General features: G+C 41.3%; 4 protein-coding genes, 1 long non-coding RNA gene and 1 pseudogene across 6 annotated transcripts; 3 read left to right on the top strand and 3 right to left on the bottom strand.

Moving 5' to 3' along the window:
* The first annotated feature begins 2,964 nt into the window (after positions 1 to 2,964).
* Positions 2,965 to 3,629, top strand: LOC133722638 (ubiquitin-ribosomal protein eS31 fusion protein-like). Its single transcript, XM_062149510.1, has one exon. It carries the CDS (start codon positions 2,991 to 2,993, stop codon positions 3,459 to 3,461), a length of 471 nt encoding a protein of 156 aa, XP_062005494.1. The 5' UTR covers positions 2,965 to 2,990; the 3' UTR covers positions 3,462 to 3,629.
* A 5,405-nt stretch (positions 3,630 to 9,034) lies between these two features.
* Positions 9,035 to 10,454, top strand: LOC133722635 (probable long-chain-alcohol O-fatty-acyltransferase 1; annotated as a pseudogene).
* Positions 10,455 to 19,817: 9,363 nt separating this feature from the next.
* On the top strand, positions 19,818 to 20,532 carry LOC133722637 (ubiquitin-ribosomal protein eS31 fusion protein). The gene has a single exon (XM_062149509.1). It carries the CDS (start codon positions 19,868 to 19,870, stop codon positions 20,336 to 20,338), a length of 471 nt encoding a protein of 156 aa, XP_062005493.1. The 5' UTR covers positions 19,818 to 19,867; the 3' UTR covers positions 20,339 to 20,532.
* A 1,488-nt stretch (positions 20,533 to 22,020) lies between these two features.
* On the bottom strand, positions 22,021 to 28,905 carry LOC133720658 (PHD finger protein At1g33420-like). Of its 2 annotated transcripts, none has more exons than XM_062147070.1 (5): positions 28,216 to 28,905; positions 27,237 to 27,363; positions 26,350 to 26,565; positions 25,326 to 25,931; positions 22,021 to 23,048 (listed from the first exon to the last, which is right to left on the bottom strand). In XM_062147070.1, exons 1-5 carry the CDS (start codon positions 28,565 to 28,567, stop codon positions 22,247 to 22,249), a joined length of 2,103 nt encoding a protein of 700 aa, XP_062003054.1. In that variant the 5' UTR covers positions 28,568 to 28,905; the 3' UTR covers positions 22,021 to 22,246. The 2 variants fall into 2 exon arrangements, with proteins under 2 accessions (XP_062003054.1, XP_062003055.1); XM_062147071.1 differs by lacking the exon at positions 28,216 to 28,905 and adding an exon at positions 27,494 to 27,598.
* A 7,782-nt stretch (positions 28,906 to 36,687) lies between these two features.
* LOC133721854 (plastidic glucose transporter 4) lies at positions 36,688 to 42,390 on the bottom strand. Its single transcript, XM_062148598.1, has 15 exons — positions 42,286 to 42,390; positions 42,118 to 42,172; positions 41,746 to 41,991; positions 41,307 to 41,427; positions 40,932 to 40,999; positions 40,407 to 40,539; positions 40,210 to 40,309; positions 40,005 to 40,117; positions 38,863 to 38,956; positions 38,583 to 38,736; positions 38,361 to 38,507; positions 38,214 to 38,287; positions 37,651 to 37,739; positions 37,444 to 37,558; positions 36,688 to 37,034 (listed from the first exon to the last, which is right to left on the bottom strand). Exons 3-15 carry the CDS (start codon positions 41,984 to 41,986, stop codon positions 36,852 to 36,854), a joined length of 1,632 nt encoding a protein of 543 aa, XP_062004582.1. The 5' UTR covers positions 41,987 to 41,991; positions 42,118 to 42,172; positions 42,286 to 42,390; the 3' UTR covers positions 36,688 to 36,851.
* Positions 42,391 to 49,542: 7,152 nt separating this feature from the next.
* On the bottom strand, positions 49,543 to 56,049 carry LOC133723904 (uncharacterized). Its single transcript, XR_009853333.1, has 2 exons — positions 54,998 to 56,049; positions 49,543 to 54,225 (listed from the first exon to the last, which is right to left on the bottom strand). It is a non-coding gene; the product is annotated as an uncharacterized LOC133723904 (long non-coding RNA).
* Between the last annotated feature and the right edge of the window lie 15,374 nt (positions 56,050 to 71,423).

The following is a 71,423-nucleotide window of genomic DNA, read 5'->3' as shown; positions in this document are numbered from 1 at the left end:
TTGTGAGATGTTGTGGTTGAGAAATTTGTTGAGGGATTTGGGGTTAGACAGAAAAAGGTTATGCCGCTTTATTGTGATAATAAGGCTGCAATTGAAATTGCTCACAATCCTGTTCAGCATGATCGCACAAAGCATGTGGAGGTAGATAGACACTTCATTAAAGAGAAGCTGGATGGACAGATCATTTTGATCCCCTTCGTTCCTACTGAAGAATAGTTAGCAGATATTCTTACAAAGGCTCTCTCAAGTAAAACCTTTTATGACTTACTTGACAAGTTGGGCATACGTGATCTGTATGCTCCAACTTGAGGGGGAGTGTTGCCGTGAGTCACTCCTGCATCGTATCCCATGATTGTAGCAATTGTTATGTAATTAGGATTGTGTAATTATTTAGAATATTATGTAGTTAAGGGGGAGTATATTACGATGTAATTAGGTAGTCACTTTCCTATTAGGGTTCTGCATACTTTGTATATATACTCCATCTTTGGAGAAGATCGATATAACATTAGAAATTCCAAAACTTTATCTTTGCTTTTGTTCTGTTTGACTCTTCATGATACGTCTTGTACGCGTTTGCAACATTCTGGGGTGCTTTACATGCTTTGGCCCCGGACGCTCCACACCGAAGAAAAGCATCATTATGGTTAGGCTCCCTTGATCGAGGCGCTCTTGGGGCGCGTTGGGAACGGCTATTATCCTTGGTGGCGCCACCACCATAGTCGAAGTCTCTGCCTCTCTCTCTCTTCACACGTTGACCTCCAAAGTTTCGTGCACACCTATCTTTGCGGTTTCCTTCCTTTTTGGGGCGAGAATATGGACCAGAACGTCCAGAATTGTCCCTTTCCTTAGGGTTTCGCTCCTTGCGCCCTCCCTTAGGGGCGCGACTATAGTTAGGCTCCAGAATAGACTTGGTTCTCACAGGTCTAGAGTTATAGTTCTTCACAAGTATGTTGTCGTGCTTTTCAGCTACGTTCATGGCTCCAATAAGCTCATGAAACCTTGTGATGTGTTTGGCATTGACATCAATCCGATAATTCTTTTCAATCATCAATGCAGAGGCAGGGAAGGTAGAGTGACTTCTCGATCAACATCGTATCAGTGATATTCTTACCATAGAATTCCATCAAAGACTTGATACGTAGGGCTTCCGAGTTGTAATCAAGTACATACTTGAAATCACAGAAGCAGAGGCGATGCCATCTCACTTCTAAACACGAACGTTGCCAAATCGCTGCTCGAGTTCTACCCATAGTTTTCTAGGGTCCTACTCATTCTAGAGCGCGTCATTCATGTGCCTTGTCATGAGAATGATGACTTTAGCTTGGTTTGCCTCAAAAATAGCTCTATTCGCTTCCAAAGCGGCAACATGTTGAGGAATAAGCACATTCTAACTTGGCTCTTGGATCGTGTCTAGGATCTCTTCAGCCTTAAGATGCTAACGCACATCACGGACCCATTTGTGGTATCTTGCGCCTGTTGTGGAGCAAAGTTCAACTTGTTCAGGTTACTCATCCTGAAAAACAACAAGAAATTAGAGTTAGTTTCGAAGCAAAAAAAGCTACCTCGAAAACATATAAAATTTCTGAGCGTAGTTGCTCCCAAGAAATTAGGGGTTTCTTAGCGTAGTCGTTTCCAAGAAATCCGATTCCAAGAGGTATTGGATTAGATCGAAACAATGATTAGTTTGTGGTCGATCAAAACTTCTCAACAAACTCTGAGTTTGAAGGACTCTACAAGCTCCAAGCTTGGAGTGAGCATGAACCCTCACAGTTCGGCTTTTGGTCTCCTCAATGAAGAAGAAAGGGGGGTAGAAGAAGGGAGGTTGCAACTTGCAAGTCCTCGAGAAAAGAAAATAAATTGAAATTACAAAAGCAAAATAGTTAAATAAAAGAAAAAAAATACTTTTTTTTTTCTCTTTGACTTTGACAGAAAGTGTGTGCCTTCCTCTCCTTTTTTTTCTTCTTCTGCCTTTGACCAAAGGTGTGGGCTACGGGCCTCCTTCCTTTTTTTTTTTTTTTCTTTTCTTCTTCTTCCTGCAGTGGGCCGCGTCTCCCTTTTTTTTTTTTTTTTTACTCTTTTTCTTCTTTTATGGCAGTGGGTTCTTCCTCCTCCTTTCTTTTTTGGGCCGCTCTTTTTTTTTTTTCCTCTTTCTGCCTTGTGCTGGGCTAGGCTGGGCCGGCCGGAACTAAGTACAGACAGCGATTGATTCTGGGAGCCCCGACGGTTCAAGGATGTGCAGTGTTTCCGTAGGCTGGTCCGGTAGCTTTCCAGCTGGTTCTGGAAGTTGTGTTTTCGGTTCCCGGATTCTGGAGCTAAGGCGCTAATTGTGACCAAATTTGACGGTATATGGCAGTCTGGAAGGTTGCGAACCGGGTAAGGATCCTTTTTCTCTTCTGGGGGCCGGTTCAGTACTTTTTCGACCGGTTCCAATGACTCTGTCGCCGGTTCTAGGCTCTTGGGATTAGGGGCTTCAAGGTGTGCGACGGTGGATGCTAGGATTTGAGGGCTACGAAATTAGGGTTTCAGGGTTAGAGCTTCGTGCTGATAACGTGTTTTAGGGAATCGATATTTGAGAGAGAATTCCCTATGCTTTCATTGATAATAGGGGTCTCTTTATATAGAGGATTACAAGCATAGAATCAGAGTTGTACATGGAAACATAATTGTACAATGATTGAATATCTACTAAGATTCTCCGAGATTATCTCTAAGCTTAGAACTAGAGCAAGTAACCTAGAGTTTGGGCCAGATATATATTCTGGATTTACTTGAACAGAAACCGAAATTTCGAGCATTGAGAAGCCCAGATAGTTCTATTCTGAGGACTATGATACAACACAGTCCGATGGGCTTTGGGCGTCCATTTTGTGTTACATAGGGGCCAAAACGTCATTTCACCGCAGACCCTAGCGTCCAGTAAAAACCCTACGCACCCATCATCTCAGTCTGAGAGCACAGACTGAGAAGTTGAGAAAGAAGGCGAGAAGATGCAGATCTTCGTGAAAACCCTAACGGGGAAGACGGTCACCTTGGAGGTGGAGTCGTCGGACACTATCGACAACGTGAAGGCCAAGATTCAAGACAAGGAGGGCATCCCGCCGGACCAGCAGAGGCTCATCTTCGCCAGAAAGCAGCTCGAGAACGGCCGAACCCTAGCCGACTACAACATCCAGAAGGAGTCCACTCTCCACCTGGTGCTTCGTCTCCGCGGCGGAGCCAAGAAGCGTAAGAAGAATACCTACACCAAACCCAAGAAGATCAAGCACAAGCACAAGAAGGTCAAGCTCGCCGTCCTCCAGTTCTACAAGATCGACGACTCCGGCAAGGTGCAAAAGCTCAGGAAGGAGTGCCCCAATGCCGAGTGCGGTGCCGGGACCTTCATGGCCAACCATTTTGACAGGCACTACTGTGGTAAGTGTGGCCTAACCTATGTTTACCAGAAGGCCGGTGGCGACTGAGTTTCTTCTTTTACTAGCATCAGTGTTCTTGGGGATTTGAACAGATCGTTTAATTTCAAGGTTTAGAACCTGTAATCCTCTTTGTTGAGGCTTATACTGAGAATTTTGCTTCTTAATTATGGAGTTTAATGGTTAATTTTTGATGAATTTACTTGTCTTCCAATTCTATTAGTCTCGACATAATATTGGATGGATCAAATTGGTGATTCCTATCAGATTAGTGGATGTAGCTTGTGTTTCTACAATTACTTGGAAATTGGTGGTTGCTATATACTGTGGAGTGGTTTCTCCATTATGTTTGAAATGGTTTCCATTTGTTCGGGTTAAAGGCATTCTCCCTTTCAATCTAGTTTAGTTTGTTATTCGTATTTGGTTGCAAATGGTGCACCAGCTATCCATCTGTTTGACTATTTTGCTGTTTATTTGGAGTAGTTTACTTTTTCTTACCTTCAAACAAGTTGTGATTGCTTCAGTTCCACTGTTTTTCTGCTAAGCCATCTGGGGTTTTTGGCTTGTCACAATTGAGGTTATTAACTAGTTAACTATTGGCCAGAATTTGGTTCCTTGATGAATAACTATGTGTTTAATGATCAGACCAGGACGTCAACAAATAACATAAACTAAATGGTTTTTTTTTCCTGGTAATACTTTCGGCACAAATGTGCCACTATTTGTAATATTTGGGCTGGATGAGAATTCTGGCTAACTTAATCTACTTTTTTGATACTCATTGACTATATATGATACAGATTGAATCCTACATCTATGCATTTGACACTGGTCTGTTAACCCTCTGGTCATGTTTATAGCAGTTTTTGATCTATAGTCTCTGTCTTAGTTGTGGTTGCTGTATTAGTTTTATATTGTTAACTTATATGCATCCAGCATATAGTCATTTTGTTTCATGATACAGCTTTTACCATTACTCTGCCGTTTTATTGCAGTTGGTAAAAGAATTTTTGTTTCCACATATTTGAAGGAGTTTTGTTTCCACATCCAATTCCATGTTCGCTGCACACTCTTCTTCAGTAAGTTGTCTGTTCATACCTACACTACCAAGGCTATTTGCTACATCACCAAGCATAATTAACACCCTCTTTGGGACACCCACAAGCCATGGTGAGGCCCAACCGCTACTTGCATCTTGTAGCCTTATGTTCAAGCTACGCTACGGTATCCGGAAGTCGCAAATCCGCCGCCGGGAAGCCACCTTTCCGGCCTTGCCAAGTTGCCTCCGCAACTAGGCATTTCTATACTAGAATAGTTGTTTGCTTGTCCCACATCGAAAACCATGTAAAGGAGATGGCTTCCTTCACCTATAAAAGGAATGCCTCCTCCCACTTAAACACGAATTCAACATCCAACATCCCATTACAACACACTTTGTAATCTTGTTAGGCCGCAAGGCTCGACACACACTAGTACAACATTCAAGTGGACGTAGTCTCCCGCTAAGGCGGGAGGTGAACCACTATACTTCGCTTGTGTCACACACTCTCTCTCTCTAAAGCTAACTAGAGACCTCTCGGTCATCCAGACCCCGCTAGCCAACTCCGCCGAGCGCCGAGAGGTCTCTAGTTAGCTTTAGAGAGAGAGAGAGAGTGTGTGACACAAGCGAAGTATAGTGGTTCACCTCCCGCCTTAGCGGGAGACTACGTCCACTTGAATGTTGTACTAGTGTGTGTCGAGCCTTGCGGCCTAACAAGATTACAAAGTGTGTTGTAATGGGATGTTGGATGTTGAATTCGTGTTTAAGTGGCAGGAGGCATTCCTTTTATAGGTGAAGGAAGCCATCTCCTTTACATGGTTTTCGATGTGGGACAAGCAAACAACTATTCTAGTATAGAAATGCCTAGTTGCGGAGGCAACTTGGCAAGGCCGGAAAGGTGGCTTCCCGGCGGTGGATTTGCGACTTCTGGATACCGTAGCGTAGCTTGAACATAGGGCTACAAGATCCAAGTAGCGGTTGGGCCTCACCATGGCTTGTGGGTGTCCCAAAGAGGGTGTTAATTATGCTTGGTGATGTAGCAAATAGCCTTGGTAGTGTAGGTATGAACAAGTCCCCGAAGTCCCCGAGTAAGAGTAGCTTCTTGGTTGGGGAGTTCAAATCATGAAGTCATCAAGCATAAGTAACATCCGAGAGGCGCACGGCCCCTACAAGTCCCCGAGCTCCGCAAGCAAGAAGGGACTCGCCATCCTGCATCACAAAAGACAAAAAAGTTCGTATATGTAGTTACATCGGCGATGCACTAATGTATGAAGTGCATGAGATAATGGGGCGTCGCCCTGCCGCACGGCGGTAGGTCGTAGACTATAGACTCGTGGAGCCCGGAGGCTAGACCATATGTAGGAAAACGTGAAAAAGTGTGGTGCCCGGAGGCTAGACCACATGTATGAAGCATTATGAGCCGAGAGCGTAACTAAAGCATGTTGGATAAGCGGAGCGAGTTAGGTGTTCGAGCGAGTTGGGTGTAGGCGCTGTATGAGCGTGCGGGGCGTAGTCCAAGCGAGTCGCGGCCATGCTTTGATACCCAAGTGAGTCGTAACCGTTTCGCAAGCGTTTATCCGAGCATGTTTAATTGAGCTATAAGTGTCACAAGGTTCACAATGAATGTCACATGAAAGTGAATTTAAGCATGTATGTGTGTAGCATGTACTTGTAGGAAAGTCGCTAACTAATAACATGTTGCAGGCATGCTTAAGGGTTATAGAGACATGTATAGTCATGGCATCAGCGGTAGCTCAAATTGCAAGAGCGCAAGAGATAAGATGAAGGCACTTATCTGGCGGATGCGGTGTTTCGATGTCGAAGTTGGGCGGAGGCCTGCAGTGGGCGGAGGCCTGGGGTAGGCAGAGCTGTGCCTTGCCGTTGAAGTTGGCCGGCGGTGTCTCAGAGCTCAGCGAGGCTACAGTTGGCGGTGCTGAGGTGACGGCCGGTGCTGGTGCTAGCGGTAGCGTTCCAGAAGAGGCTGGTGGCGGTTGTGATCCCTCTGGCGGAGGACTCGCCGGCGGAAGGATTGGCTGGCGGAAGCTTTGTCTGGCGGAGCGGAGGTTTGGCCAGCGTTGAAGCTCGGCGGAGCGGAGCACCTGCGGAGAGGATGATCGAAGATGGAATGGTGGTGGCCATGGTGAACATATGATCTCCATGGGTGCCCAGACCAGGTGGGGGATGCTCAGCGGAGATGGAGTTCGGCGGTGAACAGTCCAGCGGAGGAGAAGTTCGGCGGTGAACAGTCCAGCGTGGCTCCTGGAGGGGCAGCGAAGGCGCGTGTCGGCCTTTTGCTGGCGGGGGTTGGCCAGCGGAGCGGAGCCTTGGCTAACGGAGGATGCTCGGCGGAGCGGAGCTCGATTTGGTCGGCGGAGCCTGTCAGCGGTGCTCTGTCCATGGCCGGCGGAGGCAAGCTAGCGAAGACAGTCTGGCGGAGCGGAGACAGTCCAGCGGAGCGGAGCTCGGCGCTCGGCGGAGTTGGCTAGCGGGGTCTAGATGAGTTTCCGCTGGAGATTGGCGGTGCTGCCACCTGGCGGTGTCTCAATCCGCTGGCGATGGTGGTGAAGTTGCAGGCGCTTGATGGGAGAGAGGAAGCTTGTTTGGCGGTGCCTGCTGGGCAGACTGCCTTTGTGCTTGCCGCTAAGGAGTTTAGCGGGGGAAGCTCAATGGTAAGCTTAGCGGGGCCGCCGATGAAGCTTGGCGGATGATTGCTAGCGGTTTATTGCTTGGCTGGTGAAGTTCAGCGGAAGTGGCTGCCAGCGGTGCATCCTGGCGGTGAAGCTCGAAGTTCGGCGGTGAACTTCCAGCGGTGTCGCTCGGTGGTGATGAGGCTGGCCGCTGGTGGAGCGAAGCGTGGTCAGCGGAGATTGCTTTGACTTGGAGCTCGGCGGAGGCTCGGAGTTCGGCGGAGCTGGGGTGCAGCGGACCTAGAACTCGGCGGGGGACTCCGAAGAGGAGCTGCGGAGCGGCGGTGATATTGATCAGACCTGTGCAGCGGAGCAGATCGTCATCTTCATACCCTGTTGGGCGTTGACTCTTGAGTTGGGCGTTGACCCGCCATGGTCAGCGGTGATCAAAAGTTGATCAAGCCATGATGGGCGTTGACCAGCCATGGTCGGCGTTGACTTGGCCGATGGCACAAGTTGAGATGGTTGAGATGTTGAGACAAGTTAAGACAAGTTAACCCAACGCTAAGGATATGTTGAGATGACCTGGCCGCTAAGGATATGTTGAGATGACTTAACTCAATGGTAAGTGTGACGAAGCCTTTGTGTGACGGCTTCCCACATACGGCGCCAATGTTAACGTTAGTGACCGAGAGGTCTCTAGTTAGCTTTAGAGAGAGAGAGAGTGTGTGACACAAGCGAAGTATAGTGGTTCACCTCCCGCCTTAGCGGGAGACTACGTCCACTTGAATGTTGTACTAGTGTGTGTCGAGCCTTGCGGCCTAACAAGATTACAAAGTGTGTTGTAATGGGATGTTGGATGTTGAATTCGTGTTTAAGTGGCAGGATGCATTCCTTTTATAGGTGAAGGAAGCCATCTCCTTTACATGGTTTTCGATGTGGGACAAGCAAACAACTATTCTAGTATAGAAATGCCTAGTTGCGGAGGCAACTTGGCAAGGCCGGAAAGGTGGCTTCCCGGCGGCGGATTTGCGACTTCCGGATACCGTAGCGTAGCTTGAACATAGGGCTACAAGATGCAAGTAGCGGTTGGGCCTCACTATGGCTTGTGGGTGTCCCAAAGAGGGTGTTAATTATGCTTGGTGATGTAGCAAATAGCCTTAGTAGTGTAGGTATGAACATTGTCTAATTTGTGCCTTTGATTATGCTTTTGTGCTACAGACTCTTGAAGTGATTTCCTGCTTGATATCACCAAGAAATGCATTGCCATTTGCTTTGTTCCCTTCCCTGCAGAGATGCTTTTGTTTTTGCAGTTTCTCACTTTGCTTAGGATAAGTTGATCCAATGTTAAGAGTGAATAGATTCCTTTTTCTTTGGTGATTCAGAATCAAAAGATGAATTGAGTGTGCTTCCTTATCGTGTTGATCATGCATTGCTTTCTCGGCACCAAACATCAACTTGCATCCCTCCCTCCCTCTCTCCCCGGTGTCTCACTGCTACTGGCCTTGCTCTCTATTGTTGCAAAGCTTTGGCCTCTCTTTTCTGTTTCTGTTCTCCTCATCGCATTTTTCTTCACTGTAAACCTCTTTTTATAGGCTTAACAATCAGCTCGATATGAGGAATGATTTTGTTCAAATTTGAATCAACCTTTATCACTGTGCTGATGATTCTCTCATTCAAAAATAAGATGACCACCCTCACCATCTTGTTTTCTTTATGTGAAGCTTGGGGTAACTTCTTTGTTTAGAAGTTTAAACGAACAATTTTATTGCTCAAAAAAAAAAAATTCAAATCTGATGACCTTGACCTACTTTTGAATGTGCAAGAGATGGAGATTATCCAAAACATACAACACCAAGTCACCAATAGTCGATGAGTATACTAGAGTCCAACATACGCCTCTGCTGGTTTTATTCCATTCTTTGTTTTCTTACCTCTTTTTTATTTTCCCTTTTTTTGGCAAGAACCTCTTTTTTTGTTTTTTGGAGAGGCATCCAGGGAGTTATTTTTTCACAAAGAATCCATTAAAAATGGGTTCTGTAACTTTTCATTTTTAACATACCTTGACCAAAGTATATCATAACCAATAATGGATCACAAACATAACTCGAACTCTAGGCTCAACACCGAAGCAGGGTTTAACCGGAACAGGGGAGAAATAGGTGATCGGAGATTGAGAAATGGAGGATGAGCTCAAGAACTTCATCAAGGTATGGATCACAACCATCTTATGTCTATCTTATTGCTATTACATAGTCTCCAGATTAATCCCAAAGGGTCTGCTCAGGCTCATCTCTCTCCTCCCAGTCTTCTACCGGGCTCTTCATCACTGCCCCTAGCTCTCCATTCCTTCCATCTCTGTGGACCCACAATCATCTTCTTAGTCTGGCTTGGCATCTCCAGGCTCCTTCTCTTCTCCTTTAACCTTGGCCCTCTATCACCACCCCCACCTTCACTCTTCCATTTCATCTCCATAGCTTGCCTTCCCATCAAAATCAAACAAGACCCACCTAGAAAAACACTCCCCAATCCCAAAACCGCCCAAAAACCCCCAAATCCAATAGGTCAAAGTGTCACAAAGGAGCTGCCAATTGTGGTAGCTGTGAAGGCATTGCTTTTGGGTATGATCATTCATACCTACGAGTACAGGCCACATTTGCACCCGTATGTGATACTAGCCTTGTACTGTTGCCACATGTACTTGGGTCTAGAAATATTCTTTCCCCTTATCGCGACTCCGGGCTCGAGCTGTTTTTGGGTTCAAGCTCGAGCCGCAGTCCAACAAGCCTTATCTCTCAACTTCGCTTCAAGACTTTTGGGGCCATCGATGGAATCTAATGGTCACAAATATCCTGCGGCCAACAGTATACGATCCTACCCAGCGCGTGTGAGCCCGTTTAGTTGGGGAACAGTGGGCCACGCTCTTGGCTTTGGTGGCCACCTTTGCGGTCTCCGGGTTAATGCACGAGGTTACTTATTACTATCTCACGCGTGTGCAGCCCACGTGGGAAGTGACGTGGTTTTTTGTGCTACATGGGGCTTGCGTGGCGGTTGAGGTGGATGTGAAGAAGGCGGTTGCCAGTAGGTGGAGGTTGCACCCGGTGGTTTCGGGGCTGTTGACGTTTGTGTTCTTGGCTGTGATAGGCAACTGGCTGTTCTTTCCTCAGTTGCCAGGAATGGTGTTGATACAAGGGCTTTAGGAGAGTATGCAATTATGGTGGATTTTGTAAAGGCTAACTTTCCTCATTTGCATTATCGGCCCAACAAAAGCTAATTAATGTACTCTTTAACCCCTTTATTGATCGTTTTCTTGTTCTTGTTCAAAAAACATGAGATGGGAAATTGAGGTTTTGTGTACTGATGATTGTTATCACATTATTAGAGTATTTAAGGATTTAGGAAGAAAGTTATGGTGGATTTTGTGCTTGACTGTTCATTATTTTATTTGGCCAAAGAAAACCAGTTAATAAACTATCCCATTGCAATACACTACCCCATTGCTAATCTCATTTCTGTTAAATTTTGTTCTTCAAGAATGTGATGCAAATTGAGGTTTTCACTTGTGTAATAATATTCACTCTTGATTGAGAAGGTTCCGACCATATTTGTTTCACTCCCTAATTCCCCTTGACCTCAAAGTTGGACTGGAAATTGGGAAAGATGAACAAGAGGTTGAGCACATATTTGATTTGTATTGTCAAATGAATGAATACAAAGTACTTCCGAGCTGGTAAATTTCTTCTAATAGTATCTACAAGTCACGTACGAACCATAGCTTTCTTTGGTTACAATCTTAACTTCAGATTCAACAGAAACACCTCGGAAACAAGCAAGAACCAGATTCACCAGTTGATACTAACTTGGCTTGAAAGTACATGATCCCCACGCTACGCCTGCAATTACCCATATGAGAATTCCCAAAGCACAACTGAAAGACACTGCAAGCACACAGAGTAGGATTGTCAGCTCACCTATCAATTATTACACAGCTGAGTGGGAGTGTATTATAGCGACAAGCAGAAACATGAGCTTACAAAAATATTCAATGATGAAACACATCTTGCACCTATCAAACAATTGGCTATTATTAATCAACACAAATGATCAAGGTATCATATTATAATGAGTCTTACTAAGGCTATTTATGATTAAACTCATAAGAAAACGAAATATAGAAAACCTTCTCAAGTACGTTGATAAAATTCGTTAAAAGAATGTAGACATTCCATAAATTGGTTCCAAAAGTTTTCCTCTTACCCTGAATTTACATGTTCCAATGATATGTAGTTGGAGACTATTGCATGGCTTTTGGGACTGGAGTCAAAGCAACCCTTTACACCCAAACTTCTCTAGATTTCATTTGTCTGGCAATAAATTTAATCAAAATATATGAATACATGAGAAAACCAGACTATCAGTGCTAGAATAAAGGCCTAGTCAGGCTGAATTAGACCTGATGTAGGATCAGACAGCAAAAGAGAAGCAACAGTGTGGTAGCAATGGAACAATGCAGCCATCACATTAATGTCATTCATTTGCTTCCGTGCCACCATATGTCACAAAAATTCCAATGGAATCTATGGCTAATATTAGAGTCAGAAAGGTCCATAGCTGCACTGCACAGCATTTGAAGTTGTGATCATGTGATATATGTGTCTCACCATACATACTAGAGCTAATCTCAAGAGACCTATCGATTTCAAGTTTTTCGCATAATACAGTCATACTACTGTTTCAACTCCTTGAAGTAAACCAATTCACATGAGCTAAACTTGAAGATTATCCGTAGACTGATACAAGGCAAAACAGATGAATTAACAACTGTAGGCATGATGCTGACTGCAGTGCTAAAAGCCACACTACAATTTGTTATCTCTCATACTAATGCCAATGAACAATAAACCCCAATAGCCTCTTACCATCAAACCCTTAAAAACTTGTGGTGGTTCTATCAAACAATAAAAAGTTAGTTTATAAAAAAAACCCTAGGAGAGCTTTTTTCTCTCAACCCTAGCTGTAGCCTCCAAGACTACACCCTAGCTTCTTCGCTTCTTCTCTTCGATCCTATGGCTTCCTTTGAAGCTGTGACCGCGAGTTTTGTTGCATTCCTTGCGATAGCAGAGGGTGATGGTGCTCTTGATCTTAGCAAGATTGGGGGTGGCCCTGTTCATCGTTCTTCCCAGGCTTTTCTCCTCGTAAAACCTATGTTACGCCGACTTGTTGACCCATCTACTTTCAACCTTCACACTTGGGTGGTCGACAAGGGTTTCCAGGTTCAAAAGAAGGTGGGTGTGGCTCCTTTGCGTCTCACTTACCCTACTGTTGATGCTGTTCAGGAGGGTAGCCCTATAGATAAGGGCAAAGGGAAGCTCTAAGCTTTCTGTTTCTCGGTACCTAGCATGTGATGCTTCAAGTCTGTTGCTATTTAAGTTTAGTTTCTCTAATTGTAAACCAATTGAGGTCTTTAGACGATTAGGGTTACTCTAGCAAAGATTTAGGTAGTGTTGGATTTGCCCTCATATGGCTAGGTCTTTTATTGTGCTCACTTTGTTCACAGTGAGGGTTACCTGTCATGTGCTTGGTAGCTTAGACCATCTAGGTTTTCATTTGGTGTAAGACAGCATATGATGTACGTGCTTTCTGGCCATGGATAAGTTAATTAAATTATCTCTTTCTCAAAAAAATCAAACCCTTAAAAACGTGTCAATGAGACATTAACTGTGCTTAGCATAACTATGATATACAGACTACAACGGTGCCATAAACTTAAGGGAAAAATTCACCAACGGTGTCTGGACACTTAGGGGACTTTCAGAATGATACATGAACTTACAAAGTTATCAATGTGATACCTAGACTCATTTTTTTGTATCAACATCGTACCTATGACCAATTTCCGTCACGGAGCCGTTACGGAAATTGGTCATAGGTACGACGTTGATACGAAAAAATGAGTCCAGGTATCACATTGATAACTTTGTAAGTTCAGGTATCATTCTGAAAGTCCCCTAAGTGTCCAGACACCGTTGGTGAATTTTTCCCTAAACTTAATCCTCTTTCCTTTCCTATCAAAGATAAATAGGCTCTTGTTTATAGAACAACTTAGTGGCGTGGTCATGTGATAGCACACCCGATGACTGAATTGTGTATAGTTTTTAATAATGAGAAGCTGATAGACTCTTGCAACTGTGACATGCTTGCTTATTTGATAATAACCATAAGCTTTGTCCATCAAGTTCTCCGGGGATACTTTATTCCATATAACTTGGTGAGAATAATGTTAGAATCATTATGGACTTGTCACACATTAACATAAAGTAAATTGATAATTAGCTTAATGTCAAAACTAGTTTAACATGGACACAAACTATAAATCAATACTTGTGGCTTAATGAAAGAGTGTATCAATTCATTAAGGTTAGTTATCCAATTCTTAGTATGCAAGAAAGACTACAATGAAGTGTTACATTAAGAATCTAACTAGGAGACCTAATCCGATATGAACTGCTTTGATGGGAAGCTTCTAAAGGTTTAAGTCACCTATATAAATAGATGAATTAGTCCCTGTTGCTACAACAAGATTTTGCATAAGTTTTGTCCATTGAGAAGCAAGGTTGATAAGTAACAGTGGCCATATTCAAGTGATCGAGTTTGTAGCTGCAGAAGATGGAATCCATGCCAATGATTGCTGAAGGTAAGCCTTGATCCTTGTGTGATTGTTGTCGAGTTTATATGCATATGATTATGAGCAAGATTGTACGGTTTTACAATTGGTATCAGAGCATAGGCTCACAAATATGATTTTAGTTTTGGTTGACATGAAAATCGTTTTAAGGTTTTATCAAAAAAAGAAAAAAAAACTTTTGCTTTACAGGTTAACAGGCCATCAAGCTGTTAACAACTCTAGGCCCCGTCATAGCAAGCGAATGATCTAGGCCCAAACCCGACCAAAACCTCAAGAACAGGTGACCGTTGTATCACAATGGTTAGTTTTGATCAAGAAGAAGGTCTGGGACTGGATTCGGAAACGCGCGAGATGTTTTATCTTGAGAAGGGATTCAAAACCCCAATTGTTGTGAATCAAGAAGCCGATAGAGTTAATTGCTGCATCTGGATATTGAATTCATGCTTCCACTGAGAATTTTAGCAGCAAATTAGGAAAAAAGCAAAATCAAGTTTTTCTGTGAAATTAGTTTCAATTCATAGCATGATTATTAAGTTTTTGATTGTGCTCAAGAACCCTAGTTGCATTCCCGGCGTGCGTTAGGCTAGAGTAAAAGGTGACCGGATGAAACTTACAATTTCTTGATTGTTCTGTTGTCAAGTGTGGTTTTAGAATGCAAGACAGCGGTATGCATGCTTAATGGAAATATATTTGGATACTTAGAAATTTTTCTTCTGTCTAAAGATGTGGATAAATTTCTTTGGATAACTTATTTTTGTTAAACATGGCATATTGATAAAGAACTCCATAATATTATGCTTCTGCTCAAAAGTGATGCTTAATAATGTTTTATGATGTGGACTGACATGAATGAAAGTGTGGATTGATTAAGTTTTCTGTATGATTTTTGTTCTTGGACTATTCTTGTTTTGGTTGCTTAAGTTCATAAAGACACAGAAAACTTAAAGTAATTTCTTTACAAATTGAGAACTCACTTGATTTTTATTTTGCTCCTTAGGTAACTCCTACATGAATTTGAACAATGTCTTGATGCTAACTGGAACCAACTATAGAGCTTGGTTAGACTCTGTAGAGAACTATATGGGAATTCATGAGAATATAGACTATTGCTTTACTGAGGATAAACCTGCAGAGTTGACTGATAAGAGCACCAAGAAAGAAACTGATCTTCACAAGAAGTGGTATAGATCCAATAGGATGGCTAAGAATCTCATCCGTACCTCTATGTCTAAGACTGTCAGGGAAAGCATAGAAGAGCCTGAGCTAGCATCAGATTTTTTTGGAACTTATAGCTGCTAAGTTTAAAGAAAGTGAGAAAGCAGAAGCAGCTAGGCTAACTAAGGAATTTCATGACCTAAAGTACACGAGTTCAGGGGGAGTTAGAGAGCATATCATGAAGATGATCAACATAAATAGCAGGCTCAGAGAGCTATTGATGGGGGTTAGGGAAGAGCAGGTAGTGCATTATGCACTGCATTCCTTGCCTAACAGTTTTAGCCACCTTTGAACCAGTTACAATACTCAAAAGGGAAACTGGACTCTAGATGAGCTCATATCCATTTGTGTGGATGAGGAAGACAGGATCAATAAAGAGAAAGTGCCTGCCATAACCATAAATCTCATAGAGAAGCCTAAGAAGAAAAAGTCACAGAATAAGTTGAAGCCTACCAAAGCCATAGCTAAAAGTTCAATAGCTGCAGTGGCCAAGGAAAACAAGCCATTTAGGTTCAAGTGCTACTTTTGCAAAAGAGTAGGTCACACCACCCCATCTACCTCATTAACTCCAAACACTGGAACCTCAACTAAGGATAAGCTCTCTAACTTTTCTTTCCCTTTTGAATTGGGAGACGTCCTGCAAAAAACTCTTGATTTGAAAAAATCTCGATCCCTTGTATCATGCTCCTCACAAACCTCCACCATTAAATCATCATTTAAAGTCTGCGTTAAATCAGACCCCGAAATTCCCCCCATAACTTCTTTCCTTTCTTGCCTATCCGGGGTTGCCTCAACCAGCCCAGGCAGCCTGACCGCCGCCACATCACCTAACTCCACCGTACTATCCAGGCCCATTTCGATCCTTCTGCGCTTGAGTTGTCATGGTTCACAACTCCAGCCACTGCACTCACCCAGCGCCGCCTCCTCCTAGCTGCGAACTAACCCCCCAAGTTGAGGCTCCGGAGCCGAACACGTCCACCCAGCCTTCAGCGGCCCCGTACGTAGCCCAAAAGATTTCCCTCTAAGCTCGCCATCAACTCGTACATTATACACATCTCTAATCACTGTCTTCCACCTCCCATAACTAACTTCCAAGCTGGGGTTGTTCTGCTTCTCCGAGCAGCAAGAACTAACATGAGAAAAAAGCCCACAATAGAAGCAGAAGAAAGGCAGTCGCGTACTCTAAATCAAACTTTCTTGCTAGCCCAGTATCAACCCTAACCTTGACCCACTGAGGTAATGGTAAGGAGAGCTTGAGTCTAACCCTAACTTGAAGGCAACCACCAAGGAAATCCCCATTTTTACCTTCATCGGTCCAGACGTACCGCCCCACACTATTCCCAATCTTTTCCCCCATCTCCCTATTCAGAAACAGAGGAGGAAGTCCTCTCACCCTTGCCCAGATTTCCATCTCCTCCAGACCAACTTCTCTTAAGTCTGCACGCCCATCTGTCTCTGCCAGAGCCACCAATGAATTATCAAAGGTCCAAGGGCAGCCATGCAACACTTTCCGTCTATCCAATTATGAAACAAACCCTACCAAGAATTGGTCAGACCCGTCCACATCACATATCGAAACTTCTCTCGAGTACGCCAAAGCTCTCTCATCTTCCTGAAGAAAGCCTCCTTATTTAGCGACTTGGTCGTTAAAACCCTGCCCACTAGAAAGTGTCGTACACGACCCAGATCAGGATTAGTTTCAATCCCATCAATCACAACCTCTTCAGCCGCCGCAGACAATACTCGTCTCATGGCCCGGCCAGCCATATTTTCCAAGTTACACAACTGTTCACCTGCCAATAACCAGGCCTCCCACAGGAGTTGAGCCCCCTTCAGACCAGCCTGCCGGAAGATGCGACAAATACTCACCGGAAAGACCATAAACCTATGCACTCTTTGAAACCCTAACTTCTCTCACGCGAGAGAGAAGGGACTCTAGTATAAAACTCTTAAAATTGTGTTTTCCGTGGTTTATTTTTTTTTTTTTGAAAAGGGGTTTGGAACCCAGCCAAGCTGGGAGGCTCATCCCCACGCCTAACTTATTATATTAAGATTAAAAGAGTGCATAGAGGGGGACATAAAACCTTAAGGCTCCGTTTGGAAACAAAATTTAGATTTGGATTTGAACTTCAAATCTACAAAATTTAAATTTTTGTATTTAAAATTCTATTGTTTGGATTAAAGAAGATGAGTGAAGATTTGAAATTGAAGATTTAGATATGCAATTAAACACAGCGTCCAATCGGCCTCACCTCACTCTCCTCCTTTCCCCCATAACCACCAGGACTTCCATACCTAAGCCTCATTGGCAGTTCATCACCATAAACCCAAACTCTTAACTCGGGTCCCTTTCCCATAGCCGGCCCTCCTATAGCTTCCTCTGCGGCTCGTGGTCTTATCCAGCACTCTCATCCTCTTAGTAACTTGGCTTCTGGCCATAGCCCGACCAGACTGGCACTTCGTACTCGGGTTTTCGGTCCATACTCCGATTCCAGTGCCTCTTACTCGGGTTTTCGCCCATAACCCGATCCATACTCCGATTCAAGCTCCTTGGATCCACACTCTCCTCTTTTTTCCTCACCCCCATGATCTGGTCGAGGGCTTGTGTAGTAGTAGTAGTGAGAGGAGAGGGGAGAGAGTTGGTGTCTCGGTGAGGAGAAGAGAAAAGTTGGAGCTGAGGACGCGTTTTTTGGAAGGAGAGAGACAAGTGATTTCAAATAACTACCTCTTCATAGTTATTTCAAATTCTTAAGAAAACTACCATGTGGATTTTAAGGAGCTAATTTCAAATTCAAATTCACCTCAAAATAAAAAGCCAAACTGTCAGATTTAGATTTGGGGTTTCCAAATCCAAATACACATTCTCAAATCCCTATATCCAAACAGGCCCCAAGTTTTTTATGTCATATCTAAGCCTGGCAATTCAGCCCATGACCCGTTAATAGCCCATTCACCGCCCGCTAAAAACCCATTTATTTTCGCTCGATAACTTAATGTGTTAATGGACTGCCAACCCATTAACAACCCGTTAGTTAACGGGCGGAAACGGGTTGCCCAACGGAACCCATCGAGCTCGGTTAGAAGAAAAAAAACGTCTGAGTGTCTAACCCTCACTTCTCTCGCAGAGTCGCAGCTCACTCTGCTCTTCTCCACGCAAGTCCTCTCTCCTCTCCTCAACCAACCCTCCATCGACCTCAAACGCACCATTTCAAAACTCAGGCAACTCTCCTCCGCCCCTCTCCCAATCACATCCTCCAAAACCTCACCTCCAACTGACATCTTCAGCCTCTCCGGCACCATCTTGATCCTCCTTCCCTCGTACACCGAGCCCCTCAAGGTCTTGCTGAACGCGCCCCGGAACCAGCTGCCAGAATCTTTAGTAGGCTTCAGGAGGGGAGGATCGGCCATGGCTTTGAGAAGCGGTATTTGTGGTGGTGGTCTTGATCTGTTAGGGGGAGGCGGTTGGTTCGAGGGTATGAGGTTTGGGTTGGAGTGGTGAGGGTATTGTTCATGGCTCACAGATTCTTAGTTCTCTCTCTGCTTCTCTCTTTCTCTGTGAAAAATGGAGTCTTTTTAGAGTTCTGGGGTTTTGTTGAGGAAGGAGGAGAAGAAGTGCAGTAGTCAAAACTAGTTTGTGTGGGAGACCTGTGATTAGGGCTGCGCTCGGGTCGGGTCGGACCCAAAATTTGGTAAAACCGAGACCGAGCCCGAAACAATCAGTTCGGGCTGATTCGGGCTTTTTCAAAAATGAAAACCGACAAAAACCGATCCCAAATGAGTCGGTTCGGTCCTCGGGCTTTTCGGGCCCAAAATTCAGTTTCCCAGCTTTGCCTATAAATCCACAACCATTTTTCTTCTTCTTCATCTCTCCCCATTCTCTCCTCTCATTCTCTCCAATGGAGGCAGTAAATGCTTGGGGGAACACCAACCTGGAAGATCATGGACCCATAGATCCACGACCTGTTCGAGAAGGAGAAGCGTCGCCACTGCTGCGACATCGAGCTCATCACCTCCGAGAACTTCACCTCCTTCGTCGTCATCGACCAGATCGAGAACCTCTGCCGCTCCCCGGCCAACTTCGCCGCCTACATTGCTGTGCTCCAGCCCCACGACCGCATCATCGGCTCGGACCTCCCATCCGTACTGGAGAGAGAGAGAGAGAGAGAGAGAGAGAGAGAGAGAGAGAGAGAGAGAGAGAGAGAGAGAGAGGGAGATTTGAGGGATTGAGGCTTTGAGCTGGGTTCGAGAGAGAGGATTGAGGGAGGCTGAGATCGGGTTTAACGTTAGTGTCACTGGGTTTAATCTGGGAAGCACATTAACTGGGTTTTCAAAAATTGGGGAAGAACACGAGTGTTTTCTGAAACGGGGTTGAGAGGCTGAGATCGGGAAAATGGGTTGTGGTGAGCTCAAGTGTTTGTGGTGAGCTCAATAATTAGAGAAACAAAGTGTAGTGCAGCAGACAAAGGGAGACAAAGTGGAGTGCTGCATGTGCTAATAATATATTATAATATCATCAGGACAAGTAGCAAATGATGGGAAATCGGGTCGGACTTTGCACCGAACCGAGTATTTTCATATCAAAACCGAACCGAATCAGGCTTTTTGGCTTGGTCCGGGTCGGGCTTTCGGTCTTTCAGGTCCAGACGCCCAGGCCTACCTGTGATTGGCCAATGGGAGTTTGACCTGTGACCGCACTGTTGCCAGGCCTAAGACTCTTATCAAAACAAAAACAAAACAAAAAAAGCTAATTAATGTGCTTGGTCGATCTATTTTGTTTACCCAGGGACCAAATCGTCATTTCATAGCAGGACCCTAGCCTGTGCTAAAAAAGGACCCTTCGCAGCATCTCATTTCAAACATTCATAGCCGTTTCTCTCTCGGTGGCAACAAGATGCAGATCTTCGTGAAAACCCTAACGGGGAAGACGATCACCCTGGAGGTGGAGTCGTCGGACACCATCGACAACGTGAAGGCCAAGATTCAAGACAAGGAGGGCATCCCGCCGGACCAGCAGAGGCTCATCTTCGCCGGAAAGCAGCTCGAGGACGGCCGAACCCTAGCCGACTACAACATCCAGAAGGAGTCCACTCTCCACCTGGTGCTTCGTCTCCGAGGCGGAGCCAAGAAGCGTAAGAAGAAGACCTACACCAAGCCCAAGAAGATCAAGCACAAGCACAAGAAGGTCAAGCTCGCCGTCCTCCAGTTCTACAAGGTCGACGACTCCGGCAAGGTGCAGAAGCTCAGGAAGGAGTGCCCGAATGCCGAGTGCGGCGCCGGGACCTTCATGGCCAACCATTTTGACAGGCACTACTGTGGTAAGTGTGGCCTCACCTATGTTTACCAGAAGGCCGGTGGCGACTGAGTTTCTTCTTTTACTACCATCAATGTTCTTGGGGATTTGAACAGATGGCTTAATTTCAAGGTTTAGAACCTGTAATCCTCTTTGTTGAGGTTTATACTGAGAATTTTGAATCTGTAGTTTAATGGATAGTTTTTGTTAAAATTATTTACCTGCCTTACAATGGTGAAATTCAGTAATTGCTATTAGATTGTCGATTTAGATTGTGTTTCTTTTGAGTCAATTCTTGGCTGGATCTGTTCCTACAATTACTCGGGACGTGATTGTTATGTGCAGTCCATTTTGCCTTTTGAAATTGTTTCCCTTTTAAACTGGGTTCCTTCTGGGTTAATTTGCTATTTGCATTTCGTGGACATTTTTTTTGTTCTTAGAGCAGTTTGCTTTTTGTTTCAATCAAACGAGTTTTGACCGCATCAGTTCTTTCATTTCCACTGTCAGCCATCTGGGTTCTTTGTTTTGTTAAAATTGTGGTCTGTTAGATAGTTTTGCCAAGATTAGGGACTAGGGAGTAGAACTCTTGAAGTAGTTATAGCCTTATAGGCTTATAGCCTAGGTTTACGTTTCATGGTCGAATGTGTATATCAAAGATCATTGATTATCTCGGTCTTCTGGTCAATGGGCAATTCCATTTTGACAGAGCATCTCTCAGTTGCAAATTATCTTTGGACTTTGAAGTTCTTTCCCTCCACTAATCTAGTGGCCAGAATACGGTTCCTTGATGTGTAATCTGGTGTTTAGTGCAAGTAGACCAGGCTGGATGAGGATTACAGCCAACTTAATCTACACTTTTGAGACTGTTTGAATAAATATGAACAATGTGATACATGTCTATCATCACTCGGGTTATTTTCATAGCAGTACTGTGCCTGCCCTCCTCTTGTTACAGTAAGATTTACCAAGAATTGTATAAGGATTACAAACTTCTGATGGATCCAGAGCTAAGTACTACTTTCTTATCACCTAGACTACATTTCCTAAACTTCTAATTAATACACCTCTATTCTTTTATTACATTAGAGGGAGATCGAACCTCTAACCTAACTTAACCAAATTCCTAACCAAATAAAAGAGTGCTTAACCAAATAATCTAAAGCTTTATACATTAAAAAGGTTCCACAAACTCAACAGCCTAGCAAAACTGACACCTCTAAAGACTGAAAGGCAAGTACAGCATTCGTTCTTATACCTTGCTAATCAGAATAAAAAGAGTCACCTTTGATTGTATTAGATTTTGCATGTCCAATGATTTGATGTATTTTGTTAAGATGGAAACAGTCACCTCTAGCCTGAAACATGGTTGTTGATCTAATGCATTCAACTTCTATTTCAAAAAAAAAAAAAAAAAAAAAAAAAAAATTGTATTGTAATTTTAGTGTTTGTTAAATATTTTGATAAAGTACTAAATATTATTTTGTTAAAAATCATAAATTTACGAAAGTAATAGATATGTCCTCAAAGATTAATGATATTAGTGGTCAGGATATCAATATCTTAACCGAAGGATACTTAAGGTATGTAAATACAAAAATTTAATGAAACTGAAAATAACCAAAATATTGATTCTTCTTTGAATATAGCTCCAAGCCTCCAATATCTTGAGCAATTAACAACATGAAAGGCAAATAGAAGATTGCGACTATACAAATATTTGCTCATTTTCTTTTTCTTTTTTTGCCATGTTCTAACTTTTCAACTTCTCTTTTGTTGGCCATAGAAAGAATATATACAGAAATGAAGAAAAGTAGGAAATTAGAAAGAAAATGGGAGTCCGTACAACTGCCCAGGAAAAATTCTAGAAGGCCTACAAATTTTATGTACATGGTCCTTTGGGGATCGAGGAAACCAACCTCTCTTACCAAAGAAATGATGAAATCAAAGTAATTACTTATTGACAATAAAAATAAAATAATCTCAGCGAACGTCAGGAGGGGCAGTCAAACTTTCTCCAGCAACCTTAGCAACCACCTCATCCTTGCAAGGCCCAGCATTTTTTGTTACTGAAACTGAGCTTTTACATCCTTGACAAACAAAATTTGCAGGAACCGAATCAGAGTCTGGGATTCCAGAACATCGAGTGTGCCGCCACACACCACAAACATCACAAGCCAACATTCTCTCTCCATCATCATCCTTTGCCCCACAGCTGCACTCCACTGTCCACCTCTCAATCCCTCTCTCCATGCTAAACTTACTCCATCCACTCTTTGCATTGCACCGCCCTCTCACTCGAACATATTCTGCTGACCCTAACAACTTCTTGACCTGGGTGGATTCATCAACACCGCCATAGTCAACCAACTCTTCGACTTGAAACCTTTTCAATGTCAAATACACATCTTGAAAAGCTTTTGATGCTGCAAGCTTGAGATCAGATACAGTAGCATTGGATAGCACAATCAGCTCTGGAGGGGGATCCAGGGAGGCATATTCTTCAGACTCGTCTGTAAATTCAACTCTGCATAAGAGACATGTAACAGATGGGTCATTAATTGACATCCTTTCGGGCCTGTAGTCTTTCACAAACTGCTTGCAGTCAAGTAGCTTTTCAGCACAGCTGATTGCAAGATCCCTTGTTTCCTGAGGCAAATCTTTCATCATAGTTTGGGGGTGGAGCATGGACTCATATAAGAAGCGCATGTCCAGTACGAGACTTTCTTCTGATAGGCTTCTAGAGGTGGAAGAGCAGTTTGATGCATTACTTCCAGCCTCAAGTCTGCAAAATGTTGTTCAGCACGTTAGAAACTTACTAACCAGAGCTGCATAACAATTAGAATATAATATGAACTATTTAGACAATCTTGCTTAAGCTGTTAGACAGTGAAGGTCTTATAAGAGAAATGGAGGCCTAATCTGTTAGACAGTTCTCTCTTTCTATTTAACATCTCTGCCAAATTCAAAGTTTACAAATACTTTTAACTTTATAAATATGTATTTGAAATAGGGAACTGTTATTAACAATCCCAAAAGTCATCCTATACTCCCCCATTCTCTTGCCTTTGTGAGTACTTGAGAAAACTAAAATATTCACTCTGGAATGTAGACATAATGATCGAGTGTTGAATACATCTTTTAAATAGACGTGTGTATACGACATAGTGATTATATGGGAGTTACTCTATACTCTGGGCGGCTGGATATTTAGTAGGGGCAAAAGTTGAGCAAAGTATCATCGACTTCCTGTTTAGACCCAAAAATGTCCTCTTGCAAGTTTGGAAACAAGCATAGTTCTGGATGCTTAAGTGAACTCAAACGGCCGAAATCTGGATTTAAGAAAAAATTAGCTGCTACAGACCCATAGTTGCAAACTTATATTAACATACCTGTCCCTAATCAGATCAAAATTTGGTGTTTAAAGACATTTGCATCTTTAGTCTTAGGATTTCCTAGTCCTTTTTCCTTTTTATACTAGAAGTTCCCTAAATCTGCTTCCCACAACCTGGCTCGAATCAGGGGCCTCCTTCTGAACCCAATAATCTTTCGGAGGGCAATTCCAGCAAATTGCTAGGTAGTACAGTGAGGTAGATCAGATGAAACCCAAACCCCATGGGCTAACCAGTCCTACTAACCCCTGATTGGTAAAAGCTATAATTCATCTCTCCCAACTGAAAAGAGAGATTGCATAAAGTTGCATAAACCTGTGAGGTAAGTCACCTGTCCTGTGCATTGCTCGTACTTCCTAAGTAAAAAACCTTAGAAATGCTAAACATAGAAGACAAATCTAGCATATCTCACACATACCTAGACGAGTATCGCTTGAGAGAAGATTGTTTACATTTAGTGAAAAGAACTAGATATAGGTGTACTTCGCATACAGGACAAGAAATCATTTCCAATATATAAAAAATAATAATAGACAAACTAAAAAAGAAAGAAAAAAGATTAAAATAAGAGTAGTGCCAAAGCGAATACAGACGACTAGACAATCGACATAACGTTACTTCAAAGCTAGAACGCTCAAAATGATCATCTCATCACTTCATTTGAAACTGTGTAAAGCATTCTCTAATGGATTGATAAGAAATTAAAATCCTTTGTCATGACATCAATGTATGCAATTTCCAATCGAATGGACTAAAGCTTGTAGTTGCATCCATTGGCTTAGCTGACAGGTCACAAAATAATACCTAATCCCAACATAAATGCATCAAGTTTACCATCCTTAGTTAAAGAAGGCTGAGCCTAAACGTAGCAGAATTAAGTTGACAGTAGAAAGAAATAAATTATATTGAAACCTTCCTACCCAAAGTTTCATTAAAATTTATCTCAGCATTTCTTAGATCATCACCCTTTTAACAAACATCTTAGCATTAACTTTCTTAATCTGGCCAAAACTCACTGTCTGGTTCCTGTCTATTCTCTTCCCTCTCTTTCTTCTCACAAACAAACCAGAAAATTATGTGTTGCATGAACATCTACATAGTTTGAATTCTGGTGGATTCACTACGGAGTGAAGAATAAAAGATTCATTGCATGAATGTAGAGACTCACAGGATGGGTAACCTCATGTTCTATCATGCTAACTACATATAAATAACAGCAAGTCAATAGTTCCAATTTGGAGTTCATAACTCAATTCTGCTGAACACATAGTTTATCGTTTCACATCAAACTTTTCTGTTAGTTGGAACTTCTTCAAAGGTTTTCCAGCCAGTACAGATGATTTCTATGGATGTTAATATTTTTGTTTACACGCACACACATAAAGGAGAGGGAGGTGGTTCATACTTGACAATAGGAGAAAGGGTCAGGGAGAAGTAAAGCACTTATACAGTGAATTTGGTTAAAAAATAAAAAAGTTCTGCTGATAACTAACTAACTAAGGAATTAGGACAGCATGCAAGAAAATGCAGATAACTAAGGAATTAGGACAGAGAAGCCAAATTCCTCCTATAACACTGGCAATATGAGTTTGATTTCAAGCGAGAAAAAACAAACAAAACAAAAGATAAAATGGAAAAGGGCACAACTATTGACTGGAATTACTACTAACCTGTACTCAAAATCACCATCAGCATTGCGTCTCGAACTAACAAAGATCCCATCTGCTACCATTTTCCCTCCAAGTTCGTTCAGGCAATAATCCAGGAGATCAGATGGTTGCCCCTTGTATATGGCTTTCCTAAGATTACGCTGATTTACCCAATTTGACCCGGTAACTGCACGCAGCACCTTGACCATGGCCTCTTCTACACATTCAACATCACTCTTGGTCCATGAATACAAAACTCCGGAAGCACATCGCTTCTTGCTCATGGCATCATCAACCCTTGAAGAACACTTGGGAGCATCATGGAGCAATTTAATCAAGAAACCAAAGAGATCTCTTATATTCAAAAGCTCACGTTCTGATAGGGACTGGTATCGCAAGATGATGTCACGGATGCAAGATGGAAATCGACGTTGAGCAAGAAAGGTGGACAGGGGTAGGGTAGAGAGTTTTTCAACAGCCAAATTATAGGCATTAAGAGTGAGAGCAAAACTACCAGTAGCAAATTCATAACCCCAGTCACCATACCAGGGATGTCCTTTGATAATTGCATGAAGTAGCCGATATTCCAGCCCATACTTCTTTGACACATCCATCACACTGACCATTCTGTTCATGTGTGGAAAATGACAAATTGGAGTTTATTGTAATGGAAGATTCGCAATAATAAAACAAAATAGGCAACCGATAAACGATCATTACAAACAAAGATAGTGAACAAAATAAAAACACAAATTTTGAGTGAAAGCAAAGCATATTAAATGAAGGCATACATCGTAAAATTTTTGTTTTATGTACAACAAAAAGTTGTAAGGACGGAATTTGTACAATTAAAGACCCTAACCAAACTAGCCCATGTAGCATGTGGTATTTATCTCTCACGATTAGGATAGAGGCTTCACGTTTAACTCCTAATAGAGTACATCATCAAACCCCCAATTATCTAGCCCAGCTACTAAAGCAAAAGAATACTCATAAAAACTAGAAAAATAAAATTAAAAAAATAGATAAAGGAAAGAAACCAAACCTCACTCCAAGCACTTTACAGAGCCGGTCCCAAAAGTCCATGATATGACATCCAGAAAGCATCCTCGAGCCACCTTCCCTTCCATTGACCCTAAGAAGGTGTCCAAAACCATTTGAATGGACCACTCCATGCAGAAGATGGGTTGTGTTCTCTAATTGGTTGTACACCCAATCTTCAACATCATCTGTACTAGCATCAAGGTTGCAAGATTTGCACCTGAAACCAAGACACATTTCCACAACATAAGAAATCAAAGATCACTCAACCGAATTAACAGCAGTAGAAGAATGGATAATATCTCTTAGTCTGAAACATTTAGTAAACTGATGCACCTAGCTGTACAAGAAAAAACATCTTAGTTTAATAGTTTTAATTCTGTTTGTGTTTCTCTTTAAAAATACTCAGTGCTTGCATTGGATTTATTATATAATTTCATATGATTTTATGAGTTATCCATTATTTTTAGAAACCTCTACATAGAATTGGCTTGTTTGAGCAACCATCATCACATATATACCAAACTTAATGGCAATTAGCAACATACAGAAACAAGTTGATCTCGTATATCAAAGCTTGGAGGTATCAGATATGCAAGGTGTCTATAAGAGCAATATGTTCTATGAGAAGACAAAAGAAATAGGGATCTATGTATAAGTACATATATATAAAAAACAATAACCAACCATATGATATTGGTGAAATAAGAACATGCTTAAATCATTTAATAGATATGTATCATATATGTATGTCATCTCCTTGGCATTAGTACTAGAATCAGTATCTATGCGACAGAAGCCAACATAAATCAAATAAACCATGCTTAAAATAACTAAATTAGATTATCAGAAATAAAGGCATTTATGGAGAAAAAAATTTCAAGTCCTCACTTGGATTCGTAGATATGCACAACATCTCCACAGCACATACAAGGCTTGTGATACCCACCAATGGAATTACCATCAGCCTTAATAATAAAATGATAACGTTTCCCGCAAACTGGATGACCACTCCATCCTAAACGTTTGAGAAGAAATAAAATGTCAGAACTCACCTGACTGACTATTGGTGGTTTGTACAGTTTGAGAAAGTTTGATAAAAACAACTCATACAAGTAGTTATACTCTTACAAACAGATGATTACAACCTAGAGTGTCCATGATGCCTAAACATAAACCAAGTTCATTGAATCAATTCCCTACTTTGGTCTATAAAATGGTCTGGAGAATAAGGTAGTACCAAGAAGCTCTCTTTAGTGTCCGGAGCATGAACTTTTGAGACTGTAATGGTCATCAGTCATGCCTTCTTTATCGTGCATTTCTACACGACCAGAACAAAAAAACCCTAAGGTGACCCCCAATTACATTCAAGTCCTCAGTCCCACTACATCCTATTTGATAATTATCAAATCAAATTACAAACAACACACGTCATAATTCAACTTTATTAAGCCTTAAATATTAACTTAAAGCAGAAGTTTCTAGCTCAACAGGGCAGATTCCACTGATGGAATAGCTGTCAAGCAACAACAGCTATCAGTTGTTGTCATCGAGTCATTGTCATGACCTGTGTGTAAGCACCACACACCCCAACTTGGTGCATTCCACAAGTAAAATTGCCCTGCCGTACAACCATCCCAACAGGACAACCACTCAACATCACCGGGACCCACAATCGCCAATGAATTGACAATTACCTAATCTTTTTTTCTTTTTTAACCAGGAATTTACAGTTCTACAGATCAACATTTAGCAACAAATAGATTATATCATATCATACTTTAGATTTAGTAATGCTATATTATGATTAATAAAATTGAAATAAAAACTTTAACAGCTCAGAGGCAAAGGACTCGGTGAGTCAACTCACCGACAACTCGGCACTGATCACAATAGACGTTTCGAGATCTGGCGACGTCCTCCTCGACGATATCGAGACACACGACGGGCGGAGGGAACGAATCCGGACCGTCCGTCGCTGCAGTGGTCGGGAGCTGATCCGCATCGCCGGCCCTGAAGAGGATCTGCCACGTCATGAGGTGAGGGAAGAGGGACGACGGCGGGGGAACCAGCGCATGGTTAGAAAGAAAATCCCTGACGGCGGTCCTGAAGGGGCCGGTGGCGGCCGGCGGCGACGAGGACGAAGGGAAGGTGAAGAAGTCGTTGAGATCCGCCGTAATCCGCCTCTTCATCCGCTTCTGAGGTCGCTCGTTCACCACCATCACGGCGGCGCGTGAGGCTGGGATCGGTGATATCCTAGAAGGTTCCTGGACCGAACTAGACTGGCTTCTGTGATTGGGAGAATGTTAGGGGCTTCTTCTTCTTCTTCTTCTCTTCAACAAGTCTCAGAAATCAATTTCATCTCGTCACTTTCATCTCTGTAAATAAAAAATTAGCACCAATTTTTTTTTCTTTTTAATTTTTTAAAAAGAATTTGAATTTAAAAGAGAGGATCGTGTAAAAAACGGTTGGGGTGATGAGATCGGAGAAAAATTGTAGGAGAGGGGTTAAAATTTAAGGGAATGATCCAGAAAAAAGGAAAAGAAATTTTGTTTTGTTTTGTGTGCTGAGTCATATAAACCACGTGCATTCTCTTTTCTTGTCTAGGAATTAATGTAAATAAAAAGAATTACAGTTTACCTCTCTCAACTGTGTAGACATTTTCATTTTGGTACCTCATAAACAGAGAATTACATATTTCACCCTCAATAGTGTAGATATTTTCATTTTTGTACACTTGCATCTCTCGCCTTAAAGCACGTCTTTAAATTTGTTTCTACCTTTCAACATCGTTCGTCTCTTCTTTTGTCTTAACTTGACTAATTTTTTTGTAATTTTCAATCTTTTAAGTTGAAGGGAAAGTTTTAGTTTACCTCCCTTGACTTTTATACTCTAGATTACATATGTTTCTCCACTTCTAATTTTGTTCCATACACCTTTGTACTTACCAATTTCAATCAATCTTATCCAAAATCTTAGCTTTATTGCTAACTATTATGTAATATATTTTGATATTCTGGTTACACACAAGAGAACCCATTACAGCTATGTTTTCAATTTACTATAAAATGACCCAAAAAAAAAAACTAACAATTGGATGACATTAATTAATATTGGAGAGCACATAGGTACATATAATGAAATTAGAAGTGTAGGGGCACAATTGATTTCAGCTATCAATGTCAGTGAGGTAAAATGAAATTAGCCCTATATTCAATCATATTCAACTACCGCCAAGCATTCAGTCAGTTTATTAATCTCAAAGTCCTCTGTCTCTCTCATTATTATTATTATTATTATTATTTTGGCAAATACACCTTCTAAAGTTTAGGTTAAATTTGGCCAACTTCCTAAGTATCCTTATTGCTAAAAAAACTTAGGACTTATCTTAGTCTTCCATCACATTAGGTAAAGATGAAAAGGCAGATTGTTGCTTGTGTAAGAGATAGAATCATCAAGAGTGAAGCATTTTCTTGTTATTCAGGAAGCACTGCAAAAGGGAAGGAAAAATCTATGTTGGAGCTTTGAAATTGAGAATCGGAGCAAAGAAGAATGACGGTCTGATGTGGATCAAAGAGTAAAATTTCATATTCCAGCGAACCACCACAGATGACAGCACAAGTGGCGGATAACCACCACTCATGGTGGTGCAATGTCTTTTTCAATCATATTCACGGAGGATCAAAGGAGGAGTAAGAAAGAGGAGACTCATCATCCTACTTTAGCACCCATCTTATTACTCATTGGGTAATAACCTACATCCATTCCATGCAATCACCTTGCCATTCACTTTTGTGTCGTCATCTTCTCCTTACTTCATGCCATTAAGACCTTACTTTGTTTTCCATTATTTTCCTCTTCTTTGTCCAAGAGAAAGATGATAAATTCTCTCACCTCTCCTGTTTGTCCACATTCATGTCCCCATACTTAACAACCATCTTCATTACATCTTCTCTCTTTTTTACACACTCCACATCCCACAATTTAAAGTCATACTACTCAAACTTCATCACTACCACCACCACAACTACCATCTTCCACCACCATAAACTTCATCATCACCACCACTACTTCATCACTACCACTCAAATTTAGTCAAATGAGCATCATATCTTCATCACAATTTTGTTCATCGTCATAAAGAAGTTCATAATCTATTCATTCTACCATCAAGGATCTAAAGAGCATTGAAGGGTGAATATCAAGGAGGAGCTAGCCATCAATTTTTCATGCTTCAACTAGTTTATTCTTTGGGCTAAATACTGATTACTACCCTGTAGTTTGGGTCTAAAATCAATTCAGTCCCTGAACTTCTAATTTCATCAAGAACACCCCTGCACTTTCAATTTTAATCTAATAGGTCCAATTTATTAGTCTTCCGACAATTGAGTCATTTAACTTGTTGACGTGGCTCATATATGGCCTATGTTTTATGATGTGGTGTTGAGGTGACCTGCATAGTTAATTTAGGAGTGAGTCCCACTATTAGAAATCTATTAAATAAATAGTTTTTTAAACAAATAATCCAACTATAACTTGAACCTATAACAAAATATTAACGAATTAGACCTATTAGATCAAAATTGAAAGTACATGGGTGTTTTTGATGAAATTAGAAGTCCAGAGACTGAATTGATTTTGAACATAAACCACAGGGTAGTAACCAGTATTTAGCCCTTATTCTTTTCTTAACTCTTCAGTTTACCTTGCTGTAGATAATAGATTTGATGCTAATTTGTATGATTATGAGTGAGTAACCACTTTGTTGGGCTAAGTTTGAAAGCCCTGACAATCTTGTATGGAATGATACTATAATATAACGTAATGCAATTTTTTTTTTAACATGCCTACAAGCTACTTCAAGATTTAAATACATATACTTAGACTTTACCAGTTTGAGTATGTGTATTTGCCATGTTCTAGTATAATGTTCAGATATTGGCAACCTTTGATTGTTAAAGCATAAAAATACACCATGTGTGCACATAGCGTTGTCAACTACGATCACTTAGAGATAATGTTGGTTAGTTTGTATAATTTCTTCATCTCCAAGCTTTATCCACTTAGGGTAATGCACTAGATACTTGACCGGATTGAAATGCATAACTTAAATAGTTAATTACAACACCTAAGAGGGGTTTCTTGATATCACAAAATGAGCATGTCAATTGTCATACCCGAGAGGGATACAAGAAGAGAAATTGGTTAATCGACTTAACATCATTCATATTGACATACATTTCAAGGGAGGTTAGTAGTAGACAATTCAAACTCTAACTTTCGTTAATTTGACCAATACTTTAGTTTAGTTTATCTTAGTTTACATACAATCGAACAAAGCATTTCACTACCACCACAATGCACACTCACTATGCAACTAGACTTTGTTGTAAACCTAGGTTTGTAATTGTTCGTACATTTGCATAATCCAACTCTCCTTAGATTCACACCTTAACTAATGAAAGGAATCCAATTCTTGTGTGTTTGACAACCTTTCTTAAATTCTTATACTACTACTACTTGTTCCACTTACTTAAGGGTAGCTATTTGGCTAGCACTAAGCAGTGGTGGCGTATCTTGAAAAACTTGATGTGTTGTGGGTAACAGTCATCAAAGGTTGATATTTCTCAAACTCCTCCTTCCTAGATGTAAAAACATGAATGCTACCTTCATGGTTTGGAATAGCTTTCTTTCGGGAAGGGAAACTCACTCAACATTAGTTCTAGCAAATCAACAATGAGTATGTGGATGTTTGGTCAAATCAATGGGTGTCTAAATCAAGTGGGGAAATTATCAAGCCTATTAGCACCCGAAATCGTTTCACACCCCTTGATGTTCACTAGCTTTTGGATTAAAAATGTCAATGTTGGAAAATATAGCATATTGAACCTTTCTTGGATATAATCAACATTCAAGTCATAAGTTGGTTCCTCTCAAGGAAGATTGCTTAATCAGGCCCCATAAAAGCCAAGGAATTACAAAGTTAAAATTGTTACCACTATTTGTCTTATGTCATCAACTCCCTAGATGATGTGAAACCTTCATTTTCTCATACTATTTATGGTAAGGTCTTGGGATATAATTTGAAAGTTTAGGTTTGGTTCCAAAACTTTCGAACTTTTTTGGAGAGCAATCATTAATGCCCACCCCTGTTTTGGAAAAAGGAATATCATTCCTTTTCCTTTCAGTCCTTTGTGCAAGTTGTGTGGTCAATTTCTAGAAATTGTTGAACATTGCCTATTTCTATGCCCTTGGGTTGAAAGAGCTTGGTTTGGTAGTTCCATTGGTTACCACCCTTAGGAAAGGAAACATCTCTATCATCGACTATTGGATCTTAAAGATCATGGAAGAAGGATCACATCTCACTGAGATCAGAGATTTTTTATCTCTCAATTGGGTTTTCTCTTATTTTAAATTTGGTAGATTAGGTGCTCTGCAATTTATAATATAGGAATAACTAATCCTGATGTGTTATCACTCTTTTTAATTCTAATATAATTGTATAATGCACTCTTGACGGTCGGAAACTCAAGGAGCGAGCCTTTATTTGACAATGATCGAGTAGGCACGACGGTTGCCATATAGAGGTTGCAATGCCAAGAGTAGTTGAATCAACTACCAACCTCTATGTTCTATGTGTTTTGGAATAAAGGTTTTTGCGTAGTGTTTTTTGCCGACTGACTTGGTGCTTTTTGCTTTGGTTGCCATGCCAGCACTCTATTATTTGCTTATCCTTGTAGTTTGCTTTTCCTATGTGCTTGTTTTGCCTCTGTAACAATATTATCTCTGGACAAAAAAATGCTATCTTAAAGTGTCTTAGCATATGTATCATGAAACTAGTAAATGTTTGGTTCCATACTTAAATTGGTTCTAGAGATGACCAGAGTTACCGAAAAATGGCAAAAAACATTAGAGAATTATGAGCTTTCAAGACTCGATATGTCGTTAACATTGATTGGATGGACGATCCATGGACATACCAATGTGAGAGGAACACACATGTACCGTTTTGCCATCGAAAGGTGGTAAGACGATGAAGATCTGGCCAAGTCGGGTTTGAATTGAAAATAGGTCAATAGTTTTTTTGTTGGGACAATAGTTTTTCCTGTTATCTAGCTGCTTTTCAGTTTGGGGTAATAATAACTATTCTTATGGATGACTATAGCCTTTTTTTAGATAAGGACAATAACTATTCGGTTTTCGGCAATAACTTAATTCATGGTAGTAGTTTTTCAAAAAATAATAATAACTTTTATGAAGAACGACAATAGCCATTTTGAAGGATGATGACAACTTTTCTAAAGAACGTCAATAGTTTTTCGGTTCGTTGGCAATAGTGTTTTCAGTTTATTGACGATTGCTTTTCAGGAATGACATTAGCTATTTGAATGCGTTGCCATTATTGTAAATAATAAAAATAAAAAACACGATGACATTTTTGTAAATATTGAAATTTCTAATATTTTGGTAGTCTTAGAGCAACTTTTCCAACCCTTTTTAAAAACTCACTTCACCAATGTTACTTAACATTTTTGCTAAATTTAAATACTTTGGTATTTATTGGTCAATGGAAAAATAAATATTAAAAATATTAAGTTAGTATATCGCATATACAACTAAAAGAGAAGTAATTAATTACATTTCACAAGTATATTGGCTATTGACATTACCTATGTTTTTTTTGTTTTAGAAATAGCGGTTAATATCATTAGATCAACAGCCAAAAGGCCAGAGTTTACATGCACTTAAATATTTCTATCTAAGCAATGTTACTCATTGCAAGTCTATTATGAGCTCGCTTGTGAAAGCAAACATTTCTAGGGCAAAATCATTAACTAGCATCTCATCTGCCAGACACACAATTGTGGTACCAACTCTCCTAGCAGTCATGATCCGAAAACTATTGGTCATGAACCAAACGTCCACTCAACTCCCCAAGAAGGTCCTAAGAACTCAGGTCCACCCTCATCACTAAGTGATAAATGAGGGTAGCAAGACACCCTCCTTACAGGCCCATAAAATAGAGCCAAACAGCCTAAATCTGAGCCCAAGCCCAAGCCCAAGCCCAAACCCGAGCAAGATTGGCAGAAGATCTTCCCTCGTCTGCCAAGCCTTTGCCGCCACGGTCAAGCGTTCCGACGGCCGGCCCTTCTAGCACAATATCCAGTTGTCAACCACTAATCAAATCGCAACCAGAGTCGCCCACCGGCGATCAAAGAGAAACCAAGCAAAGCAAGCCCGACAGAAACTGCTACACCATAATTCCGAGCCACATAATTGAACCCACCAGCACAAAATCAAGATCTCAGGCAACGCCGAGCAAGGTTGATCTCCCCAACAAAGCCCAGCTGCCTCAGCAAAAGACAAAGCCTGTCGCCGCACTCTAACTCATAACTCGCCAATGAACGAACCCTCTGCAGATTGGAATGGCCGGGCCCTAGTGCAGCCCGATGCCTCCAAAACCCATGACAAACAGATCACGTAGCTGCTAGAGTAGACGGAATAGCCAGCCGCCACCGCTCTCTCTCTGCCCAACCCTCTTGCTCGACTTTTTTTTCTTAGAACAATTGTGATAATTGTCGATTGTTAATTGGAATGGATAATTAAGCAGTTGATAGTTTATATTTTTCTTATTTGGTGTAGGTGATCAAAAATTAAATTTTAACAATCCCCTAAAATGGGAGAGAGGGAATAGAGTTATAAAAAAAATTATAATAAAATAAAAAAAACCCTAATATTTTAAGTAGAATTATTACTTAGGCAATTAGTTAGAGATGCTCTTATGTGACGAAGCGTAGAAAAAAAAAAACAGGATCACCAAAGATCATTTTATGTAAGGATTAATTAATCCCTCGACCTATAGTAGCATTTTCAATTTCATATATATTTATCAAAATTTTGTGATTTTGTACCCTAAAATTCCTTTTTTTTTTATGGGAAAGACGACAAACTATATTAAGTGAAACTGAGAAGTACATAGAGCGATGCAAAAACATCGAAAGATAAACGAAAAAACATAACAAGAGGCACAGACGCATCTGTAATGTAGGAAAACAATAAAAGATAACAAGATGCACATACGCATCTAGAATGAAAGGTAACCATGTGACTTGATGTTGCACTGCATATGTCACGAGAGCAGTGTAAATGTAATAGTAACTGTAACCGTAGCCGTAACCGGTGATATGATCACCTAGGAGAGGTGATTCGCTCACTGAGAGTTCGAAAGTAACCGAGGGTGTCAGAAACTCGTAAATTAGCAATCGAACTCCCAAGAACCAGAACAAATACTAGATCAAAATGAGCAGCTGTCTCGGAACCAAGATCCGGATTTGATTACGTCATGGGTCCCAAATGCGGATCCAAATCCGGCCTGAATCCAAGGTCAAGTCTGACGGGTCAAACTTGACAAAGGCCAAGGCCCAACATAATCTGATCTGGGCACCCTAGCTTCAGCCCGACGTCCGGCCACCCTTCCAGATCTGCAACGCCGTAAATCTCTCGTCCCGATTTCGTCCACACGACTCCAAGCGCCACCACCCACGGACTGCTGCACCGCCGTCGGTCTTTGACATGAAATCTCTGGTCGCGAACTCCCTCTGGTCCGATCTGGGAACCAGAAACCAGAAAACCATTCCAACACCCGCGGCCGTTCCAACAACTGCACTTCGATCTGGGTCGAAAACCTGCCCATCTCGAGCCCCTCCCACAGCCCTACTCCCATAAATTCCAAAGAGTCACGACCAAAATTCCAAGAAGTCCGCATAGTCCCTAGATCCCATATCCGGATCCGACCCAAAACCTCTGATATCCCATCAGAAGGTCGCCGACCACTTGCCCAGATCGAACTCAGCCTTGAATCCCAAGTTGTGAAGACCTGAGAGAGAGGGAAAACATCGCAGTCTGCCGCCGCAAGAGGAGTCTTAGACCACGCTTTTGAAAAGCAAATTGGAAGAAAAGAAGAGACGGTTTGCACCGCGCTTGAGGTATACGACACCAAGGGATGTGCCGACATAGTTCTCCATCGGAGATGGAGAAAGTTGCAGAAACGACCACCCATAAGGGCGGCGTTCTCTCAAACCCTAGAGGTGTATCTATAAACTATGTTGACATTATAACATAGTAAATAAGCACAACATAAAACTACCCTAAAATTCTTTAAGATAATTAGTTTTAAAAACATAAAAGTTAAAGAAAACACCATGACATCGTTGTCATCAAATCAAAGTAATGGAATCTAGGCTTGACATGTTGAGCAACAGAAAATAAATAGAAAATCCTAACGGCTCGGATTAGCAATTTTCGGAATATAGATGATAACAAGTTGTAGAGAAATAGGAAGGAGAAGAAATGGAATTTTATTTAAGGATAATAGTAAAAAGGAATAAGTAGTTTAAACTTACTTGAGACAACAAAATATCATAAGTATTATTTATTATCAACAGGATTTATTAACAACAGGTTATTACTTATCCTCATGGGTCAAAATCAAAAACTGTACCATAATCAGGTTGGAACGCTAAGGGCACGCTCTATGTCCTCCAAAGATCGCCCTTTAGTTTCAACAACATTACCAGCTATGTACAAGACCGCAAGCAGACAAACAGCCGAGAATCCCAGATACACTGAGCTGATCCCGAACTTGGTTACAAAGCTCAAGAAATACAGGCCTATGACGAAGTTTGATATCTGATAATACAGAATGAAAATTCAAGTTCATAAATGAGATAACAGATGTTGATTGAGGAAGAATTAGAGCACATTTCATTCAGTTTTTATCCCAAAGTAATTAGCCATTTAGTTAAACAGGCACACAAGATCTGTATATTATCTGTATGCATACATGTATATGTGAATTCATACATACATAACCGAATGCAGCCTTTGCAGTAGAGTTCTTTCTGTTCCAATCATTAATTTTTTTTTTCAATCATTAATGTATCTACCAAGTACACCATTTGATATTCTTAAAAAAAAAAAAAAAAAAAAAAAAAAAAGGAAGTATGCCGTTGAGTGGAAAAAAATTATCCTTCTAAGATATTGATTAGAAGGGTACCATCTCACTTCAAAAAAATATGCATTTTCTATATTTACTTACCCAGTGCATGCCCAATGACAAAGAAACTGCTTTTGCTCTGATTCTTGAAGCAAATATCTCTGGCAGAAGAAGAGCAGGCACAGGACCAGCGCCAAGTGAAAAGGACAATACATAGCTGTTGATCAAAATGAGAACGGTGTTTAGATTCGAACATGAACATCAAACAGAAGAGCATGGTGCTATTTACAAAAGAAACCTCTAACTTACAGAACAGTCCCAGCGACAGCCAGGGTGCCAGAATATGGAGCCAAAACACTCCAAGTGAAAGACAAAGCAAGCAGCAACATTGAAGCAGCCTAAAAAACAAACAAACAACAAAAAAAGAAGAGAGTTAATCAGTACACATGCGAAAACAGATACTTCTCCCATTCACAATTAAATAATTGACACAGCCAAAGCAAGTTTGATTGCATTGGACAATGAAAATATTTTATCACAAACTATTTGACCAAGGGACCTAAATTAACTTATTTTCCCTTCAAGGATCATCATCTTTTATCAGCCAGATCGATTATAGCCATTTAATTATTATGAATCCCAAAATGTTTCTAAAAAGATACAGTATTTTTATATCCTTTAGATCACAGTTGGATGAATTATTGAACCATAAACTCTAATGGGTGATCTTGAATGGGGTTCAGAAAAGTAATGGCTCAAAATCATTGGACAACATTGGAAGTGTTTACATATATATTTACTTGTATATCAAGTGAAAATGGCATTCATTTACTTCAAACAATGAAACAAATCTGTGATGAAGATAATATTACCATTCCTCCAAAACTAATGAGGAGAAGACTCTTCCTTCCTTGTCTGTCCATCAGTGATGATGCAACAGCTGTGCCTGTTAAGAGATAATCCACAGTTTGAGAAAACACTATGACAACATAATAATTTTTCCAAACTTCGAAACTAACCAAAGACATTTGCTGCTCCAACGAGAGCACTTGCTGCAACATCTGATGTTATGCCAGCACTGCGGAAAACAGAAGTGGAATAATAAACCACAGCATTTATCCCAGCTAACTGTTGGAACAAGAAAAGTGCCGCACCAACACTAACAACTGTACAAACACATAGATGTCAAGAAAGAAAAAGAAACGCATGACAAAAACATGAATTCTAAGAACTAGGCAAACCTTTCCAATAGCGGCTACTAAACAGATCAAACCAGCCTGCTTCGGGTTCAGCAGATCCATGACTTGTTGATGTTAAGTCATGCATCACCTCAGTTACTCTCTCTTTTCCGTATAATGTTTTTATAACCTTTTCAGCCTGAGAAGTTTTTCCTTGCTGCAGAAAAAAAAAAAAAAAAAAAAGCACTGCTAAGCACTTCTTCTGAAAACGATTTACAGCTTAAAACATAATATAAATTCAGATATGACAACTTTGCATATATTGATACACAATCTTGAAAACCTGTAAGAGCCATCTAGGACTTTCAGGTGAAACAGCCATTCCTAAAGCCAATAGAACAGAGGGAACTATTGCAATACCAAACATTGTCCTCCACCTAATAAAGAATAAATAGGGTGAATTGAGAGAGAGAGACAGAAATATACCAAACATAGGAAAAACATAGAGAACCATACTACCAAGGTTCTTAGACATGGTTTGATTACTTTGATATACTCAATTCTCATGAATACTTAACATAGTGATAATCCATTCATTCACTGATGATATTAAAAAAGCTATGGACTAAATAAAAAAATGGTTATTACTATATAAACATCGATAACTCAACCAAAAATGTTTAATTTGGCTTCAGTGACAAATTATAACTTATCAACCAATGTTACAACTTCAAAAAAATTCTATATTCATTTGAGCTTCTGAATAAGAATAATATATTTTTCTATTATTTTCAGCTTTCCGCCAACAGTCTCACATAAATGCAAAATAAAACTCAGGTATGTATTTATAATTCTTTTCAGGCATTATTGCCAAATTATAAAAACCTAAACTGTACCTACAGTCTACCATATGTTCTACCAATCTCACATAAATGCAACATGGATCATTCATTTCCGGCATTATCTCCAAATTACCCTAACTTTGGCAATTTCCTCTGTTCGTGCCATAAATTGTTTTACTCCATCAATTTCAGCATTTCCTATCCAATTTTCCGTCCATTGACGTGACATGGCATCCTTAGAGCCCATTCATTGACTATGAAAATGATAATCCCACGTATACCCCATGTGGTAATTGCAATATTTAAAAAGTAATTTTGAATATTAAAAAATAGAAATTTAAACAGTTCATGGACTTTCCCAGTTGACTCCGGCTTCCATCTCCTTGCATCCAGTTTGGAATCAACCAAATGAACTCTTTCTAATGCCACCAACAAAGAGGCCAGCTCTCTTACCTCTTCATATTTTACGGCGAGCGATGTTTTTGAATAGACTTTTACGCTCAAATTATTTCCGTTCACTTTAATTGTTTTTTTTAATTTTTTTATGCTAATGTACCAAAAAAGGCACACAGACATACAATCCTCTATCACATGCACATGCACAAATCATTTAAAAGGAGCAGAAAAAATGCAAGGATGATACCATAACGGATTTGCTGATAAAGGTAATCCAGCCACCAGTGCTCCAAGGATTCCAAGACATATAAAAAGCTGGTTTACAGATCCAAGTGCGCCCCGAATTTCAGTTGGGGAGATCTGACCAAGAGAACATAGTGTTGGTCAGTTAGTATATAAAAAGACAAGAATCAGATATCATTATATATATATCATATAAACATTAACATTACCTCAGAAATGTAAAGTGGGACAATAGCCGATGAGATGCCGATTCCAATGCCAGCAAGTAAGCGGCCAACTATCATTTGCTCCACACTCTGTGCTGTGGCACTGAAATATTAAAAAAAAAAAAAAAAAAAAAACTATTAATCAGTTTCTAATGTTTTTATCGGAGATCATAACTCGTAATCCAAGACAAAACAGAGACCATAAAAATGCTCCAATCGTTAGTGGAATTGCATCAAGTTGAAAAGTTCTAGTTCTCCCAAACTTGTCAGCCAATGTTCCACCAGTGAAAGATCCAACTGTGGCACCAGCTAGAAGTGTGCTAACCACCCACCCTGCATAAGGCATAAGGTGGAAACAATGAACTATACATTCTTGCAAGGAAACATCACAATCAAAACAATTTTAGTTGAAGAGTCACATTATATATGTCGCAAATTGCTAAATATAGCAAGGCTTTGAAATACCAAAAAGATATATTTGCAAAAATACTTTTCCAATGTATTGTATCCAATGGAACAATATATATATATATATAACACCATTCGACAGTCTGTTGTTAATTTGGCAATATATTGCAGAAATTAGAACATGTGCTCCATCACACTACATGAATCATAAATATATAAGAACTTAAGAAGAAAAAGAAACAAGCAAAAAAAACAAAAAATTTAGTAATGTTTAAGATATTTTCTCAGATTTAATCAAACAGAAAGATTGGACATGCCTTTTAATGCAACGTTTTCAGTAATACCAAGATCCTTCGACAGGTACTCAAGAGCACCATTTACCACCCTGCAGAGAAGACAGGCAGATGCCACCATAAGACTCGCATACGACCAAGTTATACAACTGAACTATTGTAGAAAGAGAAGGCTTGGTCTTAAATTATACACTCAGCTCTGACTCCATGGCAAAAATAGAACAGGAAAGAGAAAACTTAACAGTCATGACTGCATACATATCTTCTGACCACACCGATTTGAATGCACAATGCATGCATATTGTCTGAGCAGACCAATTTGAATGCATTATGTAAATGAACAGGCTGAATTATGTATGATAGCAGAGGAAGTCATTTCTTTATCAACTTAAATCATACCCGAGATGATAACCAAATAAAATGGCTCCAAGACAGGCAACACCAACAAATGGCAACACTATTCCAGAAGATTTGACCTGAGGCTTCGGAGGAACAAGATTCTCAACGTCTCCATCTGCACCTGAACATTGTAAAGTAGAGGTAAGAACAGAAACAAATCAACACCAAAGCATAACTGCTAAGTTGGGTATTAAAATCCAATTACTAAATTGATGCATTCCAGAAATAATACGATATAGCTGCTAGTAGTAGAGTTTACACTAGCAATTCAAGTAAATATGGAGAATCTTGTTCCGCGGCATATGGAGAATCTTACACAGTTAACAATTTCATGTAAATACGTACGAAACCGAATTTGCACTATACAATTTAAGTAGCGACAGCAAGAAGTAGTAGAGTTTAAGTAGCGAAAGCAAGTTACACAAAGAACAAACCATACCAGAAGCAGCGTGAGCCTTGACTGATCTGGGTTTCAAGGAAGTCATGGAAATCCCATCAAGACGTCCAAGGTTGGCTCCCATAGCCGCAGAAGTGAGCTTCAATCCACCAAAGCCAGTGGCCTTATCTGTCATACACAGATTCTTTAACCCTGTACTTGACCCCAACACCTTCCTTTGCTGTTTGACTTGGACCCCCAAAACCAACTTCTCTCTGATCGAACCATAAGTTGACGCTTGCATTTTATCTGGTCATTACATCACCATTAATTAAAAAAAAAAAAAAAAAAATCTCATCCCAATTTTGGTGAAAAGTGAGAGTTGCCAAAATTGTATTTTAGATTGATGTAGACACAAGCGAGATTTGATGTTACCTGGGCGGAATGATTATTGGAAAATTCAAAATTGAGTGGTGTGTTTTCCTTCAAGCTGAGAATGTGAAGAAAAATTCCAACACAAACAAGGATCAGACAGACATTCAGAATTATTAGATCATTGAGAAAAAGAAACAAAAAGCCAGAATTGAGAGGAGTAGTGGAAACCGTGAAAGCTCAGCGGCCTTGGCTCTTCTTCTCCTTGGTCTCTCAGTCACTGTCCGACTCTACTCGCTTCTATTTAATTGCTTCTATTTGCTTGATAAAAACGAGAAATAGTGTGAAAGATACCGAGTACCGACCCCAAAGTATCAAAGATTATTCGATTTTTTTATTGAAGGTAATGTCTATCCATTAAAATAGTAGGTAGAATTTAATGAGGTGCGTTAGAATCGAGTCGCTACTCACACACCTAGAAAAATTAGAAACTCTTGGCACGTTTACTTAATTGGAATGGAAAATAATCATGAATCGGAAACAAGTGGAACGAGAGATGAAAGGAATTAGTATTGATTCCGGAAGCCCCATGTCCCCCATTCGTAATCAAATTCCTTAGTATTCAGGAATCGATTCCTGATAAGGAGGTGAGACCTACATCCATTATGATTCCTTCATGTACTCAGGAATTTGATTCCTGATAAGGAGGTGGGACCTACATCCATTGTGATTCATTCATGTGTTAGTAAACGTAGGAATTCTTTTACTCGGAATCATTCTGATTCCTTTATGTGTTAGTAAACACATGTATGTTTTTACCTCGTAACAATTTCCTCCCATTTCAAGTAAGTAAATGTGCCCTCTAAGTAAAGATGTCTTGGATAGCGATGTGTTTCAAGTAACCAGACATTACCAAAGTTTGAACCAACTACATCAAATTCACTCGCTCATTTATCCTTAATCCTCAAGACCTTACGGAAAGTGAGCTTTTTTGGGAATATCTACAAACCTAAAGGCCTGAAGTAAAAACAATAAAAAAAAAAAAAAAGCAGGCCCAGTGATAAAGCATGCTCTACAAGTCCATAATACCATCCAAAAAGTGGGGCCCAATCCAATCAAGTATGATGACAACAACCCTAAACGAGTTCTCACAACTTCTACAACACCGCCGACAACTACACTCATCGTAGCCTGTGAGATCCTGAATTTTGAAGTCGCTCAAATTTTACTTTCGAGGTTGGAAATGGAAAGTTGAGGTCGCCACGAGTTCGCAGCATTTTTTGGTGAATTTTTTAGTTCCCGAGCTATTTTTAAGAAATTTTTGAAGTTCGGATATAAAGTGATTATTTGGTGACGTGTCTCCTTCCCATTGGTTAAAGGGTTTAGTTAGTTACAAAGAGTAGCAGCCTAACGTGTTAGTTACAATCACATGAGTCATTTGGACATTTGTCAAGTCACACCAGTGGAAGTAAGAAAAGTGATGGAAGCTTGACAAATGTCACAAGCTTTATTAACAGTTAGACACATGACATATTTCTATTTGTTCTCTTTTTCTATAGATAGGAAACTAGCCTACAATTTCTACCATACCAATTTTCGGAGAGATTTCTCTCTCTACTTTCTCTCTTCTTTTCTCTTTCTAGTTTTCTCTTTTTAAAATTTCGGCGGATCATAACTTTTGATCTGTAACTCTGATTTCAGGATCAGCAAAAAACTATTGATTCGTCTTGATGCCCTCTTTCTATCCATGGAGGTTTGAGTTAGATCCAATGGTTATTTCTAGAAGACTGATGTGCTCATATTTTCCTATATTTCTTTGCCTCTTAATCTTAGTATTTATGCTTAGTCCTCCTTATTTCGAGTCATTTATGTTGTTATAGTGTTTTTGTAGGTTTGTCTCATAAAGAGAAGAAAAGAAGTTAAAATGAGCTAACTAGGATTAAAAGACGCCCAGGTCCCAGAATCTGTCTGTGCAGAACATCCAACTTCCTCGAATTACTGGGAAATACTCAGATCGAATCAGACAATGAGCCTTATATCATTGGAAAGCTACAGATGTTAACTTTCTGTAGAATTTTACGGATCTTGATTTCGATTCTTCTAGAGCAAGTTATGATTATTTGAGTGAAGATAGGTCGGACAGGAAATCTGCTCGGGAATTTACAACCATTCGTGGAGAACTCAAGTTCCGTGGCACAAGAGCATCAATCCTAATGTTTCAAGGAAGTTAATTCAGATGAGGATTCAATGATGAACTTATTCCTACTTCTACAAGAGATATTTCAAGGTTTTCCCATTCCAAATGAAGAAATGAATCTAAACCCAAGTTTTACAAGGAAACATGAAGCCAAAGATGAGCAGAAATCTTCCCTATATAAGGGAGCACGAATTTACATGAGAAAAGAGTCTCGGGAGCACAATGTAGATGCCTAAGGAGCAGAGACGACTCATCCATCTTCCCTTTCTTTTCCCCTTCCATTCTTTTTATGTTTTTCCTATGTTTTATTTAGTTATCTTTTGCTAAACCTTTTTCTAGGGTTAGAATGATGCCCTATCATGATTGTTTATATAGTTTGATGTTTTATTGATGAATTTATAGTTTCTTTATGATGAATGCTTAATCACTATTTGAATTGATGCTTTATGTTTAAGTTCTTTGATTGATCACCTTAGGGCTTTGCATATAGTAATTGGAAGACAAATTTGAAGCAGAGATGCAATATAATTTGATTAGCTTCTTGTGATTAAGTGTGGTAAATTACATTATTACTTGAGAAAGACTAATGGTTTGCTTGATTCCCTTGTTTTCTAAAACGTAATGAGTCTTGCATGTTAAATTTATACCTGAGAATGATAAACTGCATAGTTAGGATATAAGATCTTTACCCGAGAGGGAAAGCATCATACACTTAAGGAAAACTATGGTCTAGAGTACCTGAGAAGGACTTAGATACGGGAATTATCATCTAAAGAAATAAAAGAATCTGTTAATTGCATTGAAACATAAATAGGATTGTTAGTGGTTGATTTAGAACCCTAGGTTTTATCATTATTTGTTTATTTGTTTGTTTCTTTAATTCTCAAATTATTTGTTTATTAAAAAACCCAAAAATCAATATCTTCTTTTGCTTGATTGTTTATGTGATTTTGTGTTTGGATTAATTGAGTTAGGGTTTAAATTGATTATCAATCCTCAGTTGGAACGACCTCGTACTTGCACACTATACTAACGACGATTCGTGCGCTTGCGAGTTTTAATTAAAATTTCACAACAAAGACTCGTTTTAGGAGGCTCGGTTTACGATCGGTATTCTGAGAGGCGATTTGTATTGTCGAGGTAAGTGTGTTGTGTAATATGTTTCAAATATTCTTATTTGCTACAAAAATAGTGGAAAAACATTATTTTATCTATTTTTGAAATATCTCTCTATTTTCAAGTGAAGCATGTCTATTTGCGAAATATGCGGAGTTTATGTATATTATGTGCTAGAGATATTGTTTGACTAGTCATGGAACATGTGAACTTCTTGATTGATTATGCCGAGGTAAGAATGTGTCACATGGTGATATAGGACTAGAGAAAGCCATTAGGGTTCCTCTTGGGTACACTAAATTGAAGGATAATCAATAAGAAGGGATGATGTGATGTGATGAATTGCTGTGAATTGTTATGTATATGATATACTACTTTCTACCGTGTGTAAAATGACATGACTTTACTGGCATATTACATGATCTACTCACTGAGCGCGTGGTTTTGCTCACCCACCCATCTCTAATTCCTTTTGCAGAGAAGTACTTAGATTTTGACAACCCGAAGTGGGTTGGACGAGCCTAGAAGGAATAGTTTATTTACATTTTGCTTTATAATACTCACACCTTGGATTCGGGATCAGGTGCTTAAAATCCACCGACACTGGGTCCGGGGCGTGACATAGCCACCCTACCGTCATAGGCAACACCAACCACCTTGATAGCCTAGGTAACCTAAGCACCCCCGTCAGTGAATTGTTGCATCGAACTTTGCATAAAGCTGCTGCTAACACTATCTTTCCGCAACCTTGATGCCTTAGCATCACAATTACCACTAACCTAGATCCACGCCATGCCTCCACCATGAAAGGGAAGATTTTAACTATTACCTTCAACACAAGTCTTCAGCCAACGGACCATGTCCGAACTGCCAGCGTTTGCCTCCGGATTGAGGGCAGACCCATTACCATCGAGCTACACTAATACGGCAGATGTCGTCCCACTACACCCATCCTAAAAGAGTAGGCACACACCACCAACAACACAAGTCTCAATTGGATCAAATGTGCAGCATGAGATCGAAGAGACTCGTTCACAATCGGCTACATTATCTGAAAACCAGCTATAAGAAGAAAGTTAAGAAAAAACCAATGATGGGACAAAACTAGCACTCTATACGAGAGCAACGAACAACGTCGCCTCCATGCCCGACAAGAATAAATAATTGGTATTTGATAACTAGTTCTATCTATCTATCCTATACTTAAGAGAAGAGAGATTGTTAGTCAAAACAAAAAAAAATTACTTAATTATCCCTTATATATTTGGAGACACATTAAATTTAATGAAAATAAAATTCATTAAATAAATTGGTCAATTCTTGAAATTGTGACCAACAAAGCTCAGCTGGCAAGTGGGTCCCACAAATGATACATGTAACTCATGCATCACCAAATTTAAAAATGCTTCGAGAGTGACACGTGTCAAAATACGAGAAAATTTGTTAAGTATGTGATGTGAAAATAGATATTTACTCTTGATGCTTAGCTTGACGTATCAATCAAACTAAATTGGTTAATCTCAATTACAATCAAGCAGTAAATGCAAATATCAATCAACTTAAATTTGATTGTCGAGCACTAGATAAAATCATTATTGATTGGCGTATTTCTTAAACAAATATATATAATTAAATCAGTCAATTAAAACTGATTGATTTTGTTACATAATTAAGGAATATTTTGGTTGATATCATGCATTAATTATGATTTTATTTAATAGGATATTCCTTAAACAAATGTAATTAAATCAATTAATTAAAGCTGATTGATTTATTTACACCATTAAGGAATGCGATTAATCTCGTGTCATCAATGCATTCCAAATTGAGGAAGAGGACGCCGACACTATAAACACGTCTTCTCAAATCAAGAGAAGGGACTTCAGACAAATAAAATAAATCACTTCATAGCTCAGAAGTCTTCCAAGCTCATGAAGAACTGTCAAGCTGCCTAATAGTCGGTTCCTCTACCTTAGCGACTTCAGACAAGCGAAGTAAAGCACCTAAAAGCTCAGAAATTGTTTGTCTCGGCAATAGAATTATCTTTTTTCCTTTCAAAAAATTAAAAGCTCAGAAATCCTCAAACCTGTGAAGAATCATTGAGTTGTTAAATAGTCGGTTCCTTCACTGACTTCAGACAAAGAAGGGAAATCACCTACAAGCTCAGAAGTCTTTAAACTCGTGGAGAATTAGCAAGCACCAAGTACACGTGCCAATTCATATACCATCAAAGTCAAATAACAATCACCATGTGACACAGCTCATGGTTCAAGTCCGATCAAGATCAAGCCTTTGATCATCCATCGTCAACAAAGCAAATACTCTGCCAAGTTCTTCATCAAGCTTGTGGAGACCTCAACAAGCACCAAATGCACGTGTCGATTAGTCCCCTATAAAAGCCAAAGAACGCTCACCTTGTGGTCCAAATCTGATCAAAATCAAGCCTCTGCAGCCCTTAATCAACTGTTGTCTTTAAGTCGTCAACAAAGAAAATCTTCTACCAAGTTCTTCATCAAGATCGTGGAGAATCAACAAGCGCCAAAACCATGAGCCAATTCATTTGCTACAAAAAACGAAGAACGTTCACCACGTGACACCACTCATGACCCAACTTAGAGTGTATGTTACAGGTTGACACTAATGAACGCTCAAGATTGCTGCAATTAATTGGACGGACAAAAAATGTGCTGACATGGGCGAGCACTCCATACTCTGAGGCTCTAAGCTTTAGGCATAGGATTACAAACTAACAAATTAAAGGAGCTGATTGTGCATGTTGACAGTGACCCGCAGCCCCACAAAATTCAAACGAACCACTGTCGTGAGCAAATTCATAGCAGAGGTGTCATTTATCACATACAAACTCATTTACCTGCCGATCCCCACAGCATTCGATCGTACGATGATGTGAATAAAGCATTGAACGGAGATCACGAGCAAATTCGTAAGGGAGGTGTCATTTATCCCATACAAACTCATTTACCTACCGATCCCTACAACATTCGATCGTGCAAAAATGTGAATGAGAGCATTGAGCGGAGGAAGCAGCAGATTGCTCATCTGAAAAGTAATTGGCTTGTAACACATGCCTCTCGTACGTACCTATTGTACTGAACCTCTCTTTGGACACTACCTCACACGCACCATATCCTTCCAAAGTGGCCACTCAACCCACATTCTTCATTACCCAAGAACGTTCACCACGTGATACCACTCTTAGCCCATATCCGATCAAGGTCAAGCCTCAACGGCTCTTAATCATCCGTCATCTTCAAATCTCCAACACAAAAAGAAGTTCAAACTACAACCGTTTGATTCAAGATCAAGTGTTTGCAACCCTTGGATCAAACCAACGTCGAAGATCGAATAAAAGGAAATTGTTAAAGAATACCTTGAGAGATTGTAAGCCTCAAATTCATTAATAAAAAAATATATTATTTTGTACATGTGTCCTTTTATTCATTGCAGAGAATTTTTGTGTTTACAATATTAAAATACTATAAGAATAAAATCAATTTAATTGGAAGGGTACACAAGTAAACCATAAAAAAAAAAAATAAAAAAAAAATAAAGAAAAAGACGTGTAAACTGTTTATAATGACTTGCCTTTTCTAGGTACTTCCTCTACTCCCAAACTTATTGGGTGTGTGGATATTTCTAGTTTAATTTGAACGAAGTAAGTGATGGTGATACGCTCAAAATGAGTGCTCAAAATTAACCTTGCATCAGATAGTAGTATGAGAAAGTAGGGATCATTCTAAGCTAAGGATCAAGAAGGTCTTCTCAAAGGGTTGTAATGGGGCTAAGGCTCAAAGTTTTCAGAAATGAAAGGTATGGAATGTCAAAGTATCCTAAAAACCTAGCAGAGCTCATGCAGATGTAGAGAGACTTCTAGAAATCCACCAACTCAAAACGCCACACCCATAGAGGTAAAATAAAAGGGCTAATGTCTTCATGTTGGGCCCAACCTTCCTTCTAAACTTCATTTGAACTCTAGTGAAATGGACAAAGGTCAAATTTTTCTGTAGTGGGCCTTCAATTCAAAGCAAACTCCAAAATCACTAAGTATGGGGGATGAAAGTCCATAAACATATATATTTTTTTTCTTTCTTTTTCTTTTTAGCCGTACACAATTTTTCTCTTTTCTTTTCATTTTTTCACGGCTTCAACATATCTTTTTCTTTATGGACAAGTCTATCCCCACACTTGAACTTTCACCTCTTCTCAATCTTCATCCTTAGCACCAAACCCATGTAGTATGTCTCAAAAGATAGCTCCACTAAGTTTTTAGAACAAAGGGTAGGATTATCACTATACTAAGGTTCAGGGGTTAAGGATTTTTAGGGTGATGAAAGAAAAGGCTTAATGTAGGCTCAAAGGGGTTTATCTAGGGGGGTCCCACGACGGGCACAAATGGGGACACAAGTTTATTTAGCAATGGTGGTAATTCCTAGAGAACCTCTATCCCTTCCAGAATCAGGGCCATGTATTGATATCACGTCTCAACAAGCACAAGAGCGAATTCTAGCATTCTCTAGTCAATTAAACTTAATCTATGGCAAGCAGTCAATCAAGATGAAAGAATAATGAGATCATCAAAACATCGCCAAGAAATTAAGAATATATTTTTCATTTCACTCCAAGAAAAAGGGACATGGTTCAATTATCTCACATGGATTTTATGAATCACAACTCATCTTAACATGCTCATATTCTGTACCAAGGTCATGCAATCCATATCCACTACAAGTGCATACATTTTTCATATATCTCAATTAACCAAAGAATACCATGTTAAAATCATCTCAATGTTGTGATCCTCTTTTAGTCATGATTTCAGAGATATAGAATCATCCCAGACAGTTGAAAGGCATCCTAAGACTCAAAACAAAACAAAAACAAGAACAACACATAAAGTGATGCAACATACAAGAAAAAAAACGTTTTGGACTTAGGGATATTTCTCTTCTCCTTTCGGTAACTCCTTTGGAACATGACCAGGTGAAGAGAGGAACGATTTTGGCGGAGCTCAGCTCACTTGATTTACAGGGGACGAGACCCTTTGTCAGCACTTCTCATATCCAAACTAGACCTTTAGACATCACATCCCATTGGATGCGCCTACGATGAAGAAGATATTTACCCAAAATTCATTTTGACTCTAACAACAAACAAACAAAACAAACAAACTAAAGAACAAAGATAAACAAAAACCAAAACATGAATATAAAACCTAAAACAAAGTTAACGATTTTTTTTTTTTTTTTTTTTTAATTTAATTTTTTTAATTTTCTGATTTTTCTGATTTTTTATTTTGTTTTCTTTTTATGACAAAAACTAACTACAAGCATTAATCCTTCCCCCCACACTTAAATCATACATTGTCCTCAATGTTAAACAAGTTAGAGCATGCAATGAACAATTATCATGTGAATGGAATGATTAACTCAAGAAAACCTAAAAACAAAAACTAAAAACGCAAATAACAAAGATACAATCAGAAAATAGTAATAGAGGAGATAGAGTTTAAGAGAGCAAATCTGCGTTGATGGCTCCTCCACAGCTACGGTTGAAATGGGTTGCCTCCCATGCAGCGCTTAATGTTTAAAGTCTTTCAGCCTAGACTTGTACCTCCATTTACTTCTTTGGAGGAGCAGTATGCGGGCGAGTGGCAGCCTTCTTGCTGGTTTCAGCCTTCGGAGGAGGGTTCTGATGGAGTGACATAAATAAATAAAAAAAGCGGGGGAGGCAAGGTTCGAAACCTTAACCTGCTGCACGAAACCTTTGTCCCCAACCACTGGAGCACAAGCTGTGCTTAATATAATGTGTACAAATTTTATACTTATTATGTCATAAACGAACATAATAAAAATAAACGAGAGGCGAGGTTCGAACCTCAGACCTCTTGTACACGAACTTTACACTCAACCACTCGAGCACGGCTGCTCACGTTATTATCCATACCAATCCTTTTATTTAAACCAACTGTTTCAACTGTTTCAACAATTCGGCACAAAACATCCAAGACTGTTGCAGAAACCCAGCCCAACGTATCCAAAACTGTTTCAGAAACTCGGCCCATCATGTCCAAAACTGTTTCTGAAACTCGGCCCATCAGGCCTCCACCCACAGCTACAGTGATGCCTTGATCCGAGACAGGCCCAAGTACGGCCCACTTGTGTCACGGCTTATCCCTTCCGTGATTTACGGCAGTCAAATCTGCTTTCGGCTACAGCTGTCTGCCACAGCGCCTCGAGATTCCCTCGGTCCCCTTACACGCTCTCCACGCGCCAACAACTTTTCCGGGTTTCAGGGCGACTTTAATCCAACGCGTAGAATGAATCACAGGAATCGTCCATCCAACGGTGGAGATCTGCTCACCTCGCTCTATAAATAGGTGCATTCTGAGGGCGCAACTGTTCACTCCAAAGGAACGAAAATCTCTCCTGAGTTCCAGCCCCTCTCTCCCAACTCTTCAGCTTTCCTCTTCTTTCAAAACTCAAAATATTTCTTCTTCGATTCAATCCTTCTCTTCTAATCTTCTCTCCCATCTAGTTGATTCAATCCCATCTTTCCTCTGAACTTTCAGATCTCCAACACACCATCATCATCCTTAATCCCTTTAACAACAACTCCTTCAAACACTTGACAACTTTACTCTTCGATCTTCACATCCCCTCAACCCATCACCATGGAACCACGAACTCTGCAACTGATGGAGCTACAAACCCCGCAACAAATCGAGGATGGAGGAAACAACCAAGCAGCCGGGAGTAGTGCCAACACAGATTTCTGGCGAAGCCGTGCCAGGTGGGTTCCTACTCCAGATCAAATAAGGATCCTCAAGGATCTTTACTACGACAAGGGAGTTAAGTGCCCAACTACAGAGCACATTCACGAGATCTGTCTCCAGCTGAACCAGTATGGACATGTTGAGGGCAAGAACATTTATTTTTGGTTCCAGAATGTCAGGGCTCGAGAGAAGCAGATGAGAGGTGCAATCAGGCTGCTCAAGTGCCCATGGGAACTAGTTCTCCTGGTACTGGTGGATCCATTGATCTCAATTTTGGGTCCACTGGTTCTACTGGTGCTGGTGGATCCATCGACATCAATTTTGGGCCAGCTGGTGGATCCATTGACATCAATTTTGGGTCCACTAGTTCTACTGATGATGGTAGATCCATTAATCTCAACTTTGGTTCCACCGATTCTACTGGTAATGAAGGATTTCTTGATTTAAATTTTGTTTCATATTCTTCCTCACACTTCAACACTAATACCAGTACAACTCTTTTGGCACAACAGGAGGACAAACATCCCTGCAACAACGAGGAGGAGATCACCAGGAGATTGAAACCCTTCCATTGTTCCCCATGCCTGGTGAGGACATCTTTGGCAACATGAAGACTACTTCCGAGGGAGGTAGCGGTTATGGCGGTGGCTCTCGCATTTCCCTTGAGCTCAGTCTCAACTCCTCCGGAGCTGCTGATTTGGCATAGTACAGTGTATTATTTTTATTATTATTATTTTATTTTATTTTTTTTTTTTTAATTTTTTTTTTTTTTTTGTAAAAAGCTGAATTTAATAAGACTGAATGAATGCATTTTATTTTATTTTTTTATTTATTTATTTATTTTTTTTATATTTATTTTTATTTATTTATTTATTTTTTTTTATTTTTTATTATTATTATTATTTTTTTAAAAAAATATAGGACTCAAAAATATTTATAGGACTCAAAAAGAAAGACAAAAATATAAATCCCTTCCCCCACACTTAAATATTGCATTATCCTCAATGTAATCAATTAAAAGCATGCAATGAAATAAGTAAGCATATAGGGATGGAATTTACGAAAATAACTACTAAAACAAAAAGAAAATGGAGGAGTAAAAGGGGAAGAGAAAGCAAATCTGATTATATTCTGAATTGGGTTGCCTCCCAAGCAGCGCTTGTATTTTACGTCTTGCAGCCAGACGGTACCTACATTAAATAAAGTTAGTAACTTAATATTAACAAAGAAATACAAAAAAAAAAAAAAACAAGTAACTATGAATTACAAACTACAAGTATAATTAACAAGTATTTTGTACATAAGACACAAGTTAAGTATACAAGTGAGTATAAAACGTAAAAAAAGTATTTTTACAAGTATAAAGTGTGAAACAACAAAATAATTTACACGTAAAGAGTATGCACAAGTATTTCTTTTGTTATAAACATTATTGATATCAAATCTAATTCCAAGCGGTAAATCAAGTGGACGTGCGGCCCAAGTATAGTCGTCTAGACACAAAGTCCCTCCTACATCCGTTGGGCAACCTTACTGAAATGGCCAGGTAGGGGAGGGCGAACACAAGAGGAAAAATCCATTTTGGCATGAGCTAGGCCCATTTATAAGCACTTCTGGATTCAAAAACCCGTCATGAACGTTGTCCCATTCCTAGACACCATCTCACATAGGATATTCTTACTAGGATGTAAAAGGTCCTAAGTGTGTTAGACAGTTCAATGAATGTTAATAAAGGCCGCCCTCAACCTTAAGGGACCTGAACTAGGTACCAATAAGGGGTTTAGGCCAATATTAATAAACACGACTTCACCTATTCCATTCAATTTACAACTTACAATTAAAACTCGTGTTCAACAATATAAAAAAAACAACCTAAGTAATTAATTAACTAAGTTTCAAACAGTTTATATACAATAATTATAAACAAAAACAAGTGATTTTTCAATTCCCCGGCAACGGCGCCAAAAATTGATACGCTCAAAGCAAGCGCATAATTTAACCCTGAAAACATCGTTAGTAGTATAAGCAAATAGGGATCGTTCTATTCCGGGGATTGAGGGTACACCTGTCATTGTCAAAAAAAAACAAATAAAGAATTAAAATAATAAAGTAAAAAGTATTATGTACAAAAATAAAATAAAGAATAAAAATATATACAAGTTAATATAAAAAGGGGGGTTTTGAGATTATAGAATTGGAATTACAATTAAATGAAATAAAGAAAGTGTAAAAACACATATACAAGGGTGGAACACAAGAAACAAAGATCAAAACTACAATCATATGAATGAAATCCAATTACAATTCCTATAGTTGATTATCTATGTCATGAGAAATAAGTTGACCATGTGAAACATTCAAAGCAAATGATTTCCCATATTTTACTTTCCTTGAATATTTAATCTAAGTGAAAGCACCTAAATTAAACCTATTGAACATGCAATCATAGTCTAGAAAACTAGCTAATCAAGAACACATTCAATGCATGAAGAACAAAGAAAGGATGTCAACCAAAGTGCACAACCTAGTATGAAAAAGTCCATCTATTTGCAATCCTCCTTAATTGATTTCGACTTTTGTCCAAAGCCTTTACTACTTAAATCTAGCACCAATTACATGCATATATCCTAAGTTGGCCATCAAAGAACACGTACATATAAAAGTTTTCCGTAATCCAAAATCAATTAAGCAATCTCACATAAGCAACATAAAAATCAACATAAAGAAATCACAATTTTTATTCAAACATAGAAATTGGGCTTAAACTTTGCCCTTAATGTTATTGGTAACTAGAAACAAATTCCTACGAAATTAAATAAGGAAAAAGAATGAATTACACCGTGAGTTGGAGATGGAGATGGAGTGCTTGAAACGTTGAAATCTTGAATCTTGGAAGCAAGCCTTCAAGGTGGACGATGGAGGATATGATATTCCCGGCTCCTTCTTCTTCTTCTTCTTCTTACTTGAAAACGCAGAATTTTGCAACTAGAGAATGGAGAGAAAAATGGAATGGAAATGGAGAGACAAAGAAGATGAAATGGATGAAGGAATGTACTTAGAGTGAGAGGAGAAGGTGTTTATATAGGGAAGAAAAAGAAGAGTGAAATGATAAATGGAAGAAAAATAATGAAAGTGGTTTGTAAAATATGGAAAAGATGGAGTAATGATGAAATGAAAGCAAGGCATGAAGGTGCAGAAGTATGGAAGTGATGATGATCTATTGGAGCAGAAAAATATATCCAAGGAAAAAGAGAAAAGCATCTAGCTTTCTTCATGTGGGTAGGAAACTTGAACATGTGGTGTTGAGCTGTTTTAGGTCAGTTTCTGCCCTTTTATTCCTTCAATTATTTCTCCAACAGGAATTCAGTTTTGGCTCGTGACTTCTTCATATGAAATGATCTACCATGAGTGTAGATCATTTTGGTAAAATTTCAGAATTTATTTCCATGCCTTTGGGCTGGAAATGCTGCTGGACCTCTTACAGGTCCAGTTTTCCAGTTTTGCTTCTGCAGGAAATTGGGCTGACAGTTTGAAGGCCTTCCACTCAATTATAGCTCTGGCACTCTTCATAAGAAATGATCCTTAGGATGTGTAGAATGGATCTGGAAAGTTTCAGCTCATTTGAAGTTCATTTGGTCCGGCGGCCGCTCCTTCTTCCTTGCTTGGCTTGGTTTCTCCTAGCCGGAGTAGGAAAATGTGTAAAATTGACATTTTAGTACATTTCCATTTTTCTCCACCATTTATAGGTAAGTGTGGACCTAATGCTCATTTCACCATCATTTACTCCAATGTACCTAAGAAAATAGAAATTGAGTTAAAAATCGATTCGTTAAGGAATTAACTAAGCAAAATGTGAGGAATTAACTATTAAAATACCACTTTAAAATGCTCCTATCAGTTGCAGAGGGCAAGTGAACCTGAGCCGCCGCCAGGGAGCGCCCAAGCTGATCGAGAATCTAAGGGATTCAATGTCCTACTGGCGGGGGACCTTCTGCGTCGCCACAGAGGGGTGGGAGTATCAGGCTGGGGCGAACGAGGAAGGGCCGACGTTTAGGATTAATTCGGAGTTCCAACCTATCCGAGGTTGGTAACTAGTTTCCGCTGAACGTAGCTGGCGGGTTCTTGTATTTTGCAGACTTGTACTTTTACTAATCGACTTGTGTTTGTGCAGCGGGACTGCGGTACAACCTAACGCGCGAGGAGGAGTGTCGCGTGGCGCGGATCAGAGGTTGTTGGCGGAACCGCAACTTGCTGGACGTCCGACTTCTGACTGGTTGGGAGTTGTTAGTCGAGCAGAAACTAACTCGTTCCGTTGGTAAGAAATTTCCGCCATACTGCTCTCTTTTTTTGTAATAAGTAGCCCAGACTGACTGGTTTATTTTATTTTTATTTTTTTTTTTTTAGAAACACCGCCAGGCAATAAAGCCAGCCGCGACGCTTTCGAAAAAGCGATGGATCGTGCGGAGGTTGACAACTTCCTGGAGACGATGTACGCCGAGGGTCTGGCGGCCCAGAAGACCCTGGTGAACCCCGAGACCCTGGCGGTAAGCCAGTCCGAGGTTCCTGTGGTGCTGCCAATGCCGCACCACTCCCATCTGGGTGCCGACGGCCTGCCTGTCGTTCAAGCTGGGGTTCCCGTGGCAGGCGGCAAAAAGGGGGCCGCAACAGTGGCTGCCCAAAAGGAAAGGGTACCCGCCAACAGGCGTGGTTCCCAGAAAGAAAGACCGGTGCAGCCAGCAGGGATTGTCACCGCGCCAAGGGAGGAGCCGCCGGCGAGGGTGACGAGGGCCGCTGGCGGGAACACAAGGGTGCTTGAGAAGAGGCGCCGGCAGATAGACTCCCCCGACGAGGAAGAGGGGGAGGATGTGGAGACTATCGGGGTCCGGCAGCAGAAGAATGCCCGTCAAGCCCCGTCGAAAGCTGCTGTGGTGGAAGGGGAGGCGCCCGCCGCCAGTGACTTGGACTCCTTCGCCGCCTACACGGAGTTTATGACGGATGGTGAGCGGGAGTTCCTCTTCCATCTGTGCGAAAGGCTGGGGTTTGGCGGCCTAGCGGGGATCTCGCGCCCGACAGCGATTGACCAATCGCCCTACAACTCGGCGTTTGGTCAGATATCAGCTGGGCTGCACGACATGTTTGAGGCGGCGAAGAAGCAGCCTCTGGTCGAAGGGGAGCTCAGGGAGGAGATTCAAAGCCTCCAGAGGGAGCTGGCGGAGGCGAGGGAGAAGCTGGTGGAGACAAAAAGGCGGCTGGCCAAGGCGGAATGTGACTTCGCCGACGCCCGCGGTAAGCTCACCTTGGCCATCGATCGGGACTTGGAGAGGAATGAACGCGTCTCCAAGTTGGAGCAGGACATCGCCCTGCTGCAGGAGCGGATAGCCGCTAAGGACAAGAAACTCATTATCGTGCAGCGGGAGTCCGCCGCCAGGGTGACGGAGCTGAAGCGGCTGGAAGGGGATACTGCCGCGGCCGCCGCCGTTGAAGCATTCAAGCAGTCGGCGGAGTATGCGAAGGCGATGACCGAGTCAGCGAAGGCTGGGGCCCTAGCGAACATAGACATGCTGAAGCGGAAGGGCGCCATCGACTTCGCCAAAGCGTCACAGCCCGATACGCCGCCGGCCAAGAATGCCCCGCCGGAGAAAGATGTCGTGCCTGCCCCAGCGGGAGGCGCCCGTTCAGGCAGTGGAGAAAGTGGTATACATCCGACGGAAGGGTCCCAGCAGACTCCCAATCCCACCCCGTCGGAGGTGTCGCGTGCTGGATTCCTGGCGGCGCACACCCGGGCGGACGATACTATAGAGACCCCAAGTCCGACAGCCTGAGGGTCCGATCAAACGAGTCGAGCGATCGTGCCGCCGCATGCTGAAGCAGAAGATGCCGAGGGCAACCCCTGAAGCCAGCTGGAACCGCATTATATTCTCTTCTCTTTTTTTTTGTAGCCGCTGAGGCATAAGAACTTGTGATGAATGCTTTGAAATGAAATGAAGTTTTGAATTCGTGTTTGCTATGATTTGTTTGTACTGCTAGTACTTTGACTTATATTTTTCTTTTGTCAATCAATGAAACATTAAAGGAATTAAGATTGGTCCAAGTGCACCACGTAGCGGACGAGGTCCGCTGACAATTGCTGGCGTTGCCAGTTGCCCTCAGTGCTAGACTTGGTAACAATGGTTTGAATAATTCCTCGCTTCATTGATAGCTGATTGAGCAGCGTGTACAAAAGTGGGGTGGTACCCGTTGGGTAGCTTCCCTTAGCTAAATATTGAACAAAAATTTAGCTAAGTCAAGATGCTCCTGGGTAGCGGTCTGACTATTTGTAGTAATACCGAAGGTGTTCGGTATTCCAAGGGTGGGTCGACGTGACGCCATCCTTGTCCATTAAGTAGAAGGTGCCTGGGCTAACGACTTCCACAATTTTGTATGGACCTTCCTAAGTTGGGCGGAGTTTTGTTGGTGGCGGAATGACTTCCTTCATTACCCAGTCCCCCAATTGGAGGTTCCGGACCTTGACTCTGGCGTTGTAGAAACGCGATACCAGCCTTTTGTTTTGCAAGTTGTGCAAATGGGCCTTGTGTCTTTTTTTCTTCTAGGAGGTCCCTGTCCAGGTTGACGCGGCCGTTGGTGTCTGGGCAGTAGCCTTCGACCCTAGCGGTAGGCTGGGTTACTTCAACAGGTAGGACAGCCTTTGTGCCGAACATCATACAAAAAGGAGTTTCGCCGGTGGCGGTAGTTGGAGATGTCCGGATGGCCCAGAGGACCTCTGGAAGCTTCTCCGCCCATAAACCCTTGGCGTCGTCGAGCTTCTTTTTTAGCAGCTTCTTGATTATCTTGTTTGCTGCTTCGACCTGGCCGTTGGTTTGGGGATGGGCGACAGATGCAAAACTCAACTTGGTGCCCAAGTTGGCGGTAAAGGAGATGAGTTCCTTGTTGTTGAACTGCGTGCCGTTGTCTGTAATGATTGTATGTGGGACACCATAGCGGCAGTAGATGTTCTTCCAGAGGAAGTGAATTACCTTGGCGGTAGTTATTGCCGTCAGTGGCTCTGCCTCTATCCACTTGCTGTTGTAATCGATGGCAACAATAATGTACTTGAACTGGCCCTTGGCGGTTTGGAACTTTCCCATCAAATCAAGGCCCCACGTGGAGTGAATCCATGGGCCGATGATGATTGACAGCGGTTCTGCCGGTGCATGTGGGAGATCTGCAAATTGTTGGCATTTGTGGCAAGACCTCGAAATCCGTCGGGCGTCATCACCAAGTGTGGGCCAGAAGTAGCCATATCGCATTGTGCGATTGGCCAAGGATCTGGCGCCCGAGTGATTTCCACATTCTCCGCCGTGTATCTCCGCTAGAAGAACTCTTCCCTCCTCCGGGGTTAGGCAGCGGAGGTTGGGATGGGTGAATCCCTGGCGGTAAAGCTTGTCATTCCGGATGTTGTAGCGAGTTGCTCTCCGCTTGAGTTGTCGCGCCTGAACCTTGTCCTCCGGCAATGTGCCGCTGCGTTTGTATGCAATGATCTCGTCCATCCAGCTGGGACTGACCTCAATGCTGAAGATCTCCGCCAGGGTTTTTGTGATACTTGGCCTGTCAAGGCACTCCACCCTTGTGTCCGCTGGGCTTTGATGTGGTTGGGCGGTTGCCAGTCTCGCCAGTGAATTTGCTTTGGCGTTCTTTTCCCTGGGGATTTGTGTGATGGTGTGAAATTTGAACTTTTTGAGCAACATTTTGACGTACCCCAAATATGCCGCTAACTGTTGGTCCTTGGCTTGGAAGCTGTCGTTGACCTGGTTAACGACTAATTGAGAGTCGCTGAATATGTTGACGCTGTCAGCCCCTGAGTCAATGGCGAGGAGCAAGCCGGCAATGAGGGCCTCGTACTCTGCCATGTTGTTTGAAGCTTTGAAGTTGAATTTCAACGCGTACTCCGCGTTCAGTCCCCCGGGTCCTGTTAAGATGACTCCGGCGCCGCTGGCCTTGGCGCTGGCGGAGCCGTCCACATGTAGGTTCCAATCTGACTGTGGGGGAGTTACTTCCTCAGCGGTTACCATTTCTGTTCCGGGCTCTGTCTCGATACCGGGTTCCTGCTGACGCTCGGTGAGTTCAGCGATGAAGTCCGCCACTGCCTGGCCCTTCATGGCGGTTCTTGGCTTGTAATCAATATCGAACTCACTGAGCTCAATGGCCCACTTGCTGAGGCGCCCTGAGTGTTCAGGGTTCTGCAGCACTTGCCTCAGCGGTTGATTGGTTAACACATGGATTGTGTGAGCCTGGAAGTATTGACGGAGGCGTCTGGCGGCAACGATGAGTGCAAGGGCTAGTTGCTCCAAGGGAGGATACCTTGTTTCTGCTCCGTTCATGCCCCTGCCGGCGTAGAACACTGGGAGCTCATCCTGGCCTTCCCGCCGGACAATGGCGCAACTTACCGCCGATACCGAGACCGCTAGGTATATGAACAGTGTCTCTCCTTGCACAGGGACAGAAAGGAGAGGGACTGCCGCTAGGTATTCCTTCAGGCCCTGGAACGCCGCCTGACACTCTGGGTTCCAACTGATGACTTTTTTGTGAGTCGTTTTGAGGAGTTTGAAGAATGGGGCACACTTATCAGTGAGTCTGGAGATGAATCAAGAAAGGGCGGTTAACTTGCCCTGGAGGCACTGTACGTCCACCTTATACTCGGGGTCCGCCAGGTTAAGGATGGCCTGCACCTTGTCCGGGTTGGCCTCGATGCCTCGCTCGCTGACGATGTAACCCAGAAACTTGCTGGCGGTGACTCCAAAGAAACATTTTTCTGGGTTGAGGCGCATACCATAGGCCAGGAGAATGGTTACTATGATCTTGAGGTTGGCCACATGTCCGCTGGCCTTGATGCTCTTAACTAGCATGTCGTCCACGTAGACCTCAATGATTTTCCCCAGATGCTCAACGAACATGGCATTCATCAACCGCTGATAAGTTGCACCGGCGTTCTTCAGACCGAATGCAATGACATTGTAGCAGTAGAGGCCTTTGTCGGTGGTGAAGGTGGTGCATTCCTGGTCGTCGGGATGCATCTTGATCTGATTATATCCGGAGAAAGCGTTCATCATGCTGAGGAGCTCATGTCCGACGGTTGCATCGACTAGCTGATCGATACGAGGTAGCGGGAAACTATCCTTTGGGCATGCCTTGTTGAGATTTTTGAAGTCGACACACATCCGCCACTTGCCGTTGGGCTTCTTGACCATTACCAAATTGGAGATCCACTGGGGATAGATGACTTGGCGGATGAATCCATTGCCCTGGAGCTTGGCAACCTCCTCTCCTATTGCCTGGTACTTTTCCTCATCAAAGGCCCTCCGCTTCTGCTTGATGGGATAAAAGGAGGGTTTGATGGTCAGCTTGTGAGTTATAATTTCAGGAGAGATACCTGGCAGGTCAGCGTAGGACCATGCAAAGACGGCGACGTTATCACGCAGGAACTGAGTGAGCTCCGCCGCTACCTCTGGGTCTAGCTGGGCGCTTATGCGGACCGTCCGCTCAGGGTGCTCGTCCGAGATGCAGATGACTTTCAACGACGTCTACGGGTTGACCGGTTCCTTCTTTACATACTTCTTCTCCTCATCCCTAGGATCCTCAAAGATATTTGGTGCCTGATTACCCACCGTCAGGATTTCATGGCGGCGTGCTGACCGCGCTACAGTCGTTGAATAGCACTCTCGAGCCAACTGCTGACTTCCTCTCACACAGCCCGTGCCGTTGGGTGTGGGGAACTTCATGAGAAGCATGTATCCGACGATAATGCACTTGAGCTTGTTGAGCGCTGGTCGTCCAATGATGGCGTTGTATGAACTGAAACAATCAACAATAATGAATTCTGTATGTATCTCCGCCATGCATGGACTAGTACCAATAACCAGTCGCATGTAATCCGACCCCAGCGGTTGTGTGACGTCGCTGGAGATGCTGAGCAGTGGCTCGTGATCCTGGAGTAGTTTCTTGTTCCGCTTGAGGTGGTTGTAGCATCCGCTGAAGATGACGTTGACAGCGGACCCGCTGTCCACCAAGATTCTCCCCATTGAGAATTTGCCAAGAATGGCGTCGACCAGGAATGGGTCGTCATGTGGTAGATGCACCCCGCGCTCCTCCTCCTTTGAGAAGGTAATAGATTCCCAACCTGCCTTTGGGAGCTTGGCGGACCTCTCGTAACGGATGTTGCAGACCTCCTTTGGATGATTAGCGCGTGCATAGCGCTTTCTTGCCCTGTGAGACATGCTGGTGATTGGAGCACCGCCATCGATGGTGTTGATGCGGCCCAAGGTCTCAACGTTGGCAATTACTGGTGGTGGTTGGCGCACCTTGAACTGCTCCAACTTGCTGTCACGGTACAAGGTCTCAATGGCCGTTTTGAGAGCATTGCAGCTGTTGGTATTGTGGCCGCTATCCTGGTGGCATTTGCACCACTTACCGGTGTTCCTAGGTTTGCCCGTTTTTGGGTACTTTGGAGAGGGTGGCGGTGGGATCTGATCCTTGCACTGATTGTAGATGTCTTCATACGAGGCCGTGAGGACAGTAAACACTGCATACCGCTGAGAGGACTCCGCCTGCTTGTTGCGGTTATCCCCATGGGTTGGGCGGTGGCCCTTGCTGTAATGTTGGTCCCTCTGCCGCTTGTTCTGGTGGTGGCCCTGCTGCCACTCCCTCTTCTTGTCAGTTGGCGGTGCTGAAGGGGTCTTGTGAGCAGTTTCCTGATGACTGGAGGATGGCTGTGCTGGCTTTGTTGGAGTTGCTGGTGGCGGTGGGGTTTCTCCATATGTAAGGAATTCCGCCTGGGCATGGATGACCGCCTCACTCATGACGTGGTCATATGCCGCATTAGGATGATTGTAGTTGAGATGATAGAGGAATGGCCCCTTGAGGAGTCCCTGCTTGAAGGCCGCCAATGCCATTGTTTTGTCTAGGTCACGGCATTGAGACGCTACCGCCCGCCACCTTGTGACGAAGGCCTTCAGTGATTCGTCCGCTCCTTGCTTGACGCAGAACAGCTGACTTGTGTTGTGATGTCCGGCGGACAATAGGATGAACCGAGAGAGGAAGGCGTGTGACAGTGCATGGAATGAGTCAATGGACCCTGGCGGACATTCGAAAAACCAGCTCATCGCCTCACCGTCCAATGTTTCGCTGAACAAGTGGCACAGGGTGGCGTCGTCGAATCCCTTGTTGTTGGTGACTTTCTTGAAGGTGTCCATGTGGACGAAGGGATCAGACATTCCGCCGTAATGCGACATCTTTGGGGTTTTTGCAGACGCTGGTCTGATAGCTTGCAGAATCGCAGCGGTGAAGGGTCCAAGTCTGGAAGCGAAAAGTGGATTCTGAGTTGGCGCTGAGGCGCCCGACTCCACCCAGATCAACCTCTGCTCCAGTTGGTGCATCCTTTCCAATATCTGGGCGGTTGCATCGCCGACGGAATCAGCCTGAACAATCCGCTGGGTCTGCCTGCGCCTCGGCGCGGGTGGATTGCCCTCAGTCCTCGCCCTAGCTTCCGAGCGGTTGGTGTGTGGCAGTGATTCCGCCTCCTGCTCTATCATTAGCTGGGGAATGGGCGGTGGTCCCATCCCCAAAAGTTCAGGTGGGTCCAGCGGTACTTGCATCTGTATGACTGGCCCTGGAAACAATGTGCCAGTGCCTGGTCAACTACGCCTGGTGCTATGTGACTGCTCGCTCTGCGCTGGGCGGGCGGTGGCCTCCAGCGTCCTCTTCAGTTCCTCGAAACGTGCCATGAGCGTAGCTACCTGTCTTTGGGCCTCAGCCTTTTCCTTGCGCTCCTCCTCACGCTCTCTATTTGCCTTGTGAAGATCCGCCAGTGCTAGCTCGTACATAGCGACGAGATCTTGGCCCGGTGGGCGGCTGCTGCTTGGATTTGCCTCACCGCCAGGGTTGTGAATAGTGCGCGGTTAACGCCTACCGCTGGGTCAGGGGGTTGGGGAATGGCGGAATGGTCTACCTGCTCTTCAGCGTTTCCCCCGCTACCGTTAGTCATGGTGATTGTGGTGGGATGACCTTTTGTTCAAGGGTTCCCACAGACGGCGCCAATGTTAATGTCTAAAAGTTCGGCGGTAGCTGAACCTTTGTTAACGCTGATCCGGTGGGCGGATCGATACTTGTGATGTACGCAAAGTTTCCGCTACCTGTCAAGTAAAATACAAAGGGCGTCAGAGGGAGACCGCGCCGGGCGGTCTTCAACTCTCTGATGCCTAAGTTAGTCAATGTATTTATGTTGACAAAGTAACAGTAGGTAAGTATTGAATGCGTAATTAATGAGGAGAGAGGAGAGAACATTTTATAGGTGAGGAGGAGGCTGACCTCCTCCTTGTTTTCGATGTGGGACTGATGTGCTTCAGTTCCTAGCTCTGGGAGCTACTGATGCCATTTTGGCACGGCGCGTGGCGGCGCGTCGGCGGTGACCTGGGGGTGATCCGACGCTGAGGTTGTAGCCCGCCTGGCGGTGTATCTGCATGTCACTCCTTTGGTTGGAATTAGTACATTTGGCGGTACAATGAGCGTGGCCCATTATAGCTAATTATGCTTGCAAATGTACATGTATGTACAATAAGGTGTGTGGTTGAATGGTTTTTTCTCCACCAAATAATGTTATAGCTGGAATTTGAAGAGAGGGGGTTCACTTATTATGATATGTATAACTTTGGTTTCTTTTAGTGTGCTATGGAATGGAGAATCTCCTAAAAATTAAACCGTCAAGGAGACTGCGCCAAAGTAACCGGCTATCATCATATATGTTCCTCCTATATTTGGAGGGTTTGTTTGGATTGTTCTAAAGAACATACACATAAGGCATTTATCCACGATGTTAAGGTGGCTGAAGGAGCATCAACTGTGTCTCATTTATTCATAGTCTAATTTTTGGTAAAGCAAAGGTTCAAGAAGTAATCCACATAAAGGAATGCTTGCTCTTTACAATAGTGCTGCCAATCAAAAAATCAACTTCCAGAAGTCTACTCTTGCTTTTGGTTCAGGGGTTTTTGTGGAACAACAATATGTAATTACTCAAATTTTGGGAGTTTCGGTAATGAGTTGCCATGAAAAGTACATTGGTCTGCTAACCATGGGGGGGGGAACAGAAAAGAAATGTTTAAGAGGGTTTGTGAGAGACTAGATCATCACTTGCAAGTTGTCAAAATAAATTATTGTCTGAGTAATTATTGCATGGAAGACGGTCTTGATAAAAGTAGTGGTGCAAGCTATTCCTTCATACACGATGATGGTATTTCAACTCCCTAAAAATCGTACTTAGTAGTCTAAAGTTGTGAAATATTGGTGGGGTAAAGAATGAGGTTAGCGGGGGATTCATTGGTGTAAATGGAAGCTTCTCGATCAGAATAAAAAGGTTGAAGGACTTGGTTTTTAGGATATTAGCTATTTTAATCAAGCGTTTCTTGCAAAATCTATCTGGCTTACGGTTCTTAAGCCATGTTTGCTAGTTAGTAAAGTTCTTAAAGCTACATATTTTTCGGGCTTAATTAGCCAGATGCTAGTATGGAATCCCAACCATCTTTTATCTGGAGAAGCTTGTTGGCATGATTTATTGTGCTTGAGTGTGCGAAGGAAAATTAGGTCATATGAAGTGATGAGAATATGGGGGGATAAGTAGCTACCTTCTCATGTCTAAAGTCATCACCCCTCGTTTTCTACATGTGGATACAGCTGCTAAGAGACTAATCCACAAACCAGGTCGGTGAGATATTAACTTTATTCTAGAGAATGTCTTGCCTTGTGATGTAGAAAAAATAGTTTTCATTCCTTTGAGTAGTAGGGAGTGTGTGAGATGTGATCTTTTGACACTATTATAATATTAAATATTATACAATCAATCATAAGTATTGGCTGGGTATGGAGAAATAATTATGGAAATGAGAACGCCTAGTTCTAGTAAGATGAGTGTATCTAATTATTGTATGTTATCTTATTTGGAATCTCAGGGTTCCTAACAAAGTTAAGCTTCTCTTATAGAGCTTGTCTCTCATTCTTACCTTGTTTTGAGCATTTGTTGAAACGTAAGATTCATTTCCATGGTGATTATGGAGGTCTAAAAGAGGCAATAATGCATGTTGTTGGTGCCTAAAAAATCACTTGAATAGCCCAATTCCTATTAAAACCGAAACTAATATTGCATGGAATTTTCTGGTTTGAAATCCATTGTGACCTAGCAGGGGTTTAATTAGGAGTTATTGCGTAGAATATTTTTAGTGAGTCAATAATTTATTTGAGAATTTAGAATTTATGTGGTTAGAAAGTTAAGGAATGAAAGGTTGGAATTCTTTTTAGAATTTATGTTGTTAGAGAAGGTTATGGAAGGAAAAGTTGGATTTTGATTTAGAATTTATGTTGTTATTCCATTTAGTTCCATTGGAGTGGTTTAAGCGAGAAGCAAGAGTCAGTATAAAATCCTACAAGATCTAGTGAATCTGGGATGTCTTTCTTCTACTGTTGCGGCAAACATCACTTAGAGTATAGACGGAAAATATCGTAAGTGTTTAACGAGAGTTTAAGGAAGAAGATGGTGTTTTAGGCACCTTGGTGGGTGGCTGAACTATGAAGAAGGGACTATTGGTGTGGAGCAGGTTCAAGGCTAGGCTCACTTTTTTTTTTTTTTTTCCCGAAGTAGGGGTTTTGATTCCAATTATAGATATATATTTAATGTCTCTTTTATTTTTTTGTGAATTGTGGTGTGTTGATTATCGTATCGATATATACATTATGCATGTTGTTGGTTACACATGAAACATAATTTGTGACGGTTGAATGTGATGAAATTTATGGCTTGTATTTATTGCAATGATAAATGATTGCTTGTAGTACCTCTAGAGTAGAAAGCAATGCTGACGACTTTAACGCTGTCCAGAGACGTGAGGGATGTCGGGGGGGGGGGGGACCAAACCTCATATGGACTAAGGTTCAAGCGAGTCCATGTGCACAAGAGAATGAGATATCGATTATACCTCTACTAGTGACTCCGAGATGGGATGTCAGTAGTTGATGATTCCGAGATGTGATGTCAACAGTCGATGATTTCAGATGGGATATCGACGGGGGCATAGTTGGTGATTTCGGATTGGATGATTTGGACCTGGAGATGAAGGGGAGGACAAGATGACTGGCAAAATGGGTTACAGTTGGGATGAACAAGGATTAATGGATAAAGGTTCGTTATGAAGGATTGGAATTTGAGGTTTGAGCGTTGCTTGGTGCTTGTGTGCGTTTCTTGCTTCACCTAAGAAGTTATTGAGACATGAGTATGTGATGATGATTTTTCCCTACTGAGTGGTGGTAGCTCACCCCTATGTTGTAATTTATTTATTTAGTTTTCCTCATTGTAGTATTGGAGACCTATCAAACTGTCTTCTATTTTATTTCTTTTTGTAATAACGACCTCTACTTTGTGTGGAGCCTTGTAAGTATCATTTCTTGAAACTCAAAAGTTGCTTGTAAACTTTAAATTTTCTTGAACTTCTATAAAAAGTTTTACTTTTCTTTGAGAAAGTTATAGGAAAGTCGTTTGAACAGTCATAAATTGTTGAAATTATGAAGGATGAAAATTTTCTTAATTGGTTTCCAATTATTTCTTTTTACCTTTTTTTTTAATTCACACCCTAACTCGGGAATATTTATTTTTCGGGTCGGGGCGTGATATAACTCTCGGTTTATATCGAAGGATATAAGAATGAGGAACTAGGCAGTGCATTCAAAAATTTCAGGCATTAATTGATGGGAGGTGAAATTTGCACACCCCTCTTTTTTAATATTTTCTGATCTCCTCTTATATTCATTTCCCATATTACCATTCTTCTCCAACATTTTTCATCAGTCTCTATCTCTCTCGCTCTCGTGCTCCTACCGGCGACCCGATTCCATCTTCGCTGTCCGGCCATGACACGACGGCGGACCACCATCAATCGAAGAGTCTCTTCATCGTTGACCTCTTGGTGGTCTCGGATCATCCGGGCATTGGCTGTAGAAAGAGAATCGAAGGCCCGAAGTTCATGATCCTCTTGACGGTTTCTGGGCAAGTTCCGGCAACTCCGGCGTCTGGCCACCCCACGACGGTAGAAGAATCCTCTGAGGCGAATCGGAGGCATGTCTGATGCTCTCTCTATTGCTTCGGATCTTGGTTTCTCGGTCGCCGCTGCTCCCACTCCGGTGAAGACCCAATCTTTTACTGTCTACCATGTCCATTTTTACTTCTTTGCTCACTTTGGGTCGGAATTAGCTCCACCCATTTCGATTATGAACTCAATTTGATTTCTTATCCCTTGCATTTCCACATTTCTGAGCTTGATTTTGAACACCCGATTGAAAAAAGAACAATGCTTTGACCAAGATTTGGTTAATTGTGTCGATTGTTTGGTTAATTGTAATGTGGATGAATAGTGGTTGGAAATTCAATTAGGGTAAGTCGTTGTTATGATGCAGGAAGAGCTTCAGAGCTGGTCAAGTAGTACTGGTGAGAAAGGTGATGACTTGATAAGGGTTCTGAGGGAACTTACCAGTGTGCAAAGGAAAATAGCAAATCTGCAAGTTGAACTTCAAGGGAGAAAAGTGAGCTTTTCGAGCTTTTCGAGGCTATGCATATAAGTGTTCTTCATGTAGCAAAAGGGTTTCTGATCTGTGTTTTGTTTTTTGATCTGTTGAACCGGCATTGTGTTGTGGTATCTTTAGGATGATAAAGAGGAGAGAGAGAGACTGATGAAAAATGTTGGAGAAGAAGGGTAATATGGGAAATGAATATAAGAGGAGATCATAAAATATTTAAAAATTAGGAAGGGTATGTAGAATGTAAAGAGGGGTATGCAAATTTCACCCCCCCCCCCCCCTAATTGATTTGAGATTTTTGATAGACAAAGGTTAATGTGGAAGTAGTAAAGAAAAGAAAAAGAAATGAAATTGAGCAAGCTTGAGCTACCCGCCTACCCAACCCAAAATATAAGCTTAAGCCTACAATTGATTGTAATTATCAAACCTCACAAGTGGATTTTGCAGCATTGCTTCCAAAAAGTCTTACCACAATAGCATGTTTTGAAGAAATAACTAATTGAATGCCAATATATAGAAAACTACATATACTAGTTGCTAAAACAGGTCAACACATTTACATATATAACAGCTGAATTCAAGTGCTCACTTACAAATTCAAGTGGTGTTAGCTCAGTGGTTAGAGCACCCACTACCTATGTACGAAGTCATGGGTTCGAGTCACCATGGGGGCAGGAGTGAAACCCTTTGATCCTCTTTTAAATAAGTAGAAAAAAAGAAAAGAAAAAAAAAGACAACTTTACGTTGAAAAATTAACTAAATACGTGTTCATGGACACTGTGGTTGGAGCAAAATAATATTGTATGGCAAGGTGGTACTATTGTCCCTGTCCATGCAGGCATGCAGCTGCTTGGAGCTAACTTGTTGATGAAGTATCAGCGTTATCATCATTTGCCTAAGTCATATAAGGGCAATAGAAGAGAAGCTTCAAAGTGGTTGTTTCCTTCCCGAGGTAAGATAAATGTTGATGGCGCTTCTAGAAGGGTTCTGATGATGGAGGAGTGTTGTGGTTCATGATGAGGCTGGAGGTTTGAAGAGTGCATGGTCACCAGTGGAGTAGCCAAAAATCTTAACCAGGAGGGTCAGAATACTTCATTAGTTGGATACTGGCGAACGTAAGTGTTCCGACAATGATTGTGTTTGGAGATTCAATAGTTTTTTTTTTTTATTATAATAAAAGGAGATTCAATAGTTGATACGACTCAAAAACAAACTGTATAAGCCTAAATATACATAGACATAAATGGGAGAAAACAATCAATCATTGACTAGAAAAATACATTAAAAAATGGGTTAAATACTGTTTACTCTCTAAACTTTTACCCAAAAAACACTTCAGTCCATGTCTTTCTAATTTCACACGTTTACTCCTTGTACTCTGAATTTTGGACCAATAGGTCCATTTCGTTACTTTCTGTCTAAAAATTCCGTTAAATCGCTGACGTGGCAATATTTCTGCATTGAAATGTCTGTTATACCCTCACTCATTTTTATTTATTTTTTTTTTTTATTATTTAGTTTTCTCTTCTTCTTCTTCTTCCAGCTCTCCTCCATCCAGCGTCCAATTCTATTCTTCGATCTTCTTCTGATTCATCATCCTTCTTTCGATTCTTCTTTCTTCTTCGTAATTGTCTTTTCTTTAGAATTTCTCCTTCATTCTTCTTTTGGCATCATTCTTTTATTCGCGAGTAATTGCTTGTTTCACCGTGCGATCATTGTTGGTGTATAAGCAACTAGGATGCATAAACCATTTTATCCATGCAGAGTTGCCTAAAAAGATGATAAGAAATTAGAAATTGGACAAGTCCAAACAGAGGAGATAAGACAACTGGTGAAGGTGGCCTTGAAATTACAAGAAACATGGAAGAAATTTACAATAGGATGCACTAAACCACAGTAGCCTTTGTAATGAACTAGAAAGCTTGAAGATTGTATTTACAATATCAAAATGTCCAAAAAAACAGAGACCATATATAACACTACGCACAACAAGCCAACGCATACAAATCCCACACCTTTGTTTCCAAAACAAAGCACAAGAACATCAACAAGTGTAAAAAATCCCAAATTCTGCAAACCCAGATATGGAAAATCCCATTATTTGTCAATTAAGCTTAAAATCCTAGATTCTGCAAACTCAGATGCTTAGTTCATCTCCAAACCCAGATTCTCCATTGATCTAATCATGATAATCAAAATCAAAGCAAAACCCATGAACGGAAACCTACAAATTCAAGAACTTTGGCAGATCAAAATTCAATGCCAGTCCCTTTTCAACCTCTTCATTATTAACAAACAAAAAAAATCAAAAGTAAACTCACATCTATACCCATACCCATACCCAATACCGTTACAGAACAAGATGGCGGCCGAAATTCAGCAACAGGGAAAGAGACAAGCAGGACGACGGTGCCGGACTTGAACTGGAAGAGCAAGAGGTCGCGGCTACACTCCTTGAGGCTGGTCTCGACGCGATCGATCTTCTTGGTCTTGGTCTGGATTGTGAGATTATCTGAGTATTTGAAGCTTGAGAGGAAAGAAGAGGTCACCATTCGAAGAAGGTGAAAGGAAATCTGATGCATGATGGGAAAAACTTGGAACAAGTTCGATCTAATGAAGAAGAGAAAACCAAATAATAAAAAATAAAAAAATAATAAAAAAAAATGAGTGAGGGTATAA

Source organism: Rosa rugosa, chromosome 7 (genome assembly GCF_958449725.1).
Source record: "Rosa rugosa chromosome 7, drRosRugo1.1, whole genome shotgun sequence".
NCBI lineage: Eukaryota > Viridiplantae > Streptophyta > Magnoliopsida > Rosales > Rosaceae > Rosa > Rosa rugosa.
The sequence above is the reverse complement of the archived record's forward strand: the minus strand, read 5'-3'. Positions and strand labels throughout refer to the sequence as shown.

Coding starts and splice junctions, on each gene's coding strand:
- LOC133722638 (XM_062149510.1), top strand. CDS start 2,991: ATGCAGATCTTCGTGAAAACCCTAACGGGGAAGACGGTCACCTTGGAG.
- LOC133722637 (XM_062149509.1), top strand. CDS start 19,868: ATGCAGATCTTCGTGAAAACCCTAACGGGGAAGACGATCACCCTGGAG.
- LOC133720658 (XM_062147070.1), bottom strand. CDS start 28,567: ATGGTGGTGAACGAGCGACCTCAGAAGCGGATGAAGAGGCGGATTACG. Junction 26,566..27,236: donor GTGCATATCTACGAATCCAA/GTGAGGACTTGA, acceptor TCTTGGTTTCAG/GTGCAAATCTTGCAACCTTG. Junction 25,932..26,349: donor TGTAAAGTGCTTGGAGTGAG/GTTTGGTTTCTT, acceptor ACACATGAACAG/AATGGTCAGTGTGATGGATG.
- LOC133721854 (XM_062148598.1), bottom strand. CDS start 41,986: ATGCAAGCGTCAACTTATGGTTCGATCAGAGAGAAGTTGGTTTTGGGG. Junction 41,428..41,745: donor CAAGGCTCACGCTGCTTCTG/GTATGGTTTGTT, acceptor TACAATGTTCAG/GTGCAGATGGAGACGTTGAG. Junction 40,310..40,406: donor ACGATTGGAGCATTTTTATG/GTCTCTGTTTTG, acceptor TTAATATTTCAG/TGCCACAGCACAGAGTGTGG.